At 45.5% G+C, this 72,089-nt stretch overlaps 2 protein-coding genes and 1 long non-coding RNA gene across 6 annotated transcripts; 1 reads left to right on the top strand and 2 right to left on the bottom strand.

Annotated features, from left to right (window-relative positions):
* Positions 1 to 27,165: 27,165 nt before the first annotated feature.
* Positions 27,166 to 31,388, bottom strand: LOC125551809 (uncharacterized). Its single transcript, XR_007303227.2, has 3 exons — positions 28,504 to 31,388; positions 28,284 to 28,427; positions 27,166 to 27,887 (listed from the first exon to the last, which is right to left on the bottom strand). It is a non-coding gene; the product is annotated as an uncharacterized LOC125551809 (long non-coding RNA).
* Positions 31,389 to 35,477: 4,089 nt separating this feature from the next.
* LOC125551807 (uncharacterized) lies at positions 35,478 to 42,487 on the top strand. Of its 4 annotated transcripts, none has more exons than XM_048715167.2 (13): positions 35,481 to 36,271; positions 37,684 to 38,113; positions 38,247 to 38,883; positions 39,089 to 39,129; positions 39,210 to 39,278; positions 39,647 to 39,747; positions 40,126 to 40,204; positions 40,726 to 40,824; positions 40,890 to 40,958; positions 41,087 to 41,136; positions 41,224 to 41,337; positions 41,789 to 41,883; positions 41,955 to 42,487. In XM_048715167.2, the coding sequence occupies exons 1-12, from the start codon at positions 35,946 to 35,948 to the stop codon at positions 41,841 to 41,843; spliced, it is 2,070 nt and encodes a 689-aa protein (XP_048571124.1). In that variant the 5' UTR covers positions 35,481 to 35,945; the 3' UTR covers positions 41,844 to 41,883; positions 41,955 to 42,487. The 4 variants fall into 4 exon arrangements, 3 of the variants coding, with proteins under 3 accessions (XP_087374204.1, XP_048571124.1, XP_048571123.1); XM_048715166.2 differs by having other exon boundaries at positions 35,488 to 36,271; positions 41,224 to 41,305; XM_087518078.1 differs by having other exon boundaries at positions 35,478 to 36,271; positions 41,224 to 41,305; positions 41,789 to 42,487.
* Positions 42,367 to 45,425, bottom strand: LOC125551808 (uncharacterized). Its single transcript, XM_048715168.2, has 2 exons — positions 45,056 to 45,425; positions 42,367 to 43,034 (listed from the first exon to the last, which is right to left on the bottom strand). Exons 1-2 carry the CDS (start codon positions 45,398 to 45,400, stop codon positions 42,972 to 42,974), a joined length of 408 nt encoding a protein of 135 aa, XP_048571125.2. The 5' UTR covers positions 45,401 to 45,425; the 3' UTR covers positions 42,367 to 42,971.
* Positions 45,426 to 72,089: the final 26,664 nt, after the last annotated feature.

Genomic DNA, 72,089 nt, shown 5'->3' on the forward strand with positions numbered 1-72,089 from the left:
CAACCCCTTATCGCGTTGGTTGCGAGGAGTTATTTGCTTTGTGCGGGTACAAGGGACTCGCACGTAGCCTCCTACTGGATTGATATCTTGGTTCTCAAAAACTGAGGGAAATACTTACGCTACTTTGCTGCATCATCCTTTCCTCTTCAAGGAAATCCAACGCAGTGCTCAAGAGGTAGCAGGAGGATAAGAGGCCCAAATATAATCTCCCTCGCACCACGGAAGTTCGACCGTTTGAATGGCCTTGTGATAATTTCTTGAGAGCAGACGGGATTTATGATGATTTCTATGAATTGGCTGAGAATGCAGGCCTCACCGCCTTCCTCCACGACCAACGCGAATAGCATCTCTTGCTCACCAATATCTTTGTGCAAAACATTCATTTCCATGCTAGGAGCTCACCACCTATGGTGGAATTTTATTTATATGGTGAGCATAAGGAGATGTCACTTCATGATTTTTGTCGGGTTTGTTTGATCCCTTTCGAGGTAGCATAGAGGAACCACATCGTGACGATGTGGATGGGTTTATTGATACCATTACTGTAGGGGAAACGAGGAAGGTTTCTGACGCACGAATTACTAGCATACACTTTCCTGTTCTACGTTACTTTGCTATATTTGCTAGTAGATGCTTAATTGGGCGCGAAAACTGTGGAAACCTGAGTGCCCCTGATATTGTTATTTTGTGCCATGCCTTATTTCGTGATGACACATTCAGTATGGGCGCTATTATTGCAAAGCGGTTAAATCTTAACCGCACTAAGGGCCCCGTCCTTGGAGGCATCTTCGCCTCGCGCCTCGCTGCACATTTTAACATACCTATTAGGCATTATGAGAAAGAAGAAAAATTGTTGCCTCCTGTTTATTTAGATTATAAGGGTATGGTAGCACATGATTTTATTTTTAATAATAGGGAAAAGGAGCTTAATTACAAATTAATATTTGGTAAAAAAATCATCCGGAGACTATTACCTTGCCTGCTCCTTCCTTGTTTGATTTATCTGCAGGCAAGTACCTTTTTGGAGGCCATTCACGCCTACCAGAACCCTGCATCAGCTACAGAGCCGGAGCCGAAACCACAATTTGATCCTCCACGACAGTCTGATTATCAGTGGGATCCAGAGGTGATTGCCAACCAGTGGCAATCCGAGGCTTCTTCACAGTACGACCCCAACTATTACTTTGGATATCCGCCAGGCCAGCCATGGCCATAGACCAGCTTAGGCTTTTGGCCTAAGCTTGGGGGAGTACGTATTTCTCACTGACATTACATTCATGTCACACACTCATTGCTAGTTGTCGGTGCTCATACTTTTTCATTGTATCATCCATGCTTGTTTATTTTCCTTTTTTTATGCTTTCTTCTTGTGTGTTTAATAAACCTTAAGAAAAACAAAAAAAATTAGTTGTAACTTTTAATTAGTTTACTTTCCATGCTTGTAGTAGTAATTAAAAAGAAAACCCAAAAAGATTTCTCGTTCTTCTTTTGCTTGTTGGGAGCTTTCCCATGTAAATAGTTTTATTTCTTTTCTTTCCTTTGGGGGTCGATAGGAGAAGACCATAATGAAAATGTTAAAGAGGCTCTTATATGCATTATTGTTGATCTAAAAAAGTGCCCATATTACCTTGTCTTCTCTCTTGAATTGAATGCTTGCAGATTCCAGCTTAGTCCAATGCACGTGCACTATTATTATTCACACTATTCGGTCGTGCAAGTGAAAGGCAATAATGATGATTATATGTTGAACTTATTGAGATGAGAAAAGCTGGTATGAACTTGACCTCTCTTGTTTTTTTAAATATGATTAGTTCATCGTTCCTGATTCAGCCTATTATGAATAAACATGTTTGCGATGACAATTAGAGATTGTAGTTGCTTATGCCATGCTTAATTAGCTAGGAGCATATAATGGTTTACCTTGCATGCCAACATGCTATTAAAATAGTTGTGATGTGGTATGATAGGGTGGTATCCTCTTTTGAACGATTCGAGTGGCTTGACTTGGCACATGTTCACGCATGTAGTTGAAACAAAATCGACATAGCCTCTATGATATTTATGTTCATGGTGCATTATATCCTACTCATGCTTGCATTAGATGTTGATTAATTTTAATGCATGTTCATGACTGTTGTCGCTCTCTAGCTGGTCGCTTCCCAGTCTTTTGCTAGCCTTCACCTGTACTAAGCGGGAATACTGCTTGTGCATCCAATTACATAAACCCCAAAGTTATTCCATATGAGTCCACCATACCTACCTATATACCGTATCTACCTTCCGTTCCAAGTAAATTTGTATGTGCCAAACTCTAAACCTTCAAATAAACATTCTGTTTTGTATGCTCGAATAGCTCATGTATCAACTAGGGCTGTCTGTATCTTCCATGTTAGGCGGGTTATTCTCAAGAGGAGTGGACTCCACTCCTCACTCACGAGAAAATGGCTGGTCACCGGGGTGCCCAGTCCCATGCTTTATGCAAATCAAATCAAAATAATTGCAAACAAAACTCCTCCGGGACTCTTGTTAGTTGGAGGCACTCGTTGTTTCGAGCAAGACATGGATTGAAGCTTGTTGGTGGAGGGGGAGTATAAACTTTACCATTCTGTTTGGGAACCGCCTATAATGTGTGTAGCATGGAAGATATCACCATATCTTGGTTGTTATGTTGACAATGAAAGTATACCGCCCAAAATATTATTCATATCTATTTCAAAACCGAGCTCTGGCACCTCTACAAATCCCTGCTTCCCTCTGTGAAGGGCCTATCTATTTACTTTTATGTTGAGTCATCATCCTCTTATTAAAAAGCACCAGTTGGAGAGCACCGCTATCATTTGCATCCATTACTATTAGTTTACATTGAGTATGACTTGATTGGATCTCTTTTACCATGAATTACAATGTCTAGTCAGTCCTTGATCTTTAAAAGTGCTCTGCATTTATGTTTTGCGGTCTCAGAAAGGGCTAGCGAGATACCATCTTGTTATATCATATCATGATTGTTTTGAGAAAGTGTTGTCATCCGAGATTTATTATTATTGCTCGCTAGTTGATTATGCCATTGATATGAGTAAACATGAGACCTAAATGTTATTGTGAATATGGTTAGTTCATAATCTTTGCTGAAAACTTGAATGCTGGCTTTACATATTTACAACAACAAGAGCAAACAGAGTTTGTAAAAGTTTTTCTTTATCACTTTCATTTTATCAACTGAATTGCTTGAGGACAAGCAAAGGTTTAAGCTTGGGGGAGTTGATACGTCTCCGTCCTATCTACTTTTCCAAACACTTTTTCCCTTGTTTTGGACTCTAACTTGCATGATTTGAATGGACTCACCCGGACTGGCGCTATTTTCAGCAGAATTGCCATGGTGTTATTTTTGTGTAGAAATAAAAGTTCTCGGAATGACATGAAAATCAATGGAGCATTATTTTGGAATATATAATAAATAATGGAAGGAAGATCCATGTCAAGGGGGCCTCCACCTGCCCACGAGGGTGGGGGCGCACCCTGCCCCCCTGGGCGCGGCCCCCTGCCTTGTGGGCCCCCCTGACGCTCCACCGATCTCAATCTGGACTCCATATATTCACTTTCGAGGAGAAAAAACAAAGAAGAAAGGATTCATCACGTTTTACGATACAGAGCCGCCGCCAAGCCCTAAACTCTCTCGGGAGGGCTGATCTGGAGTCCGTTCGGGGCTCCGGAGAGGGGAATCCGTCGCCATCGTCATCATCAACCTTCCTCCATCACCAATTTCATGATGCTCATCGCCATGCGTGAGTAATTCCATCATAGGCTTGCTGGACGGTGATGGGTTGGATGAGATTTATCATGTAATCGAGTTAGTTTTGTTAGGGTTTGATCCGTAGTATCCACTATGTTCTGAGATTGATGTTGCTATGACTTTGCCATGCTTAATGCTTGTCACTAGGCCCCGAGTGCCATGATTTCAGCTCTGAACCTATTATGTTTTCATCAATATATGATAGTTCTTGATCCTGTCTTGCAAGTATATAATCACCTATTATGTGCTATGATCCATTAACCCCGAAGTGACAATAATCAAGATACTTACCGGTGATGACCGTAGTTTGAGGAGTTCATGTATTCACTATGTGTTAATGCTTTGGTCCGGTACTCTATTAAAAGAAGGCCTTAATATCCCTTAGTTTCCAATAGGACCCCGCTGCCACGGGAGGGTAGGACAAAAGATACCATGCAAGTTCTTTTCCATAAGCACGTATGACTATATTCGGAATACATGCCTACATTACATTGATGAACTGGAGCTAGTTCTGTGTCACCCTAGGTTATGAATGTTACATGATGAACCGCATCCGGCATAATTCTCCATCACCAATCCATTGCCTACGAGCTTTCCATATATTGTGCTTCACTTATTTACTTTCCGTTGCTATTGCTATCTTCACTACAAAATACCAAAAACATTGCTTTTACTACTGTTACCTTTTGCTACTGTTATCACCACTATCATATTACTTTGCTACTAAACACTTTGCTCCAGATATTAAGTTTCCAGGTGTGGCTGAATTGACAACTCAGCTGCTAATACTTGAGAATATTCTTTGGCTCCCCTTGTGTCGAATCAATAAATTTGGGTTGAATACTCTACCCTCGAAAACTGTTGCGATCCCCTATACTTGTGGGTTATCACTCATGTCTATGGCTAGGAAACTTAACCATCTTTGATCAATGAGCTAGTCAAGTAGAGGCATACTAGTGACACTATGTTTCTCTATGTATTCACACATGTATTATGTTTCCGGTTAATACAATTCTAGCATGAATAATAAACATTTATCATGAAATAAGGAAATAAATAATAACTTTATTATTGCCTCTAGGGCATATTTCCTTCAGAGGGCATGGTGGCTGTTGTTTGGAGATGACAGGATTAGCCAAATACTTGATCTCAATGCACTTGCTAAAGATCTCAATGCACCTGCTCCCTGATTAGTTGGCTGTTGCAAGTGACTTATTTTGTAAAGGCCTAGAATGATGTAACTTAATGACAAGCCTATTATGTATGCCAAACAGTGGCATCTAGTGGCAAGCATTGTCTTTTTTGGTAGCAAAACAGTGGCAATCATTGCCCTTTTTGTAACTTAACTAAACTAGCACTATGAGCTCAATGAGCTAGTTAATGCCTGCTGTTCTAGTTAACTGAATGTGCTCAATGATCTAGTTAACTGAATTTTAATGCATGCTGTTGTAGTTAACTAAATGTGCACAATGATGTAGTTCAAATAAATTGAAAACAAAAAATATTCTTCTACTTATCTAAATGTGCACAATGAGCTAGCTAACTGACTGTGCACAATGATGTAGTTAAAAAATTGAAAACAAAAAATTTGGCCTGGGGCTCGAACCCAGGACCTGGGGTTTATAAGGCTGCATGCAATGCCAGTGGGATAGAGGTAGTTATTTGTTCTACTAGCACCTTCGTATGTACATATCATTATTTTTTTGGTCCTGCAGTTAAGCGTGCGTTACGGCCTCTATCTGATGGCCGAGGGTGCCATAGCGTAGTCGTTTTGGTTTCCTCTACTTTAAGATGTGCCGATTTGCCATTCTCCCTCTCCAGTCACCACTCACACACCCCACTCCTCCCCCACTCGCTCTGCCAACCACCCAAGAAACCCGTCTCAATGACCACGCCACCGCTGCCGCCATGGACCAGAGTCTCGGATGGCAGAAAGTCGTCGAAGAGCTGGCCAGCGACAACCAAGAGATTAGCGCACAATATAGGGAGATAGTGCGGTGGTTCCCAAGTGTTCGGATGATGAGGATCCATGCGTGTGGTCTCGTCAAGGTGATGACGGATGCTGAGAAGCATCGTGCCTTCCCCGGTGGCTTCGATGTTCCTTCGGCGAGCATCCTCCTCTGGGCAATGCGCGAGGCTCAGCGCTCCCCCGACCCCAGCCAGCGCGCCCGCTGGTGGATGTACCGCTCATCCACCGTGGCTCCGGCCGAGCCGGATGAAGAGCGTGTTGCGTCCAGGACCGAGCACGTCATCGACGTCGTGCTTGCCCTGCCGGCGCCCGTCAACGCCACCTACTGGGACCGCCAAGGTCCATCTGTTCTCCTCGGGCCAGAAGACGACTCCGATGATGAGTCATCTGACGAGGAGGTGCCGGAGGTTGTCGTGCTGTCAGACGATGAGTCATCTAATGAGGAGGTGCCAGAGGTCGTCGTGCTCTCAGACGATGAGCTGGAGGTGCAACTCGTTGCGATGGTCAGAGCCGCCATGGAGGGTGGCCTCAACCTTCCCATTGAGGTGGACGACCTGCCAGATCTACCTGAATCATTCATCATCAAGCAGGAGGTTGAGGAGGAGGGTGTGGCACCAGTAGTTCAGGAGGTGAAGAAGAAGAAGAGAGCAGCAGTGAAGAGGGCAGTTGTTGTGGAGGTGCGCCGCTCCGAGCGCCTGAAGCTGCTCAAGGAGTGAAGAATGGTGGGACTGCAGATGGTGCTGCTTAGGTATGCTATTATATCACAACATATAAGTTAGAGATATGATGTTGTTAGCTAGGTATGCTGATATATCACAGCATATAAGTTAGTAAGATGGTGCTGTTAGCTAGGTATGCTGTTATATCATCACAACATATAAGTTAGAACTCTTTTTGACATGCTATGGTTCGGTGTGCTACTATACACAACACATAAGTTATCTGTAATTATCTGGTTTGGAAACTAGACTATGAATATGTAACACCCACGATGCGGCTATATCTCCCATGTGTCGAGGCACGACTTAGAGGCATAACCGCATGGTGGTTTTTTCGCAAGAGGGGTAATCTTCACACAATCCCATGTACTGAATAAGAAAGGGATAAAGAGTTGTCTTACAATCGCCACTTCACACAAATAACAAGTTAAACATACGTCATCCAGAGTACAATCAAGGTCCGACGACGGAACCAAAATAAAAGAAGACAACCCCAAATGCTAGATCCCCGATCGTCCCAACTGGGCACCACTACTGATCATCCGGAAAAGGCACAAAACAACGACCAAGATCTTCATCGAGCTCCCACTTGAGCTCGGTTGCATCACCTGCACTTGTATCATCGGTACCTGCAATTGTTTGGAAGTATCTGTAAGTCATGAGGACTCAGCAATCTCACACCCGCGAGATCAAGACTATTTAAGCTTGTGGGTAGGATAAGGTAATGAGGTGGAGCTGCAGCAAGCGCTAAGCAAATATGGTGGCTAACATACGCAAATAAGAGCGAGAAGAGAAGCAACGCAACGGTCGAAAAGCTATAAGTGATCCTGAAACTACTTACGCACAACCATAACACAAGAACCGTGTTCACTTCCCGGACTCCGCCGAAAAGAGACCATCACGGCTACACACGCGATTGATGCATTTTAATTAATTCAAGTGTCAAGTTCTCTACAACCGGACATTAACAAATTCCCATCTGCCACATAACTGTGGGCACGGCTCTCGAAAGTTTAAACCCTGCAGGGGTGTCCCAACTTAGCCCATCACAAGCTCTCACGGTCACGAAGGATATTCCTTCTCCCGGAAAGACCCAATCAGCCTCGGAATCCCGGTTACAAGACATTTCGACAATGGTAAAACAAGACCAGCAAAGCCGCCCGATGTGCCGACAATCCCGATAGGAGTCGCACGTATCTCATTCTCAGGGCACACCGGATAGGTCAAGCTACGAGTAAAACCAGCCCTCAAGTTGCCCCGAGGTGGCCCCGCAGGCTTCCCGGTTCGAACCAACACTTAGAGAAGCACTGGCCCGGGGGGGTTAAAATAAAGATGGCCCTCGGGTTGGCCGACCCAAGGGAAGGGTAATAGGTTGTTAGGCAAATGTAAAACCAAGGTTGGGCCTTCCTGGAGGAGTTTTATTCAAGGCGAACTGTCAAGGGGTTCCCATAACACCCAACCGCGTAAGGAACGCAAAATCAAGGAACATAACATCGGTATTACGGAAACTAAGTCGGAAAGAGTGGAACAAAACACCAGGCATAAGGCCGAGCCTTCCACCCTTTACCAAGTATATAGATGCATTAAAATTAAATATGAGATATTGTGATATCCCAACATATCCATGTTCCAACATGGAACAAACTTCAACTTCACCTGCAACTAGCAACGCTATAAGAGAGGCTGAGCAAAAGCGGAAACTTAGCCAATCAACGGTTTGCTAGGAAGGTGGGTTAGAGGCTTAACATGGCAATCTGGGAGGCATGATAAACAAATGGTAGGTAGCATGACATAGCGCTAGAACGAACAACTAGCAAAGCAAAGATAGAAGTGATATTGAGGGTATGGTCATCTTGCCTGCAATCCCTCAAGGAAGAAGAACGAGTCCATGAAGAAGATAAACGGACGTAGTCGAACGAATCCTCACAACTCCGGAAGAAACTGAAGCTAACGAGAGAAGCAACCCGGAAAGAAGCAAACAACATAGTAAACAACCATCACATAAGCATGGCATGATGCACAACCAAGTATGATGCATGTACGGTTTAAAGAAACATGGCATGGCAAAGTGCACAAACAAAACTACAAGTTAAGTGGAGCTCAATTTGCAACGAGTTGCATATTGAAGAAACACCACATTTATTTGTTTAGTTCTCTCCCGTTTATGTACCCAACAATATTAAATGTTGTTAAACATGGCAAGAGGTGAAGCATAAGTAAACTAACTATTTAGGCAAGTTTAGATGAGGCCGGAAATAACAAACAACAATTCCGGAAAATCCTCATATGCAATTTATGGATTTGGTATTGTTATGCCCTAAACCATATTTTAGAGTTGTTAAACATGCAAGATGAGTGCACCGAGTTAAACTAGGCATTTTTCTACCCCATTTACACATAAAGTTTATTTAAAATGGAGCTATGGTTATTTAGTTAGGAATTAAAGCATTTTAGCATGACAAATATGAAAACTAATGCAAGAAACATTTTAAACATTTTTAAACATGGATATAAGTGGCATATTATGAAACTAGATGAAATTCTAAGCATTTTGCATATATAATGTTTTTACATATGATGCACAGATGAATGAGTTTTAATATGCATGATGACTAGGAGGTTTTCTGCAAAATAGGCGCTCTCTGGATAATTCGAAAAATTCGTCCTGGCAGGAAAAAACATCACAGGCCAAAACTGGCAGGCCCGATGGGAGCGTGGGCGCTGGAGGCTCACCTAGCGGGTCTTGGCCCAGAAGAGGAAGTAGGCCGAGGTTCGTGCAGCTGGGCCGGTGGGCGTGGCTACGGCCCATGCGCAGGGCCCACTCGGAGGGTCGACGTGGTCGTCGTCGTCTCCACCGACGCGGACACAGTGGCGGTGGCTGAGCTCGATCCGTCCTGGGTCGCACCGGATCCGGGGGCGAAGACGGTGGGGAGGCGGTTGCAGGATGGATCCGGGCTAGGGAAGCCCATTCCCGGCGACGAGGGGTCGTGGGGTAGCCCGGACGTGGAGATCCAGGGCGGCCTGGCTACGGCTCGCTGGTCGTCGGCGGCGGGGACAGATGGAGGATCTCCGGCCGGCGCAGGGTGCATGCAAGTGTGTCTGGGCTCAGAACGGACAACGGACGGAACTGGGGGAAATCGTACGGATGCAAGTTCTGAAAACATGATGATGCAATGCACATGATGACATGACAAGATGCAACACGCAAGCAATTGACATGGCAACATCGGCGAATAACTGGAAGACACCTGGCACATCGGACTCAGGGCGTTACAACACTCCACCACTACAAGAGGATCTCGTCCCGAGATCTAAGGATGGCACCGGAGAGAAACGGAAGAGGAAGAGAAGAGGTAAAACTAAGTTGCTTCTTTGACAAATGAGTGAAACCAAAGAACCTTGCGAGGTTGAACATTGGAAGAAAGAATACAACGAATATGAACAAAGTTGAAAACACTCCGTTAGAAAAGAGGAACAAGGAACCTTACTAGAGCCTTGTAGGTTGAAAGACATAAGAAAAGGGTTGCAATGGACAGGAAGTACATGCAAGCACTCCAGATGAAACGAGATGTACAAGGAACGATAAATTTCAATTACAACAACACTCTGATTGGAAATGGAAGGCATATAATATAAAATTGGCAAAATGAAAGCACTTGGATGAGACTCCGGTTAGAAGAGGAATGATAGACACAAGACTCTGGTTAAAACAAGATAGAGAAGGAATAAGAATGATATAATTTGGACAGCACTCCGACGGTAAATGGAAGGAATTGAACATGATCTTGACAAAACAAGATGATGGGTCGAATAGAGCAACATCACAATGCCTCCGGAATAAATGTAAGAATGGAATCAAAAGAACGGAGGAGAAAACAACATCTTCTACCTCAAATGAGCTTTAAAAAGCATCTTTAGGAGAAGGGTCAAACGGAGTTGTTGGAAAACCAACAATGAAACGAATAAGCTTGTAGTGGGCTTATGGAAAACATCCCAAAACTATGAGGTGAAATTCTGTCACTAACGGAAACAATAGATTGGATTGATATCAACAAGGAGACGAGAAACTTATTTCACCGGGAGGATAAATGAAGAACTTGGGTCATTTATGAGCACCATAGATAGCAACAATCCTTAGGGAAGGCTTTAGGTGAAATATAACCCAAGATAATTCAAATGAAGAGATTGACGAGTTGCAAAGGCTATCATGAACGAATTGAAAATGATGGGTTTAAAATATGTCATTCCTGAACTTGTGAATCATGAAACACAAAGAAATTGTCAAAAAAAATGACATAACGCCATCTCAAAAGATAAGGTAGAAAGAATTTCACTTCGAAATGCAAGATGAAGAATACTTGAGCTCCTCTGAAAATAATCTCGATGAACACTTCAAGAAGAAATTAAATCCTTGATGAACCATCATGTAGAGCCTCCATGAAGAACTCCAGTAATAAAAGGATGATATAAAGAAAGAGAGGTTGAAAACACAAGGTGAATCCTTGCAATGATTTACACGAATCTTCATGGTGATATAATTGAGAGATCTTGGAACTCCGGGAAAGAAAATATGAAGCGTCTTGAATCAAGAAATGCGACATGATGAAGAACTCTGGAAAGAAGAAACTAGATCACTTGGATGAAACAATAACAAGAATTACGTTATGCATATCCTTCACTAATTAAATTGATGACAAGCAACGGATTTGGCATACTACTTATTCTTCTTGAAAAGATTAAAGAGATATAGCCAAACTTGAGAAGGTCTTGGTGGATCCACTAGTGGGATCTGGAAACAACGAATGAATTGATACGACAATGAAGGAAGAGAATTCTTGAACGAACCACCATACGAATTGAAAATGATTGAAGAAAAGTGAACGAATCACCGGGAGTAATTAGAAAACGACGTTGATACTTGAGGGAATTTGATACAAGAGAACGAAGAGATCACGAGCTGATTAGAGAATACTTGAATGACGCACTGGTAAGATTTGGAGAATGAGAGCTGAAAGCTAGAATGAATAATTCTGAGATGATGGGCTCCGGAGAATCAAACTGAAAAGACTCCTGAATTCTCCGGATGGGTGAATTGAATTCTCAGAATAGAAAACAATTATGAGAGGATGGCAGCAAGCTTGAACTACGCATCTTTGAGAGAACGGATAAGATTTGGAGGAAAAACTCTTCTTCAGTCTTCAAATGGAGAGAATGACGATGAGAAAGACCACCATGAATTATTGAGGCACTCCAGAATGAAGAATAGAAAGGTTGAGCCAACGATGAAAAGAATTTGAAAGATCTTGAAGAAAGACATATGACTGATGACAATCCATTCTTACGTCAAACTTGGAAAAGAATTTAAGAGTAACTCCGGAAAAATTAGAAGAGTCAGGTAAAATCCTGGGAAAAGACCTATGGGTTAGGGCCCACTCAAAAGATACACCGTTGAACGATTTAAAAGAGAGATTGTGCCAGTTGAATTAAATGACTTGAATGATATAATGACCTCGAGATAGCTTGAACGGATTAACAATGAAAATGCGAATATTCTAAGACATCTTCAATATTCTAGAACAAATGAATAGGGAGAGGTGAACGATTAGGGGGTGCACCGGCATGAGAAAGCATTTGGAAAAGGAGGAAATGGTATGATCAACACTGAAAGCTTGAGTTGAATCCACCGGAGAAGAAAAAGAATGAAGAATGATGAACTTGAAGCTTCCTTGGTATCTTCCCGAGAATCACCGGATAAGAACATTGAAAGAAAAGAATGGAGACTTCCCATCAATAAAAAGGTTACTTGATTAAGAAATATGAGTCCTTGAAGAAAAGGGTGGGAGGCAGGAAAACAAAGGCAACTTGGGAACGGATGAAACGAACAACATTGAGAAAACTTAGAATTGATCTCGCAAATGTTGAAATGATTGGATTCCACTTGAAGAGAAACACGCCGGTTGAAAAAGAATTGGCATGAGCATTTCGATGATCGAAAAGGATTAGCACTCCCATAGAAATATGAGAACACCATTTAGGAAAAGGTATGGATTCAACACTTGACATTGAAGCAACTCGAATACCACAACTCAAAACAAAACAAAGGATTGGCTTGGAAAATAAGCCGGAAACAAACATATGATAGAGATTTACCAAATCCCATATCATGCATCTGTCGGAAAGATATTCTAGGAGCTACTTGAATTCCCACCTGTAAACTCCCGAAACTTTCTGGTTATGCAATCTGGTGTTGAGGATACAGGGGAAGCATAATATCTCACCCAAACTAACAATCCCTGCATCCAGCTGTATCCATTTGTCAACACATAACCAAGAAACCTTTGGAAATCATGTACCTCAACCTTCGAAAAGCATCCGTTATATGGGTTATGTCAATACTCCCGAACTCCCGCCCCAGTACTGGGTGGCGTCAAGGTTATCTCACCAACAACTGCACAAAAAGATTTTTGATGTCGGCGAACTCAGGCATTCCAGAACTGCAACGATAAAATTGTGACGAAAACACCTCGGAGCTCAACTCCCCCGGACACTGCCACAACCCCTAAATGTCAGGAGGCACCAAGAACAATGTTCTCATCAAAAGAATATCGGAACGATTCCAAGATACCCGCGTGATCCTAATTTTTTTTCTGAAACTTGAGGAGAGAAAAGTCAAAATTTCTACGTCAGGAGGCCTCACCAGAGCGACTAAGGGACCGAGGAGTAAAAGAATCCTACTCTCCGATATATATAATCCTAAGACTCAAAACATTTTGTTCTAGACTCAACAACGTCCGCAATTCGATCAAGCAGGGGGCTCCTAAGTCGGGGATGGCTCTGATTACCAACTTGTAACACCCACGATGCGGCTATATCTCCCACATGTCGAGGCACGACATAGAGGCATAACTGGATGGTGGTTTTGTCGCAAGAGGGGTAATATTCACACAATCCCATGTACTGAATAAGAAAGGGATAAAGAGTTGGCTTACAATCGCCACTTTACACAAATAACAAGTTAAACATACATCATCTAGAGTACAATCAAGGTCCGACTACGGAACCAAAATAAAAGAAGTCAACCCCAAATGCTAGATCCCCGATCGTCCCAACTGGGCACCACTACTGATCATCCGAAAAAGACACAAAACAACGACCAAGATCTTCATCGAGCTCCCACTTGAGCTCGGTTGCGTCACCCGCACTGGTGTCATCGGCACCTGCAACTGTTTGGAAGTATCTGTGAGTCACGAGGACTCAGCAATCTCACACCCGTGAGATCAAGACTATTTAAGCTTATGGGTAGGATAAGGTAATGAGGAGGAGCTCCAGCAAGCTCTCGCGGTCAACAAAGGATATTCTTTCTCCAGGAAAGACCCGATCAGTCTCAGAATCCCGGTTACAAGACATTTCAACAATGGTAAAACAAGACCAGCAAAGCCGCCCGATGTGCCGACAATCCCGATAGGAGTCGCATGTATCTCGTTCTCAGGGCACACCGGATAGGTCAAGCTACGAGAAAAACCAGCCCTCAAGTTGCCCCTAGGTGGCCCCACAGGCTACTCGGTTCGGACCAACACTTAGAGAAGCACTGGCCCGAGGGGCTAAAATAAAGATGACCCTCGGGTTGGCCAACCCAAGGGAAGGGTAATAGGTTGTTAGGAAAATGTAAAACCAATGTTGGGCCTTGCTGGAGGAGTTTTATTCAAGGCGAACTGTCAAGGGGTTCCCATAACACCCAACCGTGTAAGGAACGCAAAATCAATGAACATAACACCGGTATGACGGAAACTAAGGAGACAAGAGTGGAACAAAACACCAGGCATAAGGCCGAGCCTTCCACCCTTTACCAAGTATATAGATGCATTAAAATTAAATATGAGATATTGTGATATCCCAACATATCCATGTTCCAACATGGAACAAACTTCAACTTCACCTGCAACTAGCAACGCTATAAGAGAGGCTGAGCAAAAGCGGAAACTTAGCCAATCAACGGTTTGCTAGGAAGGTGGGTTAGAGGCTTAACATGGCAATCTGGGAGGCATGATAAACAAATGGTAGGTAGCATGACATAGCGCTAGAACGAACAACTAGCAAAGCAAAGATAGAAGTGATATTGAGGGTATGGTCATCTTGCCTGCAATCCCTCAAGGAAGAAGAACGAGTCCATGAAGAAGACAAACGGACGTAGTCGAACGAATCCTCACAACTCCGGAACGAAACTGAAGCTAACGAGAAAAGCAACCCGGAAAGAAGCAAACAACATAGTAAACAACCATCACATAAGCATGGCATGATGCACAACCAAGTATGATGCTTGTCCGGGTTAAAGAAACATGGCATGGCAAAGTGCACAAACAAAACTACAAGTTAAGTGGAGCTCAATATGCAACGAGTTGCGTATTAAAGAAACACCACATTTATTTATTTAGTTCTCTCCCGTTTATGTACCCAACAATATTAAATGTTGTTAAACATGGCAAGAGGTGAAGCATAAGTAAACTAGTTATTTAGGCAAGTTTAAATGAGGTCGGAAACAACAAACAACAATTCCGGAAGATCCTCATATGCAATTTATGGATTTGGTACTGTTCTGCCCTAAACAATATTTTAGAGTTGTTAAACAGGCAAGATGAGTGCACCATGTTAAACTAGGCATTTTTCTACCCCATTTACATATAAAGTTTATTTAAAATGAAGCTATGGTTATTTAGTTAGGAATTAAAGCATTTTAGCATGACAAATATGCAAATTAATGAAAACAACATTTTAGACATTGTCGGATTTCGGGTTCCGGCAAAATCCTTAAGGTTCGAACACTGGGGTGCGCGCGAAGATCTCTCCCTCACCGATCACGCCCTCACACACTTCGCGATCTCTAAGGCTAACTCGACGAACTCGCAACACAAGGGACACAAGATTTATACTAGTTTGGGCCACCGTTGTGTTGTAATACCCTACTCCAGTGTGGTGGTGGTGGATTGCCTCTTGGGCTGAGGATGAACAGTACAAGGGGAAGAACAGCCTCCTGAGGAGAGGTGTTCTTGTGCTTGGTGAACTGGTGGTTTTCCAGCTCCATCCCCTAGCTATGGTGGTGGCTAGCCCTATTTATAGAGGCCCTGGTCCTCTCCCCAATATTGAGCGAGAACGGAGCCAACAACGGCCAATTTGAAAGGGGACAACTAGTATAGCTTATCCTGACAAAAGTAGTCTTCGCCTACCAAAGGCTCTAGTGGTGACGTTGTCTTAGGCTCCATGGTGACCTCCGTCCTGCCGTCCTGCTGGTCTTGGTCTCGTTGCACCGATATGGAAATCTTTGCTTGACGCCTCGATACTCTTCGTCTGCGCTTGCCTCCTTAGCACCAAAGAGAAAACAAGGACACTGTGCGCGCTGGCGCCCGCCTGGCTTTGGTCGTCATGGCTCACGTCATTGGAACCTTGCGAAGTTTGTCTTGCCTTGATCTCTCCGCCCCTCGCGAGCCAGCCTGGTGAGGCCGCTCCTGAGGAGGTCTTGTGTCGTCCGCCTTGCGAGGCTTGGTCCCTCGCGAGGGTCTTGAATGCTTGTTGGTGAAGATGGGACGTACAGGCCCGCTCGCAGAGCCACGGCATGGGCCGCGGGTAGGCAAGTCTGGGGACCCTCGTTCCCAGAACGCCGACAGTAGCCCCCGGGCCCAAGGCACGCTTGGGCTTGGCTTCGAGGCGAAGCCAAAGGGCAAGTGCGGAGCGCCGCGGGCCCCAGTAGCCTGTGACCTTGGTCGACGTGTGGCGGTTGATTGGAGGTGGGCGTCTCCGCTTCCCCACGCTGCCTTGATACCCGCCTGGCTAGGCGGCCACCGCGGTCTACACGGTTTCCCTCCCGTTGTTGCCACGCATTCTCCAATTCTTCCACTTCCTCGTAGCTTAGCCTCTCCCCCTGATCCGATCTGAGCTCAGTCCTCCCATCGCCATGGCACCTGACTAGTCAGAGAAAGGGAAGAGTCCCCTGTCTTCCGCCGAGCTACGCCCGGCCGCTGAGCCTGCCGCTCACAGGTCGCTGGTGCTCAACCAAGAAGCCATGGACAAGGTGCGTCCCATGCTTGCCTCCAGCTTCAATGAGTGGGGAAGGACGGTGGCCTGTCCTGCATCTCATGCTCGTGTCGACCGGACAGCCACCGAGGTCCCATTCTTTATCGACACCCTTTGGGCTGGCTTGGTTCCTCCTTTCTTCACCTTCTTCAACGTTGTGCTTGCGCATTATCAGATCCACATGCTGCACCTTGATCCTCAATCCATGAGCCTTCTCGCCGTCTTCGCCTTTGTTTGTGAGGCCATGGTAGGCACTGCTCCTTCCGTGGCCCTTCTCCGTCACTTCTTCTCGTTGCACCTGATAGATCCCCGACAGACCTAAGGATGCCTGATCTTTCAGGCCGTGGCGGCGACGGCCGGCGCGGGATTGACTTCGAGCTCCCACCATCCACGAGCGGATTTCAGACACGGTGGGTATTTGTTGATGTCGGAGTGCTCAGCCCCCTACTCTCTTCTCCGCCAGCGCCCGCAATTCCCAACTCCGGTTGGTGCCACCAAAGGCTCACCGATTCATGCCTTGCCCCCGTCTGGCTCAGGCTGAAGAGGCTCAAGGACCTTGATGTGACTGCGCCTATGGTGGTGAAGGCGTTCGTCCGGTGCCGAATCGCTCCGCTTCAGCACCACTCTCGACCGATGTGGGCCTTGCTCAACAGCAAGGACCGCATGAGACTTCAGGAGTCCGGGCTCCCCCTTGGGGCGCGGCGAACGGTGCTCGAGGTCCTGATGGGTGTCACGTTGCCAGACGACATGCCAAGGAAGAGTTGCCTTCTGTACCACTACTTTAACAAGGCGACATTTGCGGAGCAGATGCCCTCCTTTGATGAGTGTGGGCTCCGTCCAGTCGGCCTCGTGGGGCCCCGTGAGAACCCCATCATCGTGGTTCCTCTTCCTACCGCTGGCGTCGAGCTTGCCTCAAGTGTGGATGCAGGGGGCGAGCACCGCTGGGGGCCGATGGCGAACGTGCCGAGATGCTGATGCCGCCCAGGGCTCCCGAGGCGTCGTCCTTGGGAACTCATGACTCTTGCCCTGGGGCGGCAGTTGAGGGGGCAACGCAGCCCACGTCTCCCGAGGCCGGGGCTCCTGAGGCCTCGGCAGGTCGCTGTGAGGCAGAGCCTGATGCCTCCCCTCAGCTTGGCGCTCCTGAGGTTGCCCCTTCGAGCGCTTCTCCAGTTGCACCTCGTGTTAGCCGCCATGTCGAGCGCTTTGGTCGGCTCTGTGTGGACTTCGAAGAGCTCCGCAAGAGGAAGGGGTCCCCAAGCAGCGGCACCTTCGGGCCGTTAAAACGGAGAAAGTACATCGCCGTTGACGAGTAAGTACCTTATCTTGGTGATTCTCCGCGTGCTGCTTCCCTGCCTGACGATATCTCTTCAGGATCCCTTCCGCCAAGGCTGCAGGATCTCCTAAGAAGCAGCCTCCTCTCGCCTCGTTTCTCCCACTAGACTCGAGCGCTGCAATCGCGCGCACTGCTCATGGTGTGGAGTCAATCGGGGAAGCCAGCCCGTTGACAAGGCGTCTTGAGCTCGTGCCTTCGCATCTCTCCTTTGCGGCCTTGCTTGGAATACAGCAAGCGTGCCAAGGGTTCCTCCCCTGGTCATGGACGGTGGCTGGATGGCTTCGGTCTTGGGCTCCTCTTCAAGCAGTGGGCCTTCACTCGTTCGGGCTCCTCACGAGGCCTGGCCTGCAACTGGGTGGGTGCCAGCCCCCAGCCCCCTGCTAAAAGGGAGCGAGGCGCTTCGGGCCCCACCCGCGACCCTCGCGGCGCAGGACGGAGTCAGCAGCATGCTCGAGTCGGCGCAAGAAAGGAGCGTCGTCCGCCACGAGCTCTTTCAGGAGGCGATGGGCGCGATGAACCGGCTTGGTGAAGAGCTCGTGGATGTGGACACGCATCTCGTGGCCGAGGGTCTTCGGCTGGTGGAGGAGCGGCATAAGCTGAAGGTGGCTATCAAGCTCGGCTGCCACCAGTGTGATCTCGATAATGCGAAGGCCGAGGCTTCCCTCGCAACCTCCCGTGAGGTCTGCTCCCAAGCTCTGGAAGAGGCTCGGGAAGCTGACCGCCATCGCGAGGCCGCAGAGAAGCGCGCGTGGGAGCTCCAAGCCTGGAGCGCCGTCTTGGATCAGCAAGTGGAGGCGCGCAGAGCCACCCTTCCGTCGTTGAGGGGGATGCCCGCCGAAGAGGAAAAGATTCGGAAGCGCGAGGAGGCGCTGGCGCTGGAAGCCGTGGAGCTTAGCCTTGAGCTCGAACGACTGGAGACGAGGGAGCCTCAAGTTCCCAAGCGGAGGATGACGTTGGCGCGCGCGAGGCCAAGGCCCAGGAGGAGGCCGATCACCGGGTGGCCGAGGCTCGCGTGGGTCTTGAGGGTAGGCTTGACCTGAAGTTGAAGCTCGTGGAAGCTGAGGCCGCTGGTAGGACTGCTGCCCTCAAGTCCAGGTTGACCGAGGTGGAGCGACGCGAGGAGGCCACCGCAGCCGCCCTGGTCTCGGCGCAGGCCAAACTGGCCTCCGCCCGCACCGAGCTGCTCCCTTTTCAGCAACGGGTCGCTGACGCCGAGTCCGTCGCGCGTCAGAACGGGGAGGAAGTGCTTCAGCGTCGGACGCTGGAGCGCGTGCATGCCCCCATGCTCCAGGACCTCAGGAACAGGGCCAACATTGCCCTGAGCAATATCTACAATGAGAACGCTCCTCATCCCCACGCGAACGACTACGCCAACCACCTCCGCTTCTTCACCGACGTGGTGACGCGCCTAGAGAATAGCTCCGAGAGAGCTCGCCAACTTGTTGAAGAGAGGAGCCGTGGCCTTCTCGGGCGTGCGTTCTCCTGCGTCTTCAGCCATCTCCAGAACGCCGACCCCAACTTCGATTTTGACGCCGCCATCGCTCCTGTACCCGAGGCCATCCAGGGTGACCTATCGCAATGGGTGGAAGACAATGTGGACACGCTGGTCAGGGCCTTCACTTCCAATGACGATGGGGCGGTGGTCGGGCAGACACGAGCGACGTGGTCGACGACGGTGATGGCGGCGCTGGTGGAGGTGATGGTGATGCCAGCGATGGTGGCAGCGATGCCAGCGACGCGTCTGAGGGCGATCCGGGGGACGTGGCGAGCGACATGTCTGACTGATCCCATGTTTCCCAGCTGTTTGTCCTGCACACAGAAGCTCGGGCGCAGCCCTTGAGGTTGTAAGAGCATTTTTGGAGGGGAAGGCCCTCATGTAAATATACTACTGCCTCTATCTTGTTAGGTCGAGTTGAATATGTGTCTTCATGAACTCACGTACCCTGGGGCAAGGTTGCTGTTGCGGTTTACCTTAGCCTGGACGAGCCCAAAACCAGCTCGTGAGGTTGCGAGTTTCTGGGAAGCTCCTGAGGAACTCGTCGACACGCCCGAGGGGGGCGCGTGATAAGCAAGCGCTAACTATGGCGCGACATGCGCGTGGCACGTGTGTGTCATGCCCAACCCCGCTCGCGAGGGGGAAGCAACAGGCGCAAACTCCGAAATAAGGCAAGAACCAGATAGCAAGAAATCGCTTGAACGAGAAAAGGCACCCCCCGCATGCATCAATGAAAATTCAACTTCAACTTAAAGCCAAATCAGAAGGCAGGGTTACAGAAAAGAGATCCAAAGCAAATGGCCACGTCTGGTGCCTAGTCTAGTCTTCATGTCTTCTCACCAGCGCGGAGCTAAGCGCTGTCACTAGGACGTGGGAGGGAGCCCCCGAGGCCCGAGGGTGGCACTCTTGAGACTCCGGGGCATGTACAGCCCCACTCATTATTACATGAGAGTGTCACGAGCGGAGACCTTCACAGGTGTGAGCCTTACTTCATATCGCTAGATGAGGGCCCCACCTTGCGCCACCCCTACCACCGTTGGGACGACCGGAGACCAGGACGGCACCAATGAGGGCAGAGGGGATGCTAGCGGCGCCCTCGGCGACCACGGGTCCTCTGCCGGGGAAGGCTCGCCGGTGCCTCCCCGGCCGAGGGCCTACCTCCGGGCGATGCCTTGCTCCGTGCAACACGGGGAGGGGCCTTGCTCCTGGCCCCTCCCACGCAGCCCCTAGTGAGCCTCTCCTGGTGAGACAGATACCACCGCGCCGGAACCGTCACCTGGCACTATGACCTGGTTCACTTGCGATTCATGGTTAGCGTAAGCCTGCCCTTGGGAGATTAGTGGTACCTTGTAGCTGTTGTCGACGGTGTGGTTGGTGGGGCTCTCAGGCAGCTCCTAGAAGGCCTCAGCTCCTAATGCCTCCTCTTCCTAGCCTGGCTCGAGGAACGAGCCAGGGTCATCTTCCAGCGTGTACTCCTAGTTTATCATGCCGGGCACGTAGGCCTCCGAGGCCGTTGCCCCGAAGGCCTCGCCGAAGTGCCCCACGCTCCATGTCGCCCGGCCCATGACGCAGTCCTGAGGATGGTGGGGTAGCGCCCCGCTGGGGTCATGTGCGGCAATGCTCGTGCCCGCACCCATGTGGGATGGTGCGGGTGCGATGGGGCGCCGTCTGCCGTGGATCGTGCTGGTGTCGACGAGGCCCCCGGGCGCACTCGGGGGCACGCGGGCGCGGCGAGGCCCGCCGTGGGATCCGGACGCTGCCTAGGGCGTGAACTGGTAGCAGAAGGGCGGTGCTCCCGTGGCCGCTGCGTCCAGTAGCTCGACGACACGTTCCAGCAGTGCATCCCGGCCGCTCTCCATCAGCCGGCACCTCAACAGCTCCCGCGCCACCGTGAGTGCAGCCCGCATGTTTGCCTGCTCACTCCGGGTGTGCGGCGCTGTCGCCGCGGCGTGGCTTGCGGCCCTTGCAGCAGCTCGCGCCTGTCGTGGGGTGAGGGTGGACGGTGCCTGGCCGCGCCGCCCGTGCCCCACAGCGTCAGGTGGCGCTCGCGCCACCTGGAGCGTGGGGTTGAGGTCTTCCTGGGCAGGCGGCGCCGGTCGGGCTGGCCCAGCTGCCCAGCGGTCGGCGTTGGTCCTTGAGTCGTCGGACATCGGAACTGCGGAGCGTCGATGAATCGACTGGCGGGAGGGAGGCTCCGGCGCAGCCCTACCTGGCGCACCAAATGTCGGATTTCGGGTTCCGACAAAACCCTTAAGGTTCGAACACTGGGGTGCGCGTGAAGATCTCTCCCTCACCGATCACGCCCTCACACACTTCGCGATCTCTAAGGCTAACTCAACGAACTCGTAACACAAGGGACACAAGATTTATACTGGTTCGGGCCACCGTTGTGTTGTAATACCCTACTCCAGTGTGGTGGTGGTGGATTGCCTCTTGGGCTGAGGATGAACAGTACAAGGGGAAGAACAGCCTCCTGAGGAGAGGTGTTCTTGTGCTTGGTGAACTGGTGGTTGTCCAGCTCCATCCCCTAGCTATGGTGGTGGCTAGCCCTATTTATATAGGAATTTATCTATTAATCATCTGCAAAAAGAATTAACTAAATAGCACTTTCCAAATAAAAATGGCAACAATTCTCGTGAGCGCTAAAGTTTCTGTTTTTTACAGCAAGATTAAAAAGACTTTCCCCAAGTCTTCCCAACGGTTCTACTTGGCACAAACACTAATTAAACACAACCAAAACAGAGGCTAGATAAATTATTTATTACTAAACAGGAGCAAAAAGCAAGGAATAAAAATAAAATTGGGTTGCCTCCCGACAAGCGCTATCATTTAATGCCCCTAGCTAGGCATAAAAAGCAAGGATAGATCTAGGTATTTCCATCTTTGGTTTTAGGGAAGAAAAGAGGAAACTTGCTATCTATGGAATTAATCTTTCTATTTTGATAAAGCACATGGCTATTAATGGTAGAAGAAAGATTAAGTACGTTACGGAAATTTGTATCTAAGCTAGCCTTCATCTCTTTGATAGATTCATTTTGGTAAGAGAGCAAAAGAGATGTAGATTCAACTTTCTCATTCATGGGGTGCCCAAATATGGTTTTCATCTTTTCATAAGTGTCTATGGCATCCCCTTCAAGAAAACCTTCTACAAATATAGAATCTAGGACATGCTTAAAAGAAGAAGGTAGGGCAACATAAAAGATTTTTAGGTAAATTTCAATTTGGTATTGAGACACATAGCTAGCCCTCATCCTTAATAGTCTATCCCAAGCATCTTTCAAAGATTCATCAAGTAAATAACGAAAGATTCTAGAATCATCTTTATTAAAATTATTAAGATTCTCATTGATAACTCTGGTAGGTCTTTCCATAGCATCTTTATTTATGAGTTTAGCGAGAATAGAAGGATTGTACAAAGTACTAAAACTCGGGAGAGAACTCCCAACCCTTTTTGATTCCGACATAGCGGAAGAAAGGTGAGCGGAAAAGAGAGGGCGAATAAAACGGCAAGGGTGAAGTGGGGGAGAGGAAAACGAGAGGCAAATGGCAAATAATGTAATGCGGGAGATAAGGGTTTGTGATGGGTACTTGGTGTGTTGACTTTTGCGTAGACCTCCCCGGCAACGGCGCCAGAAATCCTTCTTGCTACCTCTTGAGCACTTGCATTGGTTTTCCCTTGAAGAGGAAAGGGTGATGCAGCAAAGTAGCGTAAGTATTTCCCTCAGTTTTTCAGAACCAAGGTATCAATCCAGTAGGAGGCCGCGCACGAGTCCCTCGCACCTACACAAATAAATAAATCCTCACAACCAACGCGATAAGGGGTTGTCAATCCCTACACGGTCACTTACGAGAGTGAGATATGATAGATATGATAGGATATTTTTTTGGTATTTTTATGATAAAGATGCAAAGTAAAATAAAAGGCAATAAAAATAACTAAGTGTTGGAAGATTAATATGATGGAAAATAGACCTGGGACCATAGGTTTCACTAGTGGCTTCTCTCAAGAGCATAAGTATTCATGATGGGTAAACAAATTACTGTTGAGCAATTGATAGAATTGAGCATAGTTATGAGAATATCTAGGTATGATCATGTATATAGGCATCACGTCCGAGACAAGTAGACCGACTTCTACCTGCATCTACTACTATTACTCCACACATCGACCGCTATCCAGCATGCATCTAGAGTATTAAGTTCATAAGAACAGAGTAACGCTTTAAGCAAGATGACATGATGTAGAGAGATAAACTCATGCAATATGATATAAACCCCATCTTGTTATCCTCGATGGCAACAATACAATACGTGCCTTGCTGCCCCTACTGTCACTGAGAAAGGACACTGCAAGATTGAACCCAAAGCTAAGCACTTCTCCCATTGCAAGAAAGATCAATCTAGTAGGCCAAACCAAACTGATAACTCGAAGAGACTTGCAAAGATAACCAATCATACATAAAAGAATTCAGAGAAGATTCAAATATTGTTCATAGATAAACTTGATCATAAACCCACAATTCATCGATCTCCACAAACACACTGCAAAAGAAGATTACATCGAATAGATCTCCACAAGAGAGGGGGAGAACTTTGTATTGAGATCCAAAAAGAGAGAAGAAGCCATCTAGCTAATAACTATGGACCCGAAGGTCTGAGGTAAACTACTCACACTTCATCGAAGGGCCTATGGTATTGATGTAGAAGCCCTCCGTGATCGATGCCCCCTCCGGCGGAGCTCCAGAAAAGGCCCCAAGATGGGATCTCGTGGATACAGAAAGTTACGGTGGTGGAATTAGGGTTTTGGCTCCGTATCTGGTAGTTTGGGGGTACGTAGGTATATATAGGAGGAAGGAGTACGTCGGTGGAGCAACAGGGGGCCCATGAGGGTGGAGGGCGCCCCAGGGGGTAGGCGCACCCCCTACCTCGTGGCCTCCTGGTTGATGTCTTGACGTAGGGTGCAAGTCCTCTGGATCATGTTCGTTTCGAAAATCACGTCCCCGAAGGTTTCATTCCGTTTGGACTTCGTTTGATATTCTTTTTCTGCGAAACTCTGAAATAGGCAAAAACAACAATTCTGGGTTGGGCCTTCGGTTAATAGGTTAGTCCCAAAAATAATATAAAAGTGTATAATAAAGCCCAATAATGTCCAAAACAGAATATAATATAGCATGGAACAATAAAAAATTATAGATACGTTGGAGACGTATCACCGTCCTGCTGGTCTTGCTCTTGTTGCATCGATATGGAAACCTTTGCTTGACGCCTCGGTACTCTTCGTCTGCGCTTGCCTCCTTAACACCAAAGAGGAAACAAGGACACTGTGCGCGCTGGCGCCCGCCTGGCACCCGCCTGACTTTGGTCGTCATGGCTCATGTCATTGGAACCTCGCGAAGTTTGTCTTGCCTTGATCTCTCCGCCCCTCGCGAGCCAACCTGGTGAGGCCGCTCCTGAGGAGGTCTTGTGTCGTCCGCCTCGCGAGGCTTGGTCCCTCGCGAGGGTCTTGAACGCTTGTTGGTGAAGATGGGTCGTACGGGCCCGCTCGTAGAGCCACGCCGTGGGCCACAGGCAGGCAAGTCTGGGGACCCCATTCCCAGAACACCGACAAACATGGATAAAAGTGGCATATTATGAAACTAGATGAAATTCTAAGCATTTTGCATAAATAATGTTTTTACATATGATGCATGGATGATGAGTTTTAATATGCATGATGACTAGGGAGTTTTCGACAAAACAGGCGCTCTCTGAATATTTCGAAAAAAAATTCCTGGCAGGAAAAATAACATCACAGGCCGAAACTGGCAGGCCCGATGGGAGTGTGGGTGCTGGAGGCTCACCCAGCGGGCCTTGGCCCAAAAGAGGAAGCAGGCCGAGGGTCGCGCAGCTGGGCCGGTGGGCGCGGCTACGGCCCGCGCAGAGGGTCTATGTGGTGGTCGATGTCTCCACCGACGCGGACACGGTGGCGGCGGCGGAGCTCGATCCGGCCCGGATCGCGCCAGATCCTGGGGCGAAGACGGCGGGGAGGCGGTTGCGAGATGGATCCGGGCTAGGGAAGCCCATTCCCGATGACGAGGGGTCGTGGGGCAGCCCGAACGTGGAGATCCAGGGCGTCCTGGCTGCGGCTCGCTGGTCGTCGGCGACGGGGACAGATGGAGGATCTCCGGCCGATGCAAGGTGGGTGCAAGTGTGGTTGGGTTTAGAACATACAATAGACGGAACTAGGGGAACCCGGACGGATGCAAGTTTTGAAAACATGATGATGCAATGCACATGATGACATGGCAAGATGCAACACGCAAGCAATTGACATGGCAACGATGGCGAATAACTGGAAGACACGTGGCGCATCGGACTCGGGGCGTTATAGAATATGTATGATGTTGGTATGCAACTGGAGTGCTTTGCTGAAAATGTGGTGTGCTGCAGTGCTTTGCTTAAAATGTTGCATTGTACTGCATGTGGATAGCTTCATAGACCACATGGAGCACTTACTATAAATAGCATTCTATACTTACATATGGTACATTCTACAAAAATTCAGGTATCAAACAATTTTGAGTATTCAGTTAAGATTTAGTTCGGTTAAGTTAAAATTCAGTTAAGTTAAAATTTAGTTAAGTTAAAATTCAGTTGAGTTAAAATTTAGTTAAGTTAAAATTCAGTCAAGTTAAAATTCATTTAAGTTAAAATTCAGTTGAGTTAAAATTCAATTCAGTTAGAATTCAGTCAAATTCAGTACAATTAAGTCAAATTCAGTACAATTTATGTTTAGTTAAAATCCAGTACAATTCATTACAATTGAGTTAAGTTTAGTTCAATTCACTCAACTGAATACAATTGTTGGATCAAGTAAGCAATGTGGGCCTAATAATGGGCTAGTTAATTACTTTTGTCAACAATATTTGACTCTAATATTGGGCCTACTTACCACCATTAATCTACTGCCTACCTACCAGCCACCATTTCTACTATATAAAGCACCCCCCCCCCAATTGGCAAAAACAACACTCAAACCCAAACACATCCATTCTCCTCCCCCCATCCGCCAAAGAAACCCTAGGAGAGATGGATCTTGGAGAGGTCGTCGATGAAGAAGAACATGTGCCCAGGGTAGCCAGGCATAGAGAGGCAAGAAGGAGGGAGAGAAGGCAACTGTCTCAGCGGATCCTTGCAGCACGCAACCGCAAGGACTTGGAGCAGTTCCTGGAGGCATTCCCCCTTGGCTCAAACCCTACTGATGGTGATATCATCTACTGGGCAAGGAGGAGGGCAAATTTCCATCCTTTTCAGGTCACTAGGATAAGGTGGAGTAGGATTCTGTACCAAGATGAATGAGTTGTTTACTTTCTATGCTCCTAGATCTACCTTTCTATCTATGTGTGAAATATGTTTATGAATGCAATGTAATAAATCCTAGATCCTCCTTCTGTGCTACATGATGCAGTGTATGCAATGTATGCAAAAACTTAATGAAATGTTGGATCTACCTTTATGTGCTCCATGATGCAGTGTATGCAAGTTTCAGTTAACTGAACCATATTCAGTTAACATTGTATACCAAATTTTAGTTAACTGCAGAAACAGTGTATACCAAATTTCAGTTAACATTGTATACAAAAAACAGTGTATACCAAAATTCAGTTAAGTGGAAAAAGCAAATAAGTTAACTAATAGAATAAATCAGTAAGATGAACCTAAATTCAGTTAACCAAATCATAACTCACTTAATTGAATCTAGATTCAGATAACTGAATACTAAATCCAAATTCACTTAACCAAATCAAAACTCACTAAACTGGAACAACATTGATAACTCAAATTCAGATAATATAGTGCATATTAGGTCATTGCATCAAATAGTACAGTGCATCAAAGATAACTAAAATTTAGGCAGCAATTCACTCGATTAAACAAGACCACTGATCATCATTAACTAAATTCCATTAGAGCACCAATGGATCACTCAAATTCATCTAGCATCTCCCTAATCTTCCTTATCTTTCACTTGGTGTCTTCCTTATATATGCTTGAACAGGTCACCAAATCATATACTCTAGCTTATTTATCTCTTTCTTCAACGAATCCCTTTCTTCCTTCAATTTGTCCCTCTCTTCCATCATTTTGTCCCTCTCTTGCTTCATCTCACCCCTCTCTTTCTCTGCCTTAGCCCTGACCACCTGATGAATGTTGGTCACTGATTTGTCAGCAATTCTCTTCTTCTAAAGTTCTATCTTTAGGTCAGACATAGCTAGCCTTGTGTTGCCTAATTCAGTAATTGTCTGTTCTTTGTCAGCCACCATCTTAGCAAAATCTAGTTTAAAAAACCTCAGGTCTTTTTCCAGCTTTTCCTTCTCATTTAGAACCCTAAGATTTTCTTCAATCACAGCTACAGCTTCCCTGATCCTGGATCTGTACTCGTCTTCATACATGTCCCAGACCCTAGCTAGACGGGTCCTCAATTGTGGAGGCCACTCTGGGTCAACCCAACGCACATAAGGGCATCTAGGCCCATCCTACAATTGAAGAGGAAACAATGTAGAGTTAAATGCATAATTCAGTTAAGTGCACAAAGTTCAGTAACACTGAATCAAAATTTAGTACTGCATAAAATTCAGTAACACTGAATCAAAATTCAGTTAACTAAATCAAAATTCAGTTAACTGCACATTCAGGTTACTGTTTTCACAGAGCACTTTGAGCATTCCTGAGCTACTTAAACAATACATATTTGGACAACACTTTATTTAATATGAAGATAATCTTAAACTTACATCACTATGAACATGGCACAGAATGGCACAACTAAGCAAATTCAATCTCATATGTACTTAAATGGCCAAAGCATGTACAACTATGAACATGTACTACAGCTGTACCATCTACATCTACAGCTAAGAGCATGTACTAACCTTCTGTGCACAACCCAGGAATCTTCTTCCACTGTCAACAGACTAAAATGCAACAAGCTTCTCACACACTGCTTGGTGCTCACACCTATCAGGTAGATCTGCAGCAAGGCCCATCCAATCGAAGCTCCCAATGGTGCGAGGACCCTAAAACCAAATCAGTTTAGAAATCCCCAATTTTTTCCTAACCCTAGATGCCAAATGAAGGTGGAGAGGATCTCACCGGACTAGTGACCGAGTCGCCACCTGACGAGCAAGAGCTGGATCCGGAATCACTCCATGAAACCATGGCTGGGTCGGCTTGCTGGACGACAGCAACGAGCTACGGGCTTGAGCAGAGACGAGAGAGAGCAGAGCAAAAACAAAGATGGACTGAGTGTGTGGCTGTCTGGATCGGGCGGGGGGGGGGGGGGGCAAACCGTGCTCTTGTAAAAAATTAATTCAGGTGCTTTCCTGTCCTGCGGGTAGATTCACAACAAAGGCGGGGGCCTCTTTGAAAAATGCCACGTGCTGACCGGATCGGCACCCACGCGTCCACATGGCGCTCTGTGATTCATCAGGACCAAATTTGCACATTTGATGCAAGTTCAAGGACTAGGTAGGGTCAAAATGCAAGTTCTAGGACTAAACCATTACATTGAGAGCAAGTATATACGCGTGATCACCTCCCGAGTGATCACGGCCCGATAATATAGCATGACAGATGAACAAGAATGTAGTGCCACTGATGGAATACTAGCATCATATACTAAGCATTTAGGATTGCAGGTAAGGATAACAACTGTAGCAACAATGACAGGCTATGTAGCAGAATAGGATTAACCGAAAGCAGTAACATGCTACACTACTCTAATGCAAGTAGTAACATGCTACACTACTCTAATGCAAGCAGTAAAGGGAAAGAATAGGCGATATCGGGTTGATCAAAGGGGGGCTTGCCTGGTTGCTCTGGCAAGAAGGGTTCTTCGTCGATGCAGTCAATCACAGGGGTACCGGCAGCGGTCTCATGGGTCTATCGGAAAGAAGTAATGGAGCAGGAACACAATAATAACAGAGAATCAAAGCATCACAAAGCATAACATGACAATACGCGGTGCTAGAGGTGACCTAACGCAGTAGTAGGTGATACCAGCGAAGGGGGGAAACATCCGGGAAAGTATTCCCGGTGTTTGGCATTTTTCGATGGATGAAATGGAGGGGACGGTTGCATGTTCGCTATGCTAGGGACGTGTGACGGATGAACGGACTGCGTATTCGGATTCGTCTGGTCTTTCTGAGCAATTTTCATATATAAATTATTTGCATCTAATTTGCAATTTATTTTATATTAATTTTCAAAGTTTAAATGATTTTCTAGATTTCTGAAATTAATATTAATTCAAAAAATAAAACTGTAAATACTTTTGTCACCTAGTGTTACTCTAGCCTATGAGTATGACAGTGGGGCCAATGGGGTGGGTTGACCTAGTCCATATGTCATTGTCTATGGGTAAACTAGACTTTACTTAAATTAGATTAACTAGCAGTGGGGCCACTATCATTGGCTAGTAGTTAACCTAACTATCAATTAGCACCTAAGCTAATTGCACGGGCCGGTTGTTGGTGGCTTTGCCCATAGACGCATACACCATGTGTTAGGCCATGGCCACGGCCATTAGTAGTGGCTCAACCTAGCAGTCGGGTCGGATTTGGTTAGGTCGACCTCTACCAGACCCATACCCTATAAGTAAATGGGTCTACCTCTTCGCCCATGACCCTACCCATGGGCATAGGAGCAGACCCACGCCTATACCCATCGGGTAACCCGACCCAATGGGTTACTTATCGGCGAGGTGGTACTAAATAAGCTGCCTCTAGCCGTGCACACAAGGCAGCCATGCATGACAAAAGTTATATGGGCTTATATGGCTTTAGAAGCCCAACAGGCTAGCAGGACATGAGCTGCTGAGTGCTGAGGTACATGGGCTTCATATCAAGCGTTTAATTAATATTTGTGGGCTGATCACACCAGCGCTATGGCATATGGGTATGTGAATTGGGCCGGGTCGGGGTGTGGCTGAGTGGACTGGATCATTGATTTGACTAACATTTAGGGCCCACATGTCAGTTAATTGGGCGATCTATTGGGCGACCCACAGGCATTACCTTATGCCCATACCCTACCCATGACTAATCGGGTTATCCATCGAGCTTACCCATGGATGAAGCTGGCGACCCATACCCATTAGGGTCGGGTGCCCATGGGCGCGGCCACCCATGGGTCGGATTGCCGGATTGAGTAGTGGCTGGAGCAGCAGTACGTAGCGGCCAGGAGCAGCTAGAGCAACAGCGGCGGCTGGGCAGCAGAGTATAGCAGCAGCTAGCGGCGCAACAAGTAGTAGCGCAGCAGCTAAAGCAGCAGCAACATGGCAAGCATCGGCATCAGAAGCAATAACGGCAGCAACGCAGTAGCGGGCAGCAGGGGAGCGAGGTCGCTGACAGCGCCGGCGGGGCGCGGGGCAGACACGCGCGGGTCTGCATGTAAGCGCAGGGGGTGTGGGGTGCTGGTGTGGCCGCGATCAGGAGCAGGTGAGCGCGTGCGGACGCAGTGCTCCGACCATGGCGGACGACAGCGCGGGGGTTTAACGAGACGGCATGCATTCGAGCTAGGGGAGAGAGGGGAAGACGTGAGGGCTCACAGCGATGGTGAGTAGAAGGAGGGCGCGACAGAGATGGTGCATCCACGACGGACGCCATGGCCTTGGGAAGGAAGGCTCTAGCGCGAGCTCCCCTGCTCAACGTGGGTGCGGGCCTGCTGGTGGAGAAGGGTGCGGGTGTCGCGCGGAAGGAGCCGGTGGGGTTGGCCGGCTTGCTTCGGTGGCCGACTAGGCGGGGGCCGCCGGTGACGAGGCGGTGGACGGGCGGCTCAGGCGAGCGCACACGCGCGCCGGTGAGCGCCGCCCACGGCCGAGCGCGGAGATCCATATGGCGGTGCGAGGACGGTGGGAGGAGCTGCGGGGCGACACGGTCGGGCGAGCATGAAAAGGGGTCAAGCGCGAGCGTGAGCGCTTCCCTGTGTGGGTGGCGGCGCGAGGAGGAAAGAGGCAAGGAGCGAGAGGATCGGGAGGATCGGGAGAGATGGGATTGATCGGGAGGCTGGGCTCACGATCGACTAGGTTAAGGGGGATTTAGGCGGGCCTTGGGCCATGCGGTTGCCAGATGGTCAAAAGCCCGGGGTACTCTCTTATCTTATACCTTTTAATTTCCTTTACTGTATTTCCCTTTTCACTGTTGTTTGCATTTTTTTATTTGCCCACACTTGATCTTTTGTTCAATGTGAAACTTGACCCACAATTACTTGTAATATTATTGGCTGCCACAAAAAGTTTCAAAGCATTTGGGAGAGTTCAACTATTTTTAGAAATTGAAAAGGTCAAACAATTGGCCAATTTCCTGTGGCATTTTAAACATCTCCCAAATGTTTGTTTAATGTAAGACAATTATGCAGTGAATATTTCCAACCTAAGAAACATTTTAGTTTTGCAGTTTGAAGAAATTTTATTTTGACTTTAGTTTAAATTTTGAATTTGAACTCGATTTGGACCGTAGTACGGTTTCGTAAATTAATTGTGATGACATGGGACCATTAGTATGTGATTACTATAGATGAACTACTGGGATATTACAATCGCCAGAATAGCCAGCACCACCCCGACAAACCACATCGCTGCTGCCAGCACCACCAAGTGCCCAGCAGCCTCCGAGGGCGCCTGCCTGCCCAACACCACCCCCACCACCGGACAGGGCTGCCACCAGAGACTAGACGCGCTGCGCCGCCAGAACTCTGCCGGATGAGATCCCATCTGGGATAGGGAGGGAAGACACACTGCCCAAAGCTGTCTCCACCCATGCAACACCACCGGACGAAGCAAACCCACCACCGCCACCTCCGCAGAGCAAGGCTGCCGCCAGAGCCTAGGCGCGTCGTGACGCCAGAAGCTCCACGGACGAGATCCCGTCAGGGGAAGGGAGAGGGGGCCGCGACGCCCAAGCCGGTGTCGCTGTGCTCGCCGGATCTGGGCCGCCCAGACCTCCCAACGCCTGCGCTGCACCTGTTGAGTATCGTGATTATTAGGAAAGCTAGGATAGCGTAGGATATTATTCTACCTTGCCTTGTACTCCAAGATGATCATGTACTCCTATATATATATATATATATATATATATATATATATATATATATATATGCCCACGAGGCTGAAGTAATACAACGACAATTCCAGCAAATCCCTCTCTCTCTTCTAACATGGTATCAACCTAATTGATTCTAAACCCTAGCCGTCGCCGCTTCCGCACCCGCGCACTGCCCCTAGGGCGGTTGGCCTCCATGACCGCCGCCGGGGGCTGCGCCGCCCGTACCTAGGGTTCGTCCGCCGGTCATGTTGACCGGCTGCCCTAGAGTCTATTTCCGGATCCTTGATCCGGAGTTTTTCTCTCACCGATCGTTTGATCGGTGTTCTTTTTTGGTTCTCTGATCTATAGATCGGGTTGAGTCGCTCGCCACCGTTCGTCATCAACAACGCCCGACTACTATATCACATCTTCATCGACTTGGACTAGATCGGATGTCACACGGCGCCTCGGACTTCATGCCCGAGCCAGATGCGGTCGCTCACGCAGTCGTGCGTAACCCGTCGTCCTCGCCGCGTTAGTCCGTGAGTCACACGTCCTGTGCGGGCGTGCTTGGCTGCCCGATCCACAGCGTGGCCACGTTCCGGATTCATGCACATTGGCTACCCATACATGGCGCGTCCCGTGCTAGTGGAGACTCCACTTATGCCTTCCTGCAGTACGTGTTCAAGCCTGGTTGCAGGCTGTTGCAACGTCCGGTGTCTGACGTGTGCCGTGCTGGATTATATGAAGATCGTCGTACAGTTTGTGCGCCTATCCACCGATTGAGCCCGGGCTGCAACTGCGTCGTCCCTACGCACCGCAGTGTCGCTGCCCATGGTTCTTCCCGCGACAACATCGATTCACGCAGCCGCTGCGTCGTTTTTTTGGGGCGTAGTGCCACAACACGTGGTCCCATCGTTATCATGAGACCGTTTTCATGGTTGCACCAACCCGCGCGTTACCGTTACGTCGCCTCTTCGGGCCGTAGTGCCGCGGCCTGCGCTTAACCGCCGTCCCGAGGTCATCGCTCCAAGCCGTTTTCAAGGCTGCACCGATCCTCACACTGCCGCTGCGTCGCCCGATCGGGCCGTAGCGAGCGTGGCACACGGTCCCTGCAACCGCCATGAGGTCTTCCCGTCGTTGCCCCGACCCACGCGCTACCGCTGCGTCGCCCCTTCGGGTCGTAGCGTCGTAGCGCGCAGTCTACTTCGCCGTCCCAGCGCGTCGACTTCTATGTGATATGCGTCGCGCTGCCTCCCTAGGCGCGGGAACGCCACCATCCGCGCCGGTATTCGTCATGCTGTCGGGTTCTTCCTCGCCTACTTCGGGCACCGTCACCGCGCTTCTGACCTAGCCGCCGCCGCCGCCTCCTCAGGCAGCCGCCACCGCTCTTTTTCCCGGTCCACGGCGACTACCTCGACATCGGCCACCCCGACTCGACATCGACCACGGCGTCCCTCGCACGGCTACCTCGAGCACGGCTACACCACCCTACGCTCTCAGCTACCTCGACAAACGGCACAAAGGGCTACCGCCTTGCTTGAGCAATCTCGTCGGTTTTCACTCCAGCCACTACTCCCGATGCATCGTCTGTTACGACTGTGGGGGGGTGTCCGTCGGCTTCCCTTCGGATTCTTCTCCAGTCTCATCGTCTCTGTCGCTACCGTTGTGATTGCGGGGGATGTTGAGTATCGTGATTATTAAAAAAGTTAGGATAGCATAGGATATTATTCTATCTTGCCTTGTACTCCAAGATGATCATGTACTTCTATATATATGCCCAGAAGGCTCAAGCAATACAACGATGATTCCACCAAATCCCTCTCTCCCTTCTAACAGCACTCCGTGCGCAGCTGAGCCACGCCGCAGCGCACCCTCCAGGCGCAAACGCCCCGCCCCACGGCGCACCCTCCAGGCGCTAGATCCGCGCGCGTTCGTGCCGCGACCTGCGCGCCAGAACCATCCCTCGCCGCGACCGGCGCGCCAGAGCCATCCTGCGCCGCGCCGCCATCTTGCCGCGCTGCCACGAGCATTGCGTCCCATGCACTCCCGTCGAGACCAACGACCCGCGCCGCGAAGCCGGAAACGGAGGAGGAGAGGGCCCCGCCACCGCCAGGCCGCGCGGGCTTTGCCCGGCGACCCATGCTGGCGGCGGCGAGGGGAGAGGAGCCGGAGGTGAGGAATTGGTGGTGAGGGCTAGGGTTTACTCTCGGGCCGCCCGTGGGAGCGACACGGGAGTCTTCGAAGAATGGTTGGCCCTAAAAAATTCAAGTGTGAGATCGTTGTGTGAGAAGAATTTTATACTACATATAAAATGTAGGGTATATTATCGTGTATCACGGCACGTGTACATCAACCACAGAAAATAAAAGGAATAATAAACATATGAAACAGGATGGAGATGAATAGAGTAGAGAAGATAGGCGAGATGGTGCAAAGCTGTGATGAACTTTTTGGGCAAAGCTGTGGTTCAATAAAGCGATGGGTGCTCCCTCACCCTCAGCAGGAGACGCGCTAGGCACCAAAGCACAGCCCACAGATGAGATGATACCGGTCACATGACATTCAGCAGAAAAGAAAAGGGGCAACCAACAAGAAGACTAATCTTCATAAGATAATATAATATTTCCTCCGTCTCAAAATTTTTGTTTTAGATTTGTCTAAATACAGATGTATCAAGTATACGGATATATTAAGTCACGTTTTAGTATTAAATACATCCGTATCTAGATAAATATAAGACAAGAATTTTGAGACGGAGGGAGTAGTACTGTACGTGCTATAATGCAGAATATGGCGAGACCAGTAATAGCAGAATATGGAGGAATACTAGTTTAGTAGGATTGCCGTTAATGGAAACAAAGATGCTTTTTCCAAGGCAAGGCGATGAGGCGGACAGACGCTCGCAAGTGGCAACATTTGGAGGCGGACGGCGACAACAGAGAGAGGCGGCCCGAGATCATCTACTCCTAGCTAGCATCCGTCGGTCCCCAGCACAAAATTCAACTCAGACAAGTAAACAAGGAGCCGATTCTGGAGATAATAAAATAAATAAATGTGGAAGAACAGGTGCATAGCCAAAGCCATACACAAAGAAAGGAAAAGGGAAAGGAAGAGACGACTGGGATAGATAGATTCCATCTCATTTGCTCCAGCTCTAAGCAAAGAAAGAAGGAAAGACATCATGTAGGAGTGCTCAGTAGGCAACAACCTGGAACCACCTCCACCTCCTGGAAAACCTCGCAGCTTGCTTCTTCCTCCCATTGTTGAACCTTGAGAGTGGACAGACGTGTAGGAGCTCACTTCTCTTGCCATCGGCAGCCCCCTGGAAGCGAATTGCGCCAAATTTGTCGTCCAATAAAAGGCGCCCCGCCATTTGGGGGCCTCCACCTCCTTGCCTTTGCCTTGCCTTGCTTGCACAACTCCAAGAAAAAGAGCCCCGGCCAAGCGGCGGGTGCCTTGGCCTACTACCATTTGATTTGATCCCACCGTGGTCTGGTCTCTTGGCCGGCGATGGAGCCGGATGAGCTCCTGAGGAAGATACGGGTGCTGGAGGAGGGCCAGGAGGAGCTCAAGCGGGAGATAGGCAAGCTTATCCCCGGCCAGTCCTCCGCGTCTCCGCCTCCGCCTCCGCCTCCGCGCCGCCCCTTCCCCGCGCTGCAATCGCTGCAGCAGGCTACATCGTCGAGGGGCCGCGCTCTGGCCTTGCTTCACCAATCCCCCTCCTCCTCCTCGCGCCCGCAGCGCCCCGGGCTGTCCGACAGGCACTGCCACAGGATACTGCAGTCGCTGGGGCAGGCCGTGCATGTCATTTCCCTTGAAGGCAAGGTCTTGTACTGGTGAGCTTCCTTCCTTGCACCTTTTGCTTGCCTGCTTGCCTGCCTGCTCAATGCTCATCAACTGTTTGATGGAATGCTGCTGCAGCACACGATTGCACTGTAATACTATTATTGGAACCATTTTCATATATAGGGCCCGGGAGTGAACAAATGCTGCAGGCAACTATACACAAATCAAGACATGACCCCAAACTTAGTTTGAAACAATGTTTTCTCCTTCGGGGTTGCATTCAACTATTCGCTCTTCCATTAGCCGTATCTTGCATGCCATTGGGAAACCAGTTGTGTGTTGGGAGGAATTCAGTTGTTAAATTCACAAGGATGGATGTTATGTTTCATAGTTAGTATACACGTTGAAGGCCGAGGGTGGGGATGTGCCGCCTCATCTAAGCTTGCTTTCATATCATAGAGAGGCTTCAAAGACTATATGGAGAGATCACAAACCTTGAATGCCCTTCCTTATTCAGTATTGAGCATAACTGTTCTGCGATTATATAGTGTGGGCCACCTAATAAACAAATATAATACTTCACCTGTTCCATAATGTAGTGCGTATAGATTTTTTTGAAAAGTCAAACTTTGACCAAGTTTATAGAGAAAATTGTTTTTATCTACAATACGAAATATATAAAATATGTAACTACTTATAGTGAATGTAATGATATATGCTTGGCATTCTAGATGTAAATGTTTTTCTCGAAAAACTTGGTCAAAGATTGTGAGGTTGACTTTTCAAAAAATCAATATGCACAATGTTATGGAACGGAGGGAGTAGATTATATGGTGTGCCCCACCTAATGATAAAATCGTAATATCATGTGTTGGAACAAGCTAATTGGATTTAGAAGGTATTTTGGTTGCTGCTTGTCATCTTTTATCATGTGTTGGAACTTGATATGGCAAGGTTAGGTTAACTCGAGTGATAAAACTGAATATAGTGTGCTGCATAATTGAATGTATCGCTAAAAAATATGGTGTGCTGTTTTAGTATTTTATTTTACATAGTAAAATAAACAAACTTAACCTCTCAAAAAAGTAAACAAATCTGGAAGCATCATGTGTGCCTTTTAAGACCTGTGATCTCAGATTAGGATAAAAAACGTCAACACTTTGTGCCTAATCCCGCATGTCTTTGGGACCTTTGTAATAATGATGGATATTTATCAGGGTTGCATTTTTTCCCCAAATATTTTGCTTATCGTGATGCATGTAATTGGTGTAATGCTCTTGTCTGGTCGCCGGCTTGGCTCAACAAGTAGGAAATTTTTCTTATGAAATATGCATTTCATGATGCACCTCATGGCCGTTATCTCTGTTTTATGCTATGAAATATGAATAAGTACATCTTACACTATTTTCTTATAAAAATGTACATCTTAATACTAAGTTCTCCCATTTTTTCTGTAACCTAGGAACCGATTTGCCGAGCATCTATATGGCTATTGTTCATCAGAAGCGATTGGCCAGGATCTCCTTGAATTAATCTGTGATCCTTGTGATTTCAGTCCAGCACATGAGATTATCCGTAATATATTTATGGGCAAGTGTTGGAGAGGGAAGTTTCCTGTCAAGCACAAGTCAGGAGAGCGGTTTTCTGTTGTTGTGAATAACACTCCTTTATATGATGAAGATGGTAGCTTGGTGGGCCTCACCTGTCTGTCAGGTGATGCACGGATATTGGAGGAAATAGTTGGTCCTTCAGTGGTAGGGAAATCCTATCCAAATTCAGCAAAGCCCCATTTACAAGTTAACAACAAGCCTAGAAGTAGCTTGCCACAAAAATGTTTGTCAGACTCCCAACAACCTCTACAATCTGCCATCACGTCTAAGATAACAAATTTGGTGAGTCGCATTTCTGAGCAAACAAAAGAAACGGCTGCACTGTTGGTTTCAATAGAATGTTTCTCTTATGGTATTTCTTCTTAATTTATTTTCCTAGTGTATTCTTTTCTTGATTTCTAGAATGACAACACAGGCTACAAAGGTTACAAGTAGAGTTCGTTCTCGGATCAGGTCAGGTCAGAGTTGCGACGAACAGGATGGTAATGGTCGCCAGGGTCAGTATTCTGATCATGATGCCAGGGAAGAGTTGACATCAAGTGAAGCAAGCACCCCAGGTGGGGATGTACTGCATGGTGCCTTTGTTACCGAAGAGAAATCACCTGTGAACTCAAGAAAAACAAATAGTGATGATTCAGGACAAGGAAAAGGGGGATTTCAGAAGATTTTTAGTTCAAAGGCAGAGGCATTATTGACCAAGAAGGGGATATCATGGCCTTGGAAAGGAAATGAAAACGATGGTGGTTGTGGAAAGAATAACATGACTTCACCACCGTTACATGATAAGCAAGAGAACACTCAGATTCGTCAGGGAGTACCAGTTCTAGAGCCTATCATAATTCCAGACAGCAAGGACACTGAATACGCCCAGGCAGGCAAATATGAGGTCTCAGGTTCCTGGTGGACTTTCAACAATAACAGCACAAGTAGTACCATGAGCAGCACTGTAAGTAGTAATAGCAGTCCTATCGAGAGAGTAGATTATGAAGCAGACTGCCTAGATTATGAGATCTTGTGGGAAGACCTAACACTTGGAGAACAAGTAGGTGAAGGTAGTTAATTCTCACTTTACCCTGGTTCTCCTTTTATTTTTGAGAGAGAATTTGCAATTCCCTCTGGCTGCAGACGTGGATACTCACATCTCTTGTTGACATGTACTTCAAATGATTTATGCTGCATGGAAGTTGGTATTGCTATCCTATTCCTTTCTAAATAGAAATCACTCATTTCCTCCATGTTCATGTTTGATCCACGCAGGTTCTTGCGGAACAGTGTATCATGCTTTGTGGTATGGATCGGTATGCATAGTCTACCGTAATTATGGGTAAATATTTAAACCTTAAAAATATGTTTTGAATGTCCATCAATGCCCCTGTAGGATGTGGCAGTTAAAGTATTCTCCAGGCAGGAATATTCAGAAGAAATGATACGTACCTTCAGACAAGAGGTTAGACATCCATATCTAAATACACTTGTTGTTCACTCTCAGTTGGATATTTTGTTAACAGAACTATAGTGTACCCATTTTGTTGTCGAGTCAGATACTTGGTAATTTGACTCCCTGGTATTCACAGAATCGCTATTAGTTTTTTTTATGAGACATGATAGTTATTTTCGTTATTCTATGTTGATGTAATCATGTAGATAAAAATGAAGAAGAAAGGATATAGTTTTTTTATACAGTGTTGACACATCTTCACCTTGTTTCTTTCGTATGTAGTTTTTTTGTGGGCTGTTGCAATCAACAGTACATTGTTAACTTTCTAGTTTCGTAGTTTGTGGTCATGATTGCATTTGCTTCCACCTAATATGTAGGTGTCACTGATGAAGAAGCTACGTCATCCCAATATTATACTTTTCATGGGTGCAGTTGCTTCTCAGGAACGGCTTTGTATTGTTACGGAATTTCTCCCACGGTATGCTTTACATCTCCTACATGTCTTACCGTTGGTAATTACTTTCTCCTTTGCTTGGTGCAAAAGAAGGATTAGGTCACTACACAGTCTATCTATATGGCTTATGATCTCATTCAGTAAAAGTAATAGGGAGTAATAACAGTAGAGTATGTGTATTGTGCCGACTGCCGAGTTCTTAACTATCTGGCACAATTTTAAATCTGGTTAGTATTTTTAGGTGAGTTGTTCGAGTAGTAACTGCCTACTTGTTGTTTTCACTGTTCCTCAAGTCGGCTGGTATTTCAATGATGTATTCTGTTTCAGAATTTCAAAAATTAACATTCAGGACAATATTTCTTATTAATTATGTATCACACTGTACTGAGTCCTGTCATGCAGAGGGAGCTTGTTTCGCTTACTACGGAAAACCACTGGCAAGTTGGATCCAAGACGGCGAGTTCACATGGCTATAGACATCGTGAGTGCACTTACGTTGAACAGCTAGTTTCTAGTAAATGACAAGCCAGTTAAATTCTATGGAAGTTTGAGGAATGAACAACTGGATAAAACATTCTTCACGTGCAGAGGTTCAGAGATTTATTGAATAGGCAAATAATTATTTTTGGCAAGTGTGTAGAAGAAAAACTGGAGTTTTCTTATGTACCCAATAGTAGGCCATATCCCAACTTTCAGTGTAAGAAAATGGAAAAGTACAGGCAATGGTGTCATGCACCTTACATCTAACAGGATATCTCGTGTTTACAGTCTGTTACTGTGTCTTACTTGAAGGTTCTTTCACTAAAGGCCAGTCATAATTCATGTGATTATGATACGAAACACTAATAGTCAACCAATTATTTATCATGCTTGTTCTTGCCAGGGCCTCTAAATCCATGGAGACAAAATTACCTTATATTTTGTTTGACAAGTACATGGTTTGGTTTTATGGAAGATTTTATCGTCATGGAGATCTTAAATACATTTTAAAATATTTTTCAGGCAAGGGGCATGAATTATCTTCACAGTTCCAGCCCCACCGTTGTACATCGTGATCTAAAATCGTCAAATCTGTTGGTTGATAAGAACTGGACTGTGAAGGTAACTGTTGGATCTTAGTTTTCCTTACTTTACACTTTCTCTTCTCATTCACTTGGTTCAATTAGGTTGCGGACTTTGGTCTTTCACGCCTCAAAATCGAAACATTCCTTACTACAAAAACTGGGAAAGGAACAGTAAGTACAAGCAAACATTACCTTTTTTACATGTATTATCTAGACTGACAAAATAGAAAGAAACGTTACAATCATCATATTATTTTTTTTCTGTTCTAAATATCTGATATCTTAGCTTTAACATCTAGCCACAGTGGATGGCTCCAGAAGTGCTACGTAATGAACCTTCAAATGAAAAGTAAGCTCAATGGGACCATTTTAATACAATAGATGTTCCCGCAATCTGCAAATGATTTCTCATACATTCCTTTCTTCTACATGATAGGTCCGACGTGTACAGCTATGGAGTGGTCCTATGGGAGCTTGTTACTCAGAAGATTCCTTGGGATACTCTCAATACAATGCAGGTCCAATTTTGCTATGTATTTCTGTTGTTTAGGTATTCACACGATTTTCGATCATATATTCTGACTGTAGCGACTATGTGATTGTGAAATTTGTATCTATGTTTCCTTGAGCAGGTAGTGATAGGTTGCAAGATCCATCTGCGTTATTAATCTACTTAGATACAACAAGAAGATATAAGTTCAATAATTTTTGCTTCATATATCTTCCCATCTCCCTTTCAGTCTGGCGGCAAGATTAATACTGAGATGTTTGCCATAGAATGTCTCCTTGCAAAATAAGTACTCCCTACGTTCCATACTTCTTTAACTAAAACCACGACAAGAATTATAGAACAGAGGGAGTAGCAGCTTACTGGTGAATGATAGATTTCCTATTAGAAGTGAAATAACTACCATTGCATTTTAAGACAAACTCAGTTTTTTTGCTTATGTGACCGTGCTGAAGTACAAGAAATTCGTAACATTCTGACCCATACGGCGCAGGTTATCGGAGCCGTGGGTTTCATGGACCACAGATTGGAAATTCCGGGTGACATAGATCCTCAGTGGGCATCAATGATTGAGAGTTGTTGGGACAGGTACATACTACTTACTGTACTACTAGCAATAAACCGATTCCCGCTAACCCATCATCCTTTTCTTCGAGCAGTGACCCACAGCGCCGCCCTTCATTCCAAGAACTCCTGGAGAGGCTCCGTGAGCTGCAAAAGAAATACGCCCTGCAGGTGCAGATGCAGCGGAGCACGGCTGGGAAAGGCGCTGAAAAGATGAGCGTTGATGATGGCTAGCTAAGGCTCAGGCCCCGATTTGGATGGATTGTGTATTTGCCATTATGAAAATGGTCCATTGGGCTCGATCCGGAAGGTTCGAGGAGGTCCTCCATGCTTACCCCGGGAGGAACTGTGGTGGGAATCGAGACAAGGTGCCTGAAAGGTGGTTTTAAGCTTGACGAATCGCGAGGCTGAAGCCCTGAGACGCAGTTTCTTTTCGGAGAGGAAGGCCATAGAACGAACACTCGTCACATAGCAGTCCTTCGAGGCACTGTAGGAGGGACGCCTTGATTAGTTCTTTATGGATTTTTTGTATACCAAGACTTGTATACATACTTCCTCCGTCCGGGAAAAGTTGTCCACGGGACAGTGTATTTGTTTTTTTTCAAAAAAACCCACAGAGTTTTAAACACGTCACGAATAACTCCATCTCCTTCCTTCCTCCTCCTCCGTCGCCCGCGCCTTGCAGCCATCGCCGGCTACCCACCCACCAGGGCGCCGCCGGCTGCCTAGACCTGCACCGCGACCAACGCCAGCGCCGCGTCCCAGCGCGTGACCAACAACAGCGCCGCCGCTTGCTTGGACCCACACCGCGGCTTCCCACCTGCACCACCCGCCATGAAGGCGACCTGCGCCGGCGCCCGCCTCGAGCTACGCCGCCGGGCCCGTTGAAGCTCGCCGCCCACGATCGCCGCCAACGTTCGCCCACCTTCGCCGCCCACCTGCACCTCCGATTTTATCATCTTCAGCCGCCGGCGCCGTGGACAACTCCGGCCACTCCCGCCTCTGACACTGCTATTGGTGGGCAACGCTGACGCTGTGGACCTCTGATGCTGTTTTTGCCTTTTCCCCTAGCTCGCCTCTGCTGCCACTCCCGCCTGTGCTACTGGTGCTGTTCAATTTGCTGCTGTGAGTCTGAATTTGATGTTCTCAGTACAGTAGTTACTCTGGTTCTCAAGCTGTAGATGAAATTCAGTCAGTGGATACAAAGCTAGAGAAATAATCCAGGACAAAGACTGTACAAAGATGCATTAGCCTTAAAATCACATTTCTGTTCTGATGTAAAAACACCAAAGATGCATCATGTACTCTACAGAAATGTTGCAAAAAAGATTCAGTTAACACAGAAATTAACTGAATGTGTCCCCCAATGTCCAATGTTCATCAGTTAACTGAATCTCACCTAGAGTAGAAGCAATTTCTGATCTACTGTTACTGTGGATTAAGTTGGATATTGTTGGACTAACATAATTTCTAGACATGGCCTAAAATTTCTACACACTGATTTGACAAGCAATACTCCATTACAGAGAATATTTACACTGAAAATAGAACATTTACAATGAAAAATAGGACCCCGAAGAAACTGTATTCAGTGATCTTGTACTCTGAAAATAGAATATTTACACTGAAGCTTCAAACAAAATTTCAGAGATCTTGTACTCAATTTAGTGGCAATCAGACTTGAGATGCACTGAAGCTTCGAAACTGAATTTTCAAAATTTCAGTGATCTTGTACTAAATTTTCTACCTCACTTTCTTGAGTTAGTTCAAAATTTACACAGCAGTAGTGACTCCAGTGTGTGTAGTTGCTGTGGAGCAAACTACACACATTCATTTTCTACTCCAGCAGATGTTGTGGGACATTTATTCCCACCTCCACCACCATCTTGTCAGTTTTGACAGTGTGTGTATGGAGTAGTTTTCACAGCAGTATAAACCATTAGGATAGTGAAATCATTACTGTGGAGAGTAGAGTAATTTGACAACAGCAGCAATTTTCTGTAAGTACTCAAATTCGGTATACTGTAAATTCAATCGAGTGTAAATGACAATTTTGTTTTTCTAGCACTGGATTGCTTCCCTTAGTGTAAATTCAGTTAGCACATTCTTCCTCCATATTTGGTTATCAATAGTATAAATTCAGTTAACTCCTACCCTGATGTCTAGAACACTTTACAAAGCAAGCAACTTGATCCCGGAAGAGGAAGATGAAGCTCAACAAGAAGAACAAGCTCAGCAAGGTGTATGTCTTGTGTCATGTGTCATGTGTATGTCTTGTGTATATGTGCATGTCATGTGTATTTGAATTAAGTTGGAATTATTTGAATTACAGTCGAGAGGAATTGGCTAGATGATTCTTCTCATCAATGAAAGCATTGAGCCTAGGGAGCTACAGTAACTGCATTTGTCCATTTTTTAAACATGATTCCAAATCTGTCCATATTCATTTTAAACTTGAACACAAACAATCTTGGATTTATTTGGAATTCTTCTTCTTCTACTCTTGCTAGCAGTGAGCAGGGAGATGGGAAGACGGATTATCTTCTTAGTTGAAAGCATTTTATTCACATAGTCCTAAATTTGTAAGCTGGAAATACAGGCTTCTGAATTTTACAATTTCGGAGTACTACTTCTTGCAAGCAAACATATTATACTGGACACATTAGAGCAAGCAAGAATTTAAGCAGCAAGGAGTAGAGCAAGCAAAAACATCATGAATCCAAAACAAGATTTTGCTGAATATTTTTACTGTTTGCAGCAAACAAAAATTATCTTGGAAAGTGTCCACAGAATTTCAGTCAAAGAGGCATGTCCTTTTCAAAAACATCATGAATCCAAAATCTAGGAGACAAACTTTGTGTAAAACATTCTGAATTTTTACACTGAACATTTCTGAATTACTAATTCAGTCTGAACGTGTCACAACATTTCTGAATCAACATTTCTACAGTAAACCAGAGCAGGGATTCTACTCCATGAAGGTGTTGGCTCTGTCTTCTAAACTAGTGAACATTTCTGAATACAGCAATGCAGAGAGCATCAAGCGATAATAGAGAGCAGAGAATGGAAATCTATGACATGGTAAATAATTCGATGAGTAAAATGAACTTCAGTCCATGAAAGTGCAGAGCTTAAGCTCTATTCAGCAAATGAAAACAGCAGTACGAGGTCTGGGCAGCTAAAGCAAACATTCGACCTTGAGGAACTCAGGGGCGGGCTCGACGGGGGTGGGCAGGAGCGCGAGCCTCCGGCGCGCTGCGGCGTTGCGCACCTCCTCGAGGACCTCGGGCATAGTGACCAGCCGGCCCGCGGTGGAGGCGTTGGCGTCGACGACGGCCACGGCCAGGCCGCTCGAGTTGGCGCAGCTGGACACGATCCGGCTTACCGCCTGCGCGGACGACTCCTTGGCCACCGTCTCCCGCTGCGCCGTCGCGGCCGCGCCCCACGCCACGGGGGTCGGGGCGATGGTGCCGGGGGGAGGCGGGGGCCGGAAGGCAGAGTCGCCGGCCGCCAGGCCGAGGGCTGGCCACGCTTCTTCCATCAACGCTAGGAGGGAGGGGTGGGCGCGAGCAAGAGACACGGCGGGAGGAAGAAGAAACAATTTTTGGGGTGAAAGAGGGGAGATTCGGGAGGCAGGCAAGGGAGGCAGCGGAGCTACGCGAGGCAAAAGGGAGCGGCGGAGGAGGGATCTGCGGCGGCGGCGGAGGACGCGTGAGAGAGCAGTGGAGCAGCGCGGCGCAGGGGAGCTCCGGCGTCCATGCGCCTGTGTCGGAGCGGCGGAGCATCGACTGGAGAAGATGAGGAGTGCGGGTTGTGTCGGAAGTTTGGGGAGGGTTTTTTTGTAAAATCGCCACGCGGACAACTTTTCCCGGACGGAGGGAGTACATCCTTTCTGGTGTGACTAGTTAGGGAAGCTCAATGGCTTGGGAGTTTGAACGATCTTATTCGTTTGCAGCATGCACCACAATCAAGATCGAAAGGGTTACTGTACGCACTTTCCTTATTTTAAAATTATAAGGCGTTTTTTCCTTTGTAGAGTACTGTGTGATCCATATGAATAAATCGGACCGGCCAGACCCAACCTGGTCCTTGCCGCACCGGACGGACGACTCCGTCCACACTGACCTGATTCACTTGACACCACAATTCCGTATGCCGCTCCGGAAGAATATCACATGGAAAGCAACATTCATAGAAAACTTTATGAAAACACGTTTCAGAGTTTTGAAAAAAAATTCTAAAAAAGAGATGTTAAGACGGTGATATTCCTTAAAAAAACACATTACGAGATGAGATGCGATCTAGGAAAAAAAATACAAATCCATCAATGAATAGTGCATTTATTGTTCAGCACTATTCAATTCAATGTTGATATTGTCTTTTCATATCTCGCGTATTAACTTGAATGTGTATGGCAATAGAATAGCAGTCTCTTAACATCCCATATTTCTTTGAGTTTTTTTTTTCAAAACTTCAAACATCGTTGAAGCTCCTTCTCCCATTTGCTTGCAGGATTTTACCAACCCATTTTCAAAACTTCCATTCTTAAGTTGCTCCCTGAGCTTAATTAAAGATCATTCATTTTACCAACCCACTTAGGGTAATATTTTGATTTTGGAGCACCCTTGGTGTCCTACATGGTCACCTGTTTATAATCATCTTATAATTCTGGAGACTCGTCTTGTATACCTTGCTAAAATCAGATCTTTGGATTCATGACCAAAATCAGTGGAATCAAACCCTTGGGTTGACATTTTTTTTCTCAACCTACTACGTCTATTATTCTAAATACTCCCACTGATGATGATTCTGCTAATATCTTATGTTGGGATCTTACTCCTAATGGCAGATGTAACTCTAAGAATACTTACAAGCTTTGCTTGCAGGATTTGCAGGTCTTCCCCAACAAACCAACCCAGGAAAATTTCCACTCAAGTGAAGGACATTCTTATGTAGGTGTGGAAGCACAAGTTCCTACCTCCTGGGGTTAAAACCTTTGCTTGGAGGCTAATGAGGGAAGCTCTACCCACTGGCCTTAAAGCAAGCAGGCACTCTTCTCACATTAGCAAAAATTATAGCAGGTGTGATCTCCCTGAAGATGAAATGCATTTTTAATGCCCTTTTGCTAAGGCTGCCTGGTTCTCCCCTCCCTGGAACTTAAGATCTGATGAGCTTATTTCCAATCTGGATACTATGCATGAAGGAAATATGCCCTAGAGGCAATAATAAAGTTATTATTTATTTCCTTATATCATGATAAATGTTTATTATTCATGCTAGAATTGTATTAACCGGAAACATAATACATGTGTGAATACATAGACAAACAGAGTGTCACTAGTATGCCTCTACTTGACTAGCTCGTTAATCAAAGATGGTTATGTTTCCTAACCATGAACAAAGAGTTGTTATTTGATTAACGAGGTCACATCATTAGTTGAATGATCTGATTAATATGACCCATTCCATTAGCTTAGCATCCGATCGTTTAGTATGTTGCTATTGCTTTCTTCATGACTTATACATGTTCCTATGACTATGAGATTATGCAACTCCCGTTTGCCGGAGGAACACTTTGGGTGCTACCAAACGTCACAACGTAACTGGGTGATTATAAAGGAGCACTACAGGTGTCTCCAAAGGTACATGTTGGGTTGGCGTATTTCGAGATTAGGATTTGTCACTCCGATTGTCGGAGAGGTATCTCTGGGCCCTCTCGGTAATGCACATCACATAAGCCTTGCAAGCATTACAACTAATATGTTAGTTGTGAGATGATGTATTACGGAACGAGTAAAGAGACTTGCCGGTAACGATATTGAACTAGGTATTGGATACCGACGATCGAATCTCGGGCAAGTAACATACCGATGACAAAAGGAACAACGTATGTTGTTATGCGGTCTGACCGATAAAGATCTTCGTAGAATATGTAGGAGCCAATATGGGCATCCAGGTCCCGCTATTGGTTATTGACCGGAGACGTGTCTCGGTCATGTCTACATTGTTCTCGAACCGTAGGGTCCGCACGCTTAAAGTTACGATGACAGTTATTACGAGTTTATGCATTTTGATGTACCAAAGTTAGTTCAGAGTCCCGGATGTGATCACGGACATGACGAGGAGTCTCGGAATGGTCGAGACATAAAGATTGATATATTGGATGACTATATTCGGACACCGGAAGGGTTCCGGAAAAGTTTCGGATAAAACCGGAGTGCCGGAGGGGTTACCGGAACCCCCCGGGGGGTTAATGGGCCTTATGGGCCTAATGTGGAGAAGAGGAAGGGGCTGCCAGGGCAGGCCGCGCGCCCCCTCTCCCCCTAGTCCGAATTGGACAAGGAGGGAGGGGCGGCGCCCCCCTTTCCTATTCTTCCTCCACCTCTCCTAGTTGGACAAGGAACGGGGAGGGGAGTCCTACTCCCGGTAGGAGTAGGACTCCTCCTGCGCCCTCCTCTAGGCCGGCGCACCACCCCCCTTGGATCCTTTATATACGGAGGCAGGGGGGCACCCTAGTACACACAAGTTGATCCTCGTGATCGTTCCTTAGCCGTGTGCGGTGTCCCCTGCCACCATATTCCACCTCGGTCATATCGTTGTAGTGCTTAGGCGAAGCCCTGCGTCGGTGGAACATCATCATCGTCACCACGCCGTTGTGCTGAGGGAACTCATCCCCGAAGCTTTGCTGGATCGGAGCCCAGGGAGCGTCATCGAGCTGTACGTGTGCTAAGAACTCGGAGGTGCCGGAGTAATGGTGCTTGGATCGGTCGGATCGGGAAGAAGACGTACGACTACTTCCTCTACGTTGTATCAACGCTTCCATTGCGATCTACAAGGGTACGTAGATCATACTCTCCCCTCTCGTTGCTATGCACCACCATGATCTTGCGTGTGCGTAGGAATTTTTTTGAAATTACTGCGTTCCCCAACAGTGGCATCCGAGCCTAGGTTTTATGGTTTGATGTTATATGCACGAGTAGAACACAAGTGAGTTGTGGGCGATATAAGTCATACTGCCTACCAACATGTCATACTTTGGTTCGGTGGTATTGTTGGACGAGACGACCCGGACCGACATTACGCGTACGCTTACGCGAGACCGGTTCTCCCGACGTGCTTTGCACATAGGTGGCTTGCGGGCGACAGTCTCTCCAACTTTAGTTGAACCAAGTGTGGCTACGCCCGGTCCTTGCGAAGGTTAAAACGGAGTCAAATTGACAAACTATCGTTGTGGTTTTGATGCGTAGGTGAGATTGGTTCTTACTTAAGCCCGTAGCAGCCACGTAAAACTTGCAACAACAAAGTAGAGGACGTCTAACTTGTTTTTGCAGGGCATGTTGTGATGTGATATGGCCAAGACATGATGCTAAATTTTATTGTATGAGATGATCATGTTTTGTAACCGAGTTATCGGCAACTGGCAGGAGCCATATGGTTGTCGCTTTATTGTATGCAATGCAATCACGATGTAATGCTTTACTTTATTACTAAGCGGTAGTGATAGTCGTGGAAGCATAAGATCGGCGAGACGACAACGATGCTACGACGGAGATCAAGGTGTCGCGCCGGTGACGATGGTGATCATGACGGTGCTTCGGAGATGGAGATCACAGGCACAAGATGATGATGGCCATATCATATCACTTATATTGATTGCATGTGATGTTTATCTTTTATGCATCTTATCTTGCTTTAATTGACGGTAGCATTATAAGATGATCTCTCACTAAATTATCAAGAAGTGTTCTCCCTGAGTATGCACCGTTGCGAAAGTTCTTCGTGCTGAGACACCACGTGATGATCGGGTGTGATAGGCTCTACGTTCAAATACAACGGGTGCAAAACAGTTGCACACGCGGAATACTCAGGTTATACTTGACGAGCCAAGCATATACAGATATGGCCTCGGAACACGGAGACCGAAAGGTCGAGCGTGAATCATATAGTAGATATGATCAACATAGTGATGTTCACCAATGAAACTACTCCATCTCACGTGATGATCGGACATGGTTTAGTTGATTTGGATCACGTGATCACTTAGAGGATTAGAGGGATGTCTATCTAAGTGGGAGTTCTTAAATAATATGATTAATTGAACTTAAATTTATCATGAACTTAGTCCCTGATAGTATCTTGGTTGTTTATGTTGATTGTAGATAGATGGCTCGTGCTGTTGTTCCGTTGAATTTTAATGCGTTCCTTGAGAAAGCAAAGTTGAAAGATGATGGTAGCAATTACACGGACTGGGTCCGTAACTTGAGGATTATCCTCATTGCTGCACAGAAGAATTACGTCCTGGAAGCACCGCTGGGTGCCAGGCCTGCTGCTGGAGCAACACCAGATGTTATGAACGTCTGGCAGAGCAAAGCTGATGACTACTCGATAGTTCAGTGTGCCATGCTTTACGGCTTAGAATCGAGACTTCAACGACGTTTTGAACGTCATGGAGCATATGAGATGTTCCAGGAGTTGAAGTTAATATTTCAAGCAAATGCCCGGATCGAGAGATATGAAGTCTCCAATAAGTTCTATAGCTGCAAGATGGAGGAGAACAGTTCTGTCAGTGAGCATATACTCAAAATGTCTGGGTCTAATAATCACTTGATTCAATTGGGAGTTAATCTTCCAGATGATTGCGTCATTGACAGAATTTTCCAATCACTGCCACCAAGCTACAAGAGCTTCGTGATGAACTATAATATGCAAGGGATGAACAAGACTATTCCCGAGCTCTTCGCAATGCTGAAAGCTGCGGAGGTAGAAATCAAGAAGGAGCATCAAGTGTTGATGGTCAATAAGACCACTAGTTTCAAGAAAAAGGGCAAAGGGAAGAAGAAGGGGAACTTCAAGAAGAACGGCAAGCAAGTTGCTGCTCAAGAGAAGAAACCCAAGTCTGGACCTAAGCCTGAAACTGAGTGCTTCTACTGCAAGCAGACTGGTCACTGGAAGCGGAACTGCCCCAAGTATTTGGCGGATAAGAAGGATGGCAAGGTGAACAAAGGTATATGTGATATACATGTTATTGATGTGTACCTTACCAATGCTCGCAGTAGCACCTGGGTATTTGATACTGGTTCTGTTGCTAATATTTGCAACTCGAAACAGGGACTACGGATTAAGCGAAGAGTGGCTAAGGACGAGGTGACGATGCGCGTGGGAAACGGTTCCAAAGTCGATGTGATCGCGGTCGGCACGCTACCTCTACATCTACCTTCGGGATTAGTATTAGACCTAAATAATTGTTATTTGGTGCCAGCGTTGAGCATGAACATTATATCTGGATCTTGTTTAATGCGAGACGGTTATTCATTTAAATCAGAGAATAATGGTTGTTCTATTTATATGAGTAATATCTTTTATGGTCATGCACCCTTTAAGAGTGGTCTATTCTTATTGAATCTCGAGAGTAGTGATACACATGTTCATAATGTTGAAGCCAAAAGATGCAGAGTTGATAATGATAGTGCAACTTATTTGTGGCACTGCCGTTTAGGTCATATCGGTGTAAAGCGCATGAAGAAACTCCATACTGATGGGCTTTTGGAACCACTTGATTATGAATCGCTTGGTACTTGCGAACCGTGCCTCATGGGCAAGATGACTAAAGCACCGTTCTCCGGTACTATGGAGAGAGCAACAGATTTGTTGGAAATCATACATACAGATGTATGTGGTCCGATGAATATTGAAGCTCGTGGCGGATATCGTTATTTTCTCACCTTCACAGATGATTTAAGCAGATACGGGTATATCAACTTAATGAAACATAAGTCTGAAACATTTGAAAAGTTCAAAGAATTTCAGAGTGAAGTGGAAAATCATCGTAACAAGAAAATAAAGTTTCTACGATCTGATCGTGGAGGAGAATATTTGAGTTATGAGTTTGGTGTACATTTGAAACAATGCGGAATAGTTTCGCAGCTCACGCCACCCGGAACACCACAGCGTAATGGTGTGTCCGAACATCGTAATCGTACTTTACTAGATATGGTGCGATCTATGATGTCTCTTACTGATTTACCGCTATCATTTTGGGGATACGCTCTAGAGACGGCCGCATTCACGTTAAATAGGGCACCATCAAAATCCGTTGAGACGACGCCTTATGAACTGTGGTTTGGCAAGAAACCAAAGTTGTCGTTTCTGAAAGTTTGGGGCTGCGATGCTTATGTGAAAAAGCTTCAACCTGATAAGCTCGAACCCAAATCGGAGAAATGTGTCTTCATAGGATATCCAAAGGAAACTATTGGATACACCTTCTATCATAGATCCAAAGGCAGGACTTTTGTTGCTAAATTCGGAAACTTTCTGGAGAAGGAGTTTCTCTCGAAAGAAGTGAATGGGAGGAAAGTAGAACTTGATGAGGTAACTATACCTACTCCCTTATTGGAAAGTAGTGCATCACAGAAAACTGTTTCAGTGACACCTACACCAATTAGAGAGGAAGCTAATGATGATGATCATGAAACTTTAGATCAAGATACTACTGAACCTTGTAGATCAACCAGAGTGAGATCCGCACCAGAGTGGTACGGTAATCCTGTTCTGGAAGTCATGCTACTAGATCATGATGAACCTACGAACTATGAAGAAGCGATGGTGAGCCCAGATTCCGCAAAATGGCTTGAAGCCATGAAATCTGAGATGGGATCCATGTATGAGAACAAAGTATGGACTTTGGTTGACTTGCCCGATGATCGGCAAGCAATTGAGAATAAATGGATCTTCAAGAAGAAGACTGACGCTGACGGTAATATTACTGTCTACAAAGCTCGACTTGTCGCAAAAGGTTTTCGGCAAGTTCAAGGGATTGACTACGATGAGACCTTCTCACCCGTAGCGATGCTTAAGTCTGTCCGAATCATGTTAGCAATTGCCGCATTTTATGATTATGAAATTTGGCAGATGGATGTCAAAACTGCATTCCTGAATGGATTTCTGGAAGAAGAGTTGTATATGATGCAACCAGAAGGTTTTGTCTATCCAAAGGGAGCTAACAAAGTGTGCAAGCTCCAGCGATCCATTTATGGACTGGTGCAAGCCTCTCGGAGTTGGAATAAATGCTTTGATAGTGTGATCAAAGCATTTGGTTTTATACAGACTTTTGGAGAAGCCTGTATTTACAAGAAAGTGAGTGGGAGCTCTGTAGCATTTCTGAAATTATATGTGGATGACATATTACTGATTGGAAATGATATAGAATTTCTGGATAGCATAAAGGGATACTTGAATAAAAGTTTTTCAATGAAATACCTCGGTGAAGCTGCTTACATATTAGGCATAAAGATCTATAGAGATAGATCAAGACGCTTAATTGGACTTTCACAAAGCACATACCTTGACAAGTTTTTGAAAAAGTTCAAAATGGATCAAGCAAAGAAAGGGTTCTTGCCTGTATTACAAGGTGTGAAGTTGAGTCAGACTCAATGCCCGACCACTGCAGAAGATAGACAGAAAATGAAAGATGTTCCCTATGCTTCAGCCATAGGCTCTATCATGTATGCAATGTTGTGTACCAGACCTGATGTGTGCCTTGCCATAAGTTTAGCAGGGAGGTACCAAAGTAATCCAGGAGTGGATCACTGGACAGCGGTCAAGAACATCCTGAAATACCTGAAAAGGACTAAGGATATGTTTCTCATATATGGAGGTGACAAAGAGCTCATCGTAAAAGGTTACGTTGATGCAAGCTTTGACACTGATCCGGACGATTCTAAATCACAAACCGGATACGTGTTTACATTAAACGGTGGAGCTGTCAGTTGGTGCAGTTCTAAACAAAGCGTCGTAGCGGGATCTACATGTGAAGCGGAGTACATAGCTGCTTCGGAAGCAGCAAATGAAGGAGTCTGGATGAAGGAGTTCATATTCGATCTAGGTGTCATACCTAGTGCATCGGGTCCAATGAAAATCTTTTGTGACAATACTGGTGCAATTGCCTTGGCAAAGGAATCCAGATTTCACAAGAGAACCAAGCACATCAAGAGACGCTTCAATTCCATCCGGGATCTAGTCCAGGTGGGAGAATAGAGATTTGCAAGATACATACGGATCTTAATGTGGCAGACCCGTTGACTAAGCCTCTTCCACGAGCAAAACATGATCAGCACCAAGACTCCATGGGTGTTAGAATCATTACTGTGTAATCTAGATTATTGACTCTAGTGCAAGTGGGAGACTGAAGGAAATATGCCCTAGAGGCAATAATAAAGTTATTATTTATTTCCTTATATCATGATAAATGTTTATTATTCATGCTAGAATTGTATTAACCGGAAACATAATACATGTGTGAATACATAGACAAACAGAGTGTCACTAGTATGCCTCTACTTGACTAGCTCGTTAATCAAAGATGGTTATGTTTCCTAACCATGAACAAAGAGTTGTTATTTGATTAACGAGGTCACATCATTAGTTGAATGATCTGATTGACATGACCCATTCCATTAGCTTAGCATCCGATCGTTTAGTATGTTGCTATTGCTTTCTTCATGACTTATACATGTTCCTATGACTATGAGATTATGCAACTCCCGTTTGCCGGAGGAACACTTTGGGTGCTACCAAACGTCACAACGTAACTGGGTGATTATAAAGGAGCATTACAGGTGTCTCCAAAGGTACATGTTGGGTTGGCGTATTTCAAGATTAGGATTTGTCACTCCGATTGTCGGAGAGGTATCTCTGGGCCCTCTCGGTAATGCACATCACATAAGCCTTGCAAGCATTACAAATAATATGTTAGTTGTGAGATGATGTATTACAGAACGAGTAAAGAGACTTGCCGGTAACGAGATTGAACTAGGTATTGGATACCGACGATCGAATCTCGGGCAAGTAACATACCGATGACAAAAGGAACAACGTATGTTGTTATGCGGTCTGACCGATAAAGATCTTCATAGAATATGTAGGAGCCAATATGGGCATCCAGGTCCCGCTATTGGTTATTGACCGGAGACGTGTCTCGGTCATGTCTACATTGTTCTCGAACCGTAGGGTCTACACGCTTAAAGTTATGATGACAGTTATTATGAGTTTATGCATTTTGATGTAGCGAAGTTAGTTCGGAGTCCCGGATGTGATCACGGACATGACGAGGAGTCTCGAAATGGTCGAGACATAAAGATTGATATATTGGATGACTATATTCGGACACCGGAAGGGTTCCGGAGAAGTTTCGGATAAAACCGGAGTGCCGGAGGGGTTACCGGAACCCCCCGGGGGGTTAATGGGCCTTATGGGCCTAATGTGGAGAAGAGGAAGGGGCTGCCAGGGCAGGCCGCGCGCCCCCTCTCCCCCTAGTCCGAATTGGACAAGGAGGGAGGGGCGGCGCCCCCCCTTTCCTATTCTCCCTCCACCTCTCCTAGTTGGACAAGGAACGGGGAGAGGAGTCCTACTCCCGGTAGGAGTAGGACTCCTCCTGCGCCCTCCTCTAGGCCGGCGCACCACCCCCCTTGGATCCTTTATATACGGAGGCAGGGGGGCACCCTAGTACACACAAGTTGATCCTCGTGATCGTTCCTTAGCCGTGTGTGGTGCCCCCTGCCACCATATTCCACCTCGGTCATATTGTTGTAGTGCTTATGCGAAGCCCTGCGTCGGTGGAACATCATCATCGTCACCACGCCGTTGTGCTGACGGAACTCATCCCCGAAGCTTTGCTGGATCGGAGCCTGGGGAGCGTCATCGAGCTGTACGTGTTCTAAGAACTCGGAGGTGCCGGAGTAACGGTGCTTGGATTGGTCGGATCGGGAAGAAGACGTACGACTACTTCCTCTACGTTGTATCAACGCTTCCATTGCGATCTACAAGGGTACGTAGATCATACTCTCCCCTCTCGTTGCTATGCATCACCATGATCTTGCGTGTGCGTAGGAAATTTTTTGAAATTACTGCGTTCCCCAACAATGCATGCCATTATCGCATATCTTTTCTCTATGAACCACCAATATGCTTCTTTGTAAAATTTGTTCACCTTTTGTATGTGGGAGGTGAGGGATGATTTTCTCTTTTAGAGGGAAACTTTCTTCCTTACCAAATGGAGAAGTCCATCACATCTTGCGGTAACTATATCTCGGACCAGTCAACTCAAAAAGCTTTGCCAGGAGATATTATAAATACTTCTAATTGATCTTTGCTGCCTTTGGTTATTCCATTTCCTCTGATCTTTTGCTGATAGGTACTAAGATTTTCTCTAATGCCTCTTGGAAGAATTTTAAGATTCCTATGAGGCAACTAAGAGGCTACAAGTTTTGGTGCTTTCATTCAAATCAAAGAGTAGCGTGCCACTAGCAGCTAAGGATCCAGGCCTCCATGGACCTTGCCTCCTCTCCACTTGTCACAGAAGAGGGAGGACTCCATCTCATGGCAGCCATTGCTGAAGGAAATATGCCCTAGAGGCAATAATAAAGTTGTTATTTTATATTATATTTCCTTATTCATGATAAAGGTTTATTATTCATGCTAGAATTGTATGGATCGAAAACTTAAATACATGTATGAATACATAAACAAATATCGTGTCCCTAGTAAGCCTCTACTAGACTAGCTCGTTGATAAAAGATGGTTAAGGTTTCCTAACCATAGACATGTATTGTCATTTGATAATGGGATCACATCATTAGGAGAATGATGTGATGGACAAGACCCATCCGTTAGCTTAGCATAAAGATCGTTCAGTTTATTGCTATTGCTTTCTTCATGTCAAATACATATTCCTTCGACTATGAGATTATGCAACTCCTGGATACCGGAGGAATACCTTGTGTGCTATCAAACGTCACAATGTAAATGGGTGATCATAAATATGCTCTACAGGTATCTCCGAAGGTGTTTGTTGAGTTGGCATAGATCGAGATTAGGATTTGTCACTCCAAGTATCGAAGAGGTATCTCTAGGTCCTCTCGGTAATACACATCATAAGCTTGCAAGCAAATGACTAAAGAGTTAGTCAAAAGGTGATGTATTACGGAACGAGTAAAGAAACTTGCCGGTAACGAGATTAAACTAGGTATGAAGATACCGACGATCAAATCTCGGGCAAGTAACATACCAATGGACAAAGGGAATTACGTATGTTGTCATAACGGTTTGGCTGATAAAGATCTTCGTAGAATATGTAGGAGCCAATATGGGCATCCAGGTTCCGCTATTGGTTATTTACCAGAGAGGTGTCTCGGTCATGTCTACATAGATCTTGAACCCATAGGGTCTGTACGCTTAACGTTCGTTGACGATATAGTGTTATATGAGTTATATGTTTTGGTGGCCGAATGTTGTTCCGAGTCCCAGATGAGACCACATACATGACGAGGAGTCTCGAAATGGTTGAGAGGTAAAGATTGATATATAGGACAATGGTATTTGGACACCGGATGTGTTTCGGGGCGTACCGGGAAGGAATCGAGTCATCGAAAGGGGTTCCGGGCCCCCCCGGCAAGATATAGGCCTTATGGGCCAAAGGAGGGGACATACCAGCCCACAAGGGGGCTGGTGCTCCCCATCCCTTGTTTGGCCAGCCCTAGGGAAGGAAAAGGGGGATGGCTATCCCCTCCTGCCTTTCCCTCTCATGGGAGAAAGGAAAAGGGGGGCGCCACCCTCCCCTGCCTTTCCCCGTACTCCAAATAAAGAAAGGGGGCGCGGCTTGGGAGGGACCCCAAGTAGGATTCCTCCTACTTGGGCGCCTCCTTTGGCTGCTCCTCCCTCCCACCTATATATATGTGGGAGGGGGGCGCCTAGCACATAAGAGACAATTGCCTAGCCGTGTGCGGCGCCCCCCTCCACCGTTTACATCCCCGGTCATATTTTCGTACTGCTTAGGCGAAGCCCTGCGGAGATCACTTCACCATCACCATGTCGTCGTGCTATCGGAACTCATCTACTACCTCGCCGTCTTGTTGGCTCAAGAAGGCGGAGGACGTCACCGAGCTGAACGTGTGCATAACGCGAAGGTGTCGTACGTTCGATACTTGATCGGTTGGAGCGCGAAGAAGTTCGACTACATCAACCGCGTTGTTAAACGCTTCCTCTTACAGTCTACGAGAGTATGTAGACACACTCTCCCCCTCTCGTTGCTATGCATCTCCATGGATAGATCTTGCGTGTGCGTAGAATTATTTTTGTTTTCCATGCTACGTTTCCCAACAGTGGATCATGAGCCAGTTCTATGCGTAGATGATATGCACGAGTAGAACACAAAGAGTTGTGGGCGGTGATAGTCATACTGCTTACCACCAACGTCTTATTTTGATTCGGTGGTATTGTGGGATGAAGCGGCCCGGACCAACCTTACATGTCCACGCACATGAGACCGGTTTCACCGATTGACATGCAACAAGTTTTGCATAAAGGTGGATGGCGGGTGTCTGTTTCTCCTACTTTAGTTGAAGCGAATTTTACTGCGGCCGGTCCTTGAAGAATGTTAAAACAACAAACTTGATGAATCACCATTATCGTTTTATGCGTAGGTAAGCGCAGTTCTTGCTAGAAGCCCATACCAGCCACGTAAAACTTGCAACAACAAAGTAGAGGACGTCTAACTTGTTTTTGCAAGGCATGTTGTAATGTGATATGGTCAAGATATGATGTGATATATGTTGATGTATGAGATGATCATGTTTTGTAATATTGATAACCGGCAAGAGCCTTAGGGTTGTCTCTTTATTATCTGAAGTGCAAGCGTCATGTAATTGCTTTACTTTATCACTATGCGTTAGCGATAGTTGTAGAAGCAATAGTTGGCATGACGACCTCGACACAACGACGCTATCATGGAGATCAAGGTGTCAAGCCGGTGACGGTGGAGATCATGACAATGCTTTGGAGATGGAGATTAAAAGCACAGGATGATGGCCATATCATGTCACATATTTTGACTGCATGTGATGTTTATCTTTTATGCATCTTATTTTTCTTAGAATGGCGGTATCATTATAAGATGATCCCTCCACTTAATTTCAAGATAAAAGTGTTCTCCCTGAGTATGCACCGTTGCTACAGTTCATCGTTTCTAGACACCACATGATGATTGGGTGTGATAGACTCTACGCTCACATACAAAGGGTGTAAGACAGTTTTGCACATGCAGAATACTTAGGTTAAACTTGACGAGCCTAGCAAGTATAGACATGGTCTCAGAACACTGGAGACCGAAAGGTCAAAATGAGTCATATAGTAGATATGATCAACATAGAGATATTCACCATTGAGGACTACCCCATCTCATGTGATGATCGGACATGGGTTAGTTGATTTGGATCATGTATCACTTAGATAACTTGAGGGATGTTTATTTAAGTGGGAGTTCTTAAGTAATTTGATTACTTGAACTTAATTTATCATGAACTTAGTCTTATAGTTTTGCATATTTATGTTGTAGATCAATGGCCTGAGCTACCATTCCCCTGAATTTTAATGCGTTCATAGAGAAAGCTAAGTTGAAAGATGATGGTAGCAACTACACAGACTAGGTCCGTAACTTTGAGGATTATCCTCATTGCTGCACATAAGAATTATGTCCTTGATGCACCGCTAGGTGAAAGGCCTGCTGTAGGAGCTGAAGTTGATGTTATGAACGTTTGGCAAGCTCGATCTGATGACTACTCTATAGTTCACCATTGATGACTACCCCATCTCACGTGATGATCGGACATGGGTTAGTTGATTTGGATCACGTATCACTTGGATGACTTGAGGGATGTCTATTTAAGTGGGAGTTCTTAAGTAATTTGATTAATTGAACTTAATTTATCATGAACTTAGTCTTATAGTTTTGCATATCTATGTTGTAGATCAATAGCTCGCGATGTAACTCCCTTATTATTTTGATATGTCCCTAGAGAAAACTAAGTTGAAAGTTGATAGTAGCAATGATGCGCACTGGGTTCGTGATCTGAGGATTATCCTCATTGCTACACAGAAGAATTATGTCCTTGATGCACCGCTAGGTGACAGACCTATTGCGGGAGCGGATACAGACGTTATGAACGTTTGGCAAGCTCGATATGACGACTACTTAATAGTTTAGTGCGCCATGCTTTACGGCTTAGAACCAGGACTTGGAAGACATTTTGAATGCCATGGAAAATATGAGATGCTCCAAGAGCTAAAATTGGTATTTCAGATTCATGTTCGTGTTGAGAGGTATGAGACCTCTGACAAGTACTTTGCCTACAAGATGGAGGAGAATAGTGATACGTCTCCAACGTATCTATAATTTTTGATTGCTCCATGCTATATTATCTACTGTTTTGGACATTATTGGGCTTTATTATCCACTTTTATATTTTTTTGGGACTAACCTATTAACCGGAGGCCCATCCCAGAATTGTTGTTTTTTGCCTGTTTTAGGGTTTCGAAGAAAAGAAATATCAAACGGAGTCCAAATGGAATGAAACCTTCGGGAACGTGATTTTCTCAACGAACAAGACCCAGGAGTGTCGGTGTACTAGAGTAGGGGGTACCCTAGTATCCCGAACTTGTGCACGGGCAGTCGCAGCATCCCGCGGCAAGGCTTGCCGGGTGACCGCCAAGATCCTCCGTGGTTCCTTTGGAGCCATTCAAGAACAAAGTACTCAAACCAAGGCCCCGGCAAGAGGAGCTAGCCGGGAAGGAGACAAGACCCCGGCAAGAGGAACTTGCCGGGAAGGCTATCAAAAAGCATCTCGAGACCCCGGCAAGAGGAGCTTGCCGGGAAGGCCATCCAAGGCATTTCAAGGAACTTGCCGCGACGCGCTACGCGCCCCGGCAAGGCCCGGTGAGCGACAAGCTCCCGGATGCGACAAGACAACGACCGCGGCAAGGTGCTTGCCGCGGCAAGCCACCCCTCCGCGCCCGCGCTCCGACGCACCCGCCACGTGTGCTTGGGTTTAGGGAGGAGGGCGTGAACCGTCCCCTTCATCATGGCCTGACGCATGCTCGCGGGACTTAGCCCCGCGCACGCCGCCCACATCACCCACGACGCCGCGTTTGATGCGTGCCGTTCTGGGCGTGCGCGGTGGAAGCGGAGAGATATGCGGCATGACCTAGGCCGCGCGTGCCCGTGCACTGTTTTGGGCCTGGCCCAACAGCGCTCGGCACCATGTTGGGCCCAGGCCCGGGGGCTCCTGTCGGTGTACTAGAGTAGGGGGTACCCTAGTATCCCGAACTTGTGCACGGGCAGTCGCAGCATCCCGCGGCAAGGCTTGCCGGGTGACCACCAAGATCCTCCGTGGTTCCTTTGGATCCATTCAAGAACAAAGTACTCAAACCAAGGCCCCGGCAAGAGGAGCTGGCCGAGAAGGAGACAAGACCCCGGCAAGAGGAACTTGCCGGGAAGGCTATCAAAAAGCATCTCGAGACCCCGGCAAGAGGAGCTTGCCGGGAAGGCCATCCAAGGCATTTCAAGGAACTTGCCGCGATGCGCTACGCGCCCCGGCAAGGCCCGGTGAGCGACAAGCTCCCGGACGCGACAAGACAACGACCGCGGCAAGGCGCTTGCCGCGGCAAGCCACCCCTCCGCTCCCGCGCTCCGACGCACCCGCCACGTGTCGCTCTGGGGCCTTCCCAAGCACACGTGGCAGGAGGCCGTGCAGCTAGGGGTGCGCGGTGGCAAGCAGGCGCTGACAAGATAACCATCGTGGCAAACAGTGGCGTCCCTAGCGGTCCCTTTCGGTACTGTTTAGGTGACACAGACGGGCATTTAATGCCCTTGTCCCCTGCCGTCAGGGTTAGGTATGATAACACTGTAGCAGGTAGCTGTGCCTACTACAGCACCTTTCCATTTTTGCCCTTGACCTCCGTTGCCACCTGTCGGTAACCCCTTGAACATATAAAAGGAGGCCCGTGTGCAACGGGGGAGGGGGGGAGCCAGTTCAGGCACTCACGCTCGGTCTTGCTAGCCGCTGGTGCGTACTGTAGCACTCCGCGCTCCCGAGCTAGAAATCAATACCAAACCACAAAGCAGGAGTAGGGTTTTACGCATCCGTGCGGCCCGAACCTGGGTAAATCGCTCGCGTGCTTCGCCTCGATTTGCTCTTTGCACGACCTCCGCCCCCGCCGAACCGAAAGGGACCCGGTCCGCCAGTCCCATAGGTGCCCGTGGATCAGTACCCCGACAAGGAGACTTGGACCCTACGTCAAGACACAAAAGAGGAGGCCACAAGGTAGGGGGCGCGCCTACCCCCCTAGGCGCGCCCTCCACCCTCGTGGCCCCCCTATTGCTCCACCGACGTACTCCTTCCTCCTATATATATACCTATGTACCCCCAAACGATCAGATACGGAGCCAAAACCCTAATTCCACCGCCGTAACTTTCTGTATCCATGAGATCCCATCTTGGGGCCTGTTCCGGAGCTCCGCCGGAGGGGGCATCGATCATGGAGGGCTTCTACATCAACACCATAGCCCCTCCGATGAAGTGTGAGTAGTTCACCTCAGACCTACGGGTCCATAGTTAGTAGCTAGATGGCTTCTTCTCTCTTTTTGGATCTCAATACAATGTTCTCCCCCACTCTTGTGGAGAACTATTCGATGTAATCTTCTTTTTACGGTGTGTTTGTTGAGACTGATGAATTGTGGGTTTATGATCAAGTTTATCTATGAACAATATTTGAATCTTCTCTGAATTCTTTTATGTATGATTGGTTATCTTTGCAAGTCTCTTCGAATTATCAGTTTGGTTTGGCCTACTAGATTAATCTTTCTTGCAATGGGAGAAGTGCTTAGCTTTGGGTTCAATCTTGCGGTGTCCTTTCTCAGTGACAGTAGGGGCAGCAAGGCACGTATTGTATTGTTGCCATCGAGGATAACAAGATGGGGTTTTCATCATATTGCATGAGTTTATCCCTCTACATCATTTCATCTTGCTTAAGGCGTTACTCTGTTTTCATTAACTTAATACTCTAGATGCATGCTGGATAGCGGTCGATGAGTGCAGTAATAGTAGTAGATGCAGGTAGGAGTCGGTCTACTTGTCTCGGACGTGATGCCTATATACATGATCATACCTAGATATTCTCATAACTATGCTCAATTCTGTCAATTGTTCAACAGTAATTTGTTCACCCACCGTAGAATACTTATGCTCTCGAGAGAAGCCACTAGTGAAACCTATGGCCCCGGGTCTATCTTCATCATATTAATCTCCCAATACTTTGTTATTTCCTTTGCTTTTACTTTGCTTTTATTTTACTTCGCATCTTTATCATAAAAATACCAAAAATATTATCTTATCATATCTATCAGATCTCACTCTCGTAAGTGGCCGTGTAGGGATTGACAACCCCTTATCGCGTTGGTTGCGAGGATTTATTTGTTTTGTGCAGGTATGAGGGACTGGCGCGTAGCCTCCTACTGGATTGATACCTTGGTTCTCAAAAACTGAGGGAAATACTTGCGCTACTTTGCTGCATCATCCCTTCCTCTTCGAGGAAAACCAACGCAGTGCTCAAGAGGTAGCAAGAAGGATTTCTGGCACCGTTGCCGGGGAGGTCTACGCAAAAGTCAATATACCAAGTACCCATCACATACCTTTATCTCCCGCATTACATTATTTGCCATTTGCCTCTCTTTTTCCTCCCCCCCACTTCACCCTTGCCATTTTATTCGCCCTCTCTCTCTATCCTCCCTCTCTTTCTCTATTTGCCTCTTTTTGCCCACTTGCTTTTTTGTTTGCTTGTGTGTTAGTTTGCTTGCTTGTCACGATGGCTCAAGATAACACTAAATTGTGTGACTTCACCAATACCAACAGTAATGATTTTATTAGCACTCCAATTGCTCCTCTTACCAATGCTGAATCTTGTGAAATTAATACTGCTTTGCTGAATCTTGTCATGAAAGATCCGTTTTCCTGCCTTCCTAGTGAAGATGCCGCTACCCATCTAAATAGCTGCGTTGATTTGTGTGATATGCAAAAGAAGAAATATGTGGATAATGATATTGTTAAATTGAAGCTATTCCCTTTTTTGCTTAGAGATCGTGCTAAAGCTTGGTTTTCGTCTTTGCCTAAAAATAGTATTGATTCATGGAACAAGTGCAAAGATGCTTTTATCTCTAAGTATTTTCCTCCCGCTAAGATCATCTCTCTTAGAAACCATATTATGAATTTTAAGCAACTTGATCATGAACATGTTGCACAAGCTTGGGAGAGAATGAAACTAATGATACGTAATTGCCCTACTCATGTTTTAAATTTGTGGATGATTATACAAAATTTTTATGCCGGATTGAATTTTGCTTCTAGAAATCTTTTAGATTCGGCCGTGGGAGGCACTTTTATGGAAATCACTTTAGGAGAAGCTACTAAACTCTTAGATAATATTATGGTTAATTATTCTCAATGGCATACTGAAAGATCTACTAGTAAAAAGGTGCATGCGATAGAAGAAATTAATGTTTTGAGTGGAAAGATGGATGAACTTATGAAATTATTTGCTAGTAAGAGTGTTTCTTCTAATCCTAATGATATGCCCTTGTCTACTTTGATTGAGAAAAATAATGAGTCTATGGATGTGAATTTTGTTGGTAGGAACAATTTTGGTAACCCCGCGTATAGTGGAAATTTTAATCCTAGGCCTTATCCTAGTAATCCCTCTAATAATTATGGTAATTCCTACAACAATTCTTATGGAAATTATAATAAGATGCCCTCTGATTTTGAATCTAATATTAAAGAATTTATTACTTCGCAAAAGAATTTCAATTCTTTGATTGAATAAAAATTACTTAAGATTGATGAGTTGGCTAGGAACGTTGATAGAATTTCTCTTGATGTTGATTCTTTGAAACTTAGATCTATTCCACCTAAGCATGATATCAATGAGTCTCTCAAAGCCATGAGAATTTCCATTGATGAGTGCAAAGAAAGAACCGCTAGGATGCGTGCTAAGAAAGATGCCTTTATTAGATCGTGTTCTTCTAGTTCCTATGAAAATAAAGATGAAGATCTAAAAGTTATTGATGTGTCCCCTATTAAATCTTTGTTTTGCAATATGAATCTTGATAATGATGGGACTGAATATGATCCACCTTTACCTAGAAGGCGTTCCAAGAATTCGGAATTTTTTGATCTTGATGCTAAAATTGATTAAAGTGGGATTGAAGAAATTAAAACCCTAGATGTTGCTAAACCCACTATTATAGATTTCAAGGAATTTAACTATGAAAATTGCTCTTTTCTTGATTGTATTTCCTTGTTGCAATCTGTGCTAAATTCTCCTCACGCATATAGTCAAAATAAAGCGTTTACTAAACATATCGTTGATGCCTTGATGCAATCTTATGAGGAAAAACTTGAATTGGAAGTTTCTATCCCTAGAAAACTCTATGATGAGTGGGAACCAACTATTATAATTAAAATTAAAGATCATGAATGCTATGCTTTATGTGATTTGGGTGCTAGTGTTTCCACGATTCCAAAGACTTTGTGTGATTTGTTAGGTTTCCATGATTTTGATGATTGCTCTCTAAACTTGCACCTTGCGGATTCCACTATTAAGAAACCTATGGGAAGAATTAATGATGTTCTTATTGTTGCAAATAGGAATTATGTGCCCGTAGATTTTATTGTTCTTGACATAGATTGCAATCCTTCATGTCCTATTATTCTTGGTAGACCTTTCCTTAGAATGATTGGTGCAATTATTTATATGAAGGAAGGAAATATTAGATTCCAATTTCCATTAAGGAAAGGCATGGAACACTTTCCTAGAAAGAAAATTAAATTACCTTATGAATCTATTATGAGAGCCACTTATGGATTGCCTACCAAAGATGGCAATACCTAGATCTATCCTTGTTTGTTATGCCTAGCTAGGGGCGTTAAACGATAGCACTTGTTGGGAGGCAACCCAATTTTATTTTTATTCCTTGATTTTTGCTCCTGTTTAGTAATAAATAATTTATCTAGCCTCTGTTTTGGTTGTGTTTTTTCTGTTTAATTAGTGTTTTTTCCAAGTAGAACCGTTGGGAAGACTTGGGGAAAGTCTTGTTACACTTGCTGTAAAAAACAGAAACTTTAGCGCTCACGAGAACTGATGCCATTTTTATATGGAAAGTGATATTTAGTTAATTATTTTTGCAGATGATTAATAGATAAATTCCTCACGTCCATAAATTTATTTTAGAATTTTTGGGGTTCCAGATCTTGCGCTAGCTACAGATTACTACAGACTGTTCTGTTTTTGACAGATTCTGTTTTTCGTGTGTTGTTTGCTTATTTTGATGAATCTATGGCTAGTAAAATAGTTTATAAACCATATAAAAGTTGGAATACAGTAGTTTTAACACCAATATAAATAAATAATGAGTTAATTACAGTACCTTGAAGTGGTCTTTTGTTTTCTTCCGCTAACGGAGCTCACGAGATTTTCTACTTTGAGTTTTGTGTTGTGAAGTTTTCAAGTTTTGGGTAAAGATTTGATGGATTATGGAACAAGGAGTGGCAAGAGCCTAAGATTGGGGATTCCCATGGAAACCCCAAGATAATCTAAGGACACCTAAATGCCAAAGCTTGGGGATGCCCCGGAAGGCATCCCCTCTTTCGTCTACTTCTATCGGTAACTTTACTTGCTGCTATATTTTTATTCGCCACATGATATGTGTTTTGCTTGGAGCGTCTTGTATGATTTGAGTCTTTGCTTTTTATTTTACCACAATCATCCTTGATGTACACACCTTTTGAGAGATCCATACATGATTTGGAATTTGTTAGAATACTCTACGTGCTTCACTTATATCTTTTGAGTTATATAGTTTTGCTCTAGTACTTCACTTATATCTTTTAGAGCACGGTGGTGTATTTGTTTTATAGAAACTATTGATCTCTCATGCTTCGCTTAGATTATTTTGAGAGTCTTAAATAGCATGGTAATTTGCTTAAATAATCCTAATATGCTTGGAATTCAAGAATAGTAAAAGAACTTCCTTATGAGTGTGTTGAATGCCATGAGAAGTTTGATGCTTGATAATTGTTTTGAGATATGAAGACGGTGATATTAGAGTTATGCTAGTTGAGTAGTTGTGAATTTGAGAAATACTTGTGTTAAAGTTTGTGATTCCCGTAGCATGCACGTATGGTGAACCGTTATGTGATGAAGTCGGAGCATGATTTATTTTTTGATTGTCTTCCTTATGAGTGGCAGTCAGGGACGAGCGATGGTCTTTTCCTACCAATCATGCGCGTAATACTTTGCTTTGATAACTTGTAGATTTTTGCAATAAGTATATGAGTTCTTTATGACTAATGTTGAGTCCATGGATTATACGCACTTTTCTCACCCTTCCACCTTTGCTAGCCTCTCTAATACCGCGCACCTTTCGCCGGTATCATACACCCACCATATACCTTCCTCAAAACAGCCACCATACCTACCTATTATGGCATTTTCATAGCCATTCCGAGATATATTGCCATGCAACTTTCCACCGTTCCATTTATTATGACACACTCCATCATTGTCATATTGCTTAGCATGATCATGTAGTTGACATCATATTTGTGGCAAAGCCACCATTCATAATTCTTTCATACGTGTCACTCTTGATTCATTGCACATCCCGGTACACCGCCGGAGGCATTCATATAGAGTCATATTTTGTTCTAAGTATTGAGTTGTAATTGTTGAGTTGTAAGAAAAATAAAAGTATGATGATCATCATTATTAGAGCATTGTCCCAGTGAGGAAAGGATGATGGAGACTATGATTCCCCCACAAGTCGGGATGAGACTCCGGACAAAAAATAAAAAAAGGAGAGAGAGAAAAGAGGCCATAAAAAAAGAGAAGGCCCAAAAAATGAGAGAAAAAGAGAGAAGGGACAATGTTACTACCCTTTTACCACACTTGTGCTTCAAATTAGCACCATGATATTCATGATAGAGAGTCTCCTATGTTATCACTTTCATATACTAGTGGGAATTTTTCATTATAGAACTTGGCTTGTATATTCCAATGATGGGCTTCCTCAAAATGCCCTAGGTCTTCATGAGCAAGCAAGTTGGATGCACACCCACTTAGTTTCTTTTGTTGAGCTTTCATATACTTATAGCTCTAGTGCATCCGTTGCATGGCAATCCCTACTCACTCACATTGATATCTATTGATGGGCATCTCCATAGCCCGTTGATACGCCTAGTTGATGTGAGACTATCTTCTCCCTTTTTGTCTTCTCCACAACTACCATCCTATTCCACTTATAGTGCTATATCCATGGCTCACGCTCATGTATTGCGTGAAGACTGAAAAAGTTTGAGAACACCAAAAGTATGAAAAAATTGCTTGGCTTGTCATCGGGGTTGTGCATGATTTAAATATTTTGTGTGGTGAAGATGGAGCATAGCCAGACTATATGATTTTTTAGGGATAACTTTCTTTGGCCATGCTATTTTGAGAAGACATGATTGCTTTGTTAGTATGCTTGAAGTATTATTATTTTTATGTCAATATTAAACTTTTATCTTGAATCTTTCGGATCTTAATATTCATACCACAATTAAGAATAATTACATTAAAATTATGCCAAGTAGAACTCCGCGTCAAAAATTCTGTTTTTATCATTTACCTACTCGAGGACGAGCAGGAATTAAGCTTGGGGATGCTTGATACGTCTCCAACATATCTATAATTTTTTATTGCTCCATGCTATATTATCTACTGTTTTGGACATTATTGGGCTTTATTATCCACTTTTATATTATTTTTGGGACTAACCTATTAACCGGAGGCCCAGCCCAAAATTGTTTTTTTTGCCTATTTTAGGGTTTCGAAGAAAAGGAATATCAAACGGAGTCCAAACGGAATGAAACCTTCGGAAACATGATTTTTTCAACGAACAAGACCCAGGAGACTTGGACCCTATGTCAAGACACAAAAGAGGAGGCCACGAGGTAGGGGGGCGTGCCTACCCCCCCAGGCGCGCCCTCCACCCTCATGGGCCCCCTATTGCTCCATCGACGTACTCCTTCCTCCTATATATACCTACGTACCCCCAAACGATCAGATACGGAGCCAAAACCCTAATTCCACCGCCGTAACTTTCTGTATCCACGAGATCCCATCTTGGGGCCTGTTCCGGAGCTCCGCCGGAGGGGGCATCGATCACGGAGGGCTTCTACATCAACACCATAGCCCCTCCGATGAAGTGTGAGTAGTTCACCTCAGACCTACGGGTCCATAGTTAGTAGCTAGATGGCTTCTTCTCTCTTTTTGGATCTCAATACAATGTTCTCCCCCACTCTTGTGGAGAACTATTCGATGTAATCTTCTTTTTACGGTGTGTTTGTTGAGACCGATGAATTGTGGGTTTATGATCAAGTCTATCTATGAACAATATTTGAATCTTCTCTAAATTCTTTTATGTATGATTGGTTATCTTTGCAAGTCTCTTCGAATTATCAGTTTGGTTTGGCCTACTAGATTGATCTTTCTTGCAATGGGAGAAGTGCTTAGCTTTGGGTTCAATCTTGTGGTGTCCTTTCCCAGTGACAGTAGGGGCAGCAAGGCACGTATTGTATTGTTGCCATCGAGGATAACAAGGTGGGGTTTTCATCATATTGCATGAGTTTATCCCTCTACATCATGTCATCTTGCTTAAGGCGTTACTCTGTTTTCTTAATACTCTAGATGCATGCTGGATAGCAGTCGATGAGTGGAGTAATAGTAGTAGATGCAGGCAGGAGTCGGTCTACTTGTCTCGGACGTGATGCCTATACACATGATCATACCTAGATATTCTCATAACTATGCTCAATTCTGTCAATTGTTTAACAGTAACTTGTTCACCCACCGTAGAATACTTATGCTCTCGAGAGAAGCCACTAGTGAAACCTATGGCCCCCCGGGTCTATCTTCATCATATTAATCTCCCAATACTTAGTTATTTCCTTTGCTTTTGTTTTACTTCGCATCTTTATCATAAAAATACCAAAAATATTATCTTATCATATCTCACTCTCGTAAGTGGCCGTGTAGGGATTGACAACCCCTTATCGTGTTGGTTGCGTGGATTTATTTATTTTGTGCAGGTATGAGGGACCTGCGCGTAGCCTCCTACTGGATTGATACCTTGGTTCTCAAAAACTGAGGGAAATACTTATGCTACTTTGTTGCATCATCCCTTCCTCTTCGGGGAAAACCAACGTAGTGCTCAAGAGGTAGCAAATAGCTCAACCAGTGATCATGTGCTCAGAATGTCTGGGTACTACAATCACTTGAATCAAGTGGGAGTTAATCTTCCAGATAAGATAGTGATTGACAAAGTTCTCTAGTCACTATCACCGAGCTACTAGAACTTCATGATGAACTATAATATGCAAGGGATGACAAAAATAATTCCCGAGCTCTTCGCGATGCTAAAATCGGCGATGGTAGAAATCAAGAAAGAGCATCAAGTGTTGATGGTTAACAAGACCACTAGTTTCAAGAAAAAAGGCAAGGAAAAGAGAGCGAACTTCGAGAAGAATGGCAAGAAAGTTGCCGCTCCCATGAAGAAGGCCAAAGCTGGACCAAGCCTGAAACTGAGTGCCTCTACTGCAAAGGAAATGGTCACTGAAAACGGAATTGCCCCAAATACTTGGCGGATAAGAAGGATGGCAAAGTGAACAAAGGTATATTTGATATACATGTTATTGATGTGTACCTTACTAGTATTAATAGTAGCCCCTGGGTATTTGATACCGGTTTAGTTGCTAAGATTAGTAACTCAAAACAGGAGTTGCAGAATAAACAGAGACTACTTAAGGGCGAGGTGACGATGTGTGTTGGAAGTGATTCCAAGGTTGATACGATCACCATCGCACACTCCCTCTACCTTTGGGATTAGTGTTGAACCTAAATAAATTTTATTTGGTGTTTGCGTTGAGCATGAATGTGATTTGATCATGTTTATTGCAACACAATTATTCATTTAAGTCAAAGAATAATTGTTGTTCTATTTACATGAATAAAACCTTCTATGGTCATACACCCAATGTGAATGGTTTATTGAATCTCGGTCATAGTGATACACATATTCATAATATTGATGGCAAAAGATGCAAAATTAATAATGATAGTGCAACATACTTGTGGCACTGCCGTTTAGCTCATATTGGTGTAAAGCGCATGAAGAAACTCCATGCAGATGGGATTTTGGAATCACTTGATTATGAATCATTTGATACTTGTGAACCATGCCTCATGGGAAAGATAACTACAACTTCGTTCTCCGGAAGAATGGAGCGAGCTAATGACTTATTGGAAATAATACATAATGATGTATTCGGTCCAATGAGTGTTGAAGCACGCGGCGGGTATTGTTATTTTCTGACCTTCGCAGATGATTTGAGTAGGTATGGGTGTATCTTCTTGATGAAACACAAGTCTGAAACATTTGAAAAGTTCAAAGAATTTCAGAGTGAAGTGGAGAATCATCATAACAAGAAAATAAAGTTTCTACGATCTGATCGTGGAGGCAAATATTTGAGTTACAAGTTTAGCCTTCATTTAAAACAATGTGGAATAGTTTCACAACTCACGCCACCTGGAACACCATAGCGTAATGGTGTATCCGAACGTCGTAACCGTACTTTATTAGATATGGTGCAATCTATGATGTCTCTTACCGATTTACCACTATTTAGGGGTTATGCATTAGAGACAGCCGCATTCACATTAAATAGGGCACCGTCTAAATCCATTGAGACGACACCGTATGAACTATGGTTTTGCAAGAAACCTAAGTTGTCGTTTCTTAAAGTTTGGGGATGTGATGATTATGTCAAAAGGCTTCAGCCTGATAATCTCGAACCTAAATAGGAGAAGTGCGTCTTCATAGGATACCGTAAAGAAACTATTGGGTACACCTTCTATCATAGATTCGAAGGCAGGATCTTTGTTGCTAAGAATGAGTCCTTTCTAGAGAAGGAGTTTTCTCTTGAAAGAAGTGAGTAGGAGGAAAGTAGAACTTGATGAGGTAATTGTACCTTCTCTCGAATTGGAGAGTAGCACATCAGAGAAATCCGTTCCTGTGATGCCTACACCAACTAAAGAGGAAGCAAATGATAATGATCATGAAACTTCAGATTAAGTTGCTACTAAACCTCGTAGGTCAACCAGAGCACGATCTGCACCAGAGTGGTACGGTAGTCCTGTACTGGAAGTCATGTTACTAGACGAAGGCGAACCTATGAACTATGAAGAAGCTATGATGAGCCCAGATTCCGATAAATGGCTTGAGGCCATGAAATCTGAGATAGGATCCATGTATG

Source organism: Triticum urartu, chromosome 4A, assembly GCF_056163025.1.
Source record: "Triticum urartu cultivar PI428250 chromosome 4A, HENAU_Tu73, whole genome shotgun sequence".
NCBI classification, from domain to species: domain Eukaryota; kingdom Viridiplantae; phylum Streptophyta; class Magnoliopsida; order Poales; family Poaceae; genus Triticum; species Triticum urartu.

Excerpts from the sequence above, each read along its gene's own strand:
- LOC125551807 (XM_087518078.1), top strand. The coding sequence starts at position 35,946 with ATGGAGCCGGATGAGCTCCTGAGGAAGATACGGGTGCTGGAGGAGGGC. Across the intron at positions 39,748-40,125 it reads GTTACGGAATTTCTCCCACG|AGGGAGCTTGTTTCGCTTAC; the intron begins GTATGCTTTACA and ends CCTGTCATGCAG. Across the intron at positions 40,825-40,889 it reads ATAAGAACTGGACTGTGAAG|GTTGCGGACTTTGGTCTTTC; the intron begins GTAACTGTTGGA and ends TGGTTCAATTAG.
- LOC125551808 (XM_048715168.2), bottom strand. The coding sequence starts at position 45,400 with ATGGAAGAAGCGTGGCCAGCCCTCGGCCTGGCGGCCGGCGACTCTGCC. Across the intron at positions 43,035-45,055 it reads CCGCCCCTGAGTTCCTCAAG|CTTGAGAACCAGAGTAACTA; the intron begins GTCGAATGTTTG and ends TTTCATCTACAG.